We start from the raw sequence: 70,772 nt of genomic DNA on the forward strand, positions 1-70,772 counted from the left end.
CTCTTCACCAATGGTTCTTCTCTTCTCTTCAGAAAAGCGACGTAGGGGTTGACGGACAGGCTTGGCGCCCTTGCGGACGTGGAGTTTGTGCTCGGCGTACTTCCTCAGAATACCCGGCATGTCCTTTGGGGTCCATGCGAAGATATCCGGATTCTCACGGAGGAAGTCGACGAGCTCGCCTTCCTATTTGTTGTCGAGGCGGGTGCCAACGACAACGTACTTGCTGCAGCTGGGGTCTTCTGGGTTCAGCTTGACCTTCTTGGTCTCCTTGGAGGGATGGAACGAGGCCTCATCGACCAGGTCCTTAGCCCAAACCGGCACGGACGGTGTCTCGTTGGCCAAAGCAACGATCCGGTCGAGCTGGCACCGCTCCTCGGCTATGACCAGCGACTCGGCCAGTTTGGCGCCGGCTTGGGCGCATTCCAGGGACTTGCGGTAGTCGCTGGTGATGGTGATGAGGCCCTTCGGACCCGGCAGCTTCATCTTCAGGTAGGCATAGTGGGGGACCGCCATGAACTTGGCGAGTGCCGACTAGCCCAGCAGCGCGTGATACGCGCTGGATAGGTCCACCACCTCGAACCAGAGCGGCTCGCGTCGGAAGTGGTCACTGGTGCCGAACAGGACGTCGAGCCGGATCCGGCCGATGGGAGAGGCCGGGCACGATGCCGTGGAAGATCGTCCGGGTCGGCTCCAAGTCTTTGGGCTCGAGGCCAAGCTTGGTATGGTGTCGTGGTAGAGGATGTTGATGCTGCTTCCGCCATCGATGAGGACACGGGAGAACTTGCATGTGCGCCGGGGCGCGACAATGGTGGGGTCGAGGATGAGGGCGTAGCCACCCGGGTTCGGCATGACGGTCGGGTGGTCTTCTTTGGTCCAGGTGACCGGGCGCTCCGACCAATGCATGTACTCCGGCTTGCTCGGGATGACGGTGTTCACCTCCTGCCGGAGCAGGCACTCGCTATGTTTGTCATCACCAAGGCTGGTGAAGACGACGTAGGTCGCATTCTGGTCTGGGTAAACATCATCGTGCATCGTGCCGTTGGCCGGGGGCGGAGGCGGCTGCCCCGCACCCGGAGTCGGAGCCGAACTGAACCACAGGACGGAGAGGATTGTCTTTGATGTTGCCAAGATCCCCTTGCCTTACAACGGGATCATTGGCCGCCCAGTGCTAGCCAAGTTCATGGCGGCGTCGCACTATGCCTACAACACGCTAAAAATGCCAGGGCCGATGACCATCATCACCGTCCCCTCCGACAAGAAGGATGCACTGATCTCCACTGACCAACTCTACCGGGAGGCGGTTGCAGCAACTGCCGCCAAGGCGCTTGCTCCTGCCGCTGAAGCCCCCGGGGGGGAGAAGACCGGCAAGACCTCTCACACCCACTCCGGCAAGCGCACCTCTTCGGAGTGTAGTGCTCCCGTCGAGGACGTGCTGGAGAGCTCCACCGGCAAGAGCAAGAAATCCAGAGCTGCACCGCCAGAGACCAAGAAGGTGGCCGTCAAGGGGGATGGCACGGGAGGGGCTTTCACCATAAGCTCCACCCTCGACAGCAAATAGGAAAGCGCACTCGTCACTTTCCTGCGGGCGAATGTCGATGTGTTTGCGTGGCAAGCATCCGACATCCCCGGCGTTCCCAGGGAAGTGATTGAGCACCATCTTGTTGTCTGTCCCCATGCACGACCCGTCAAGCAGAAGGTCAGGAAGCAAGCTTTGGAATGACAAGAGTTCATCACAGAGGAGATCAGGAAATTAGAAGCAGCGGGCTTGGTGAGAGGAGTACTCCATCCGACGTGGTTGGCCAATCCGGTGGTGGTGCGCAAGGTAAACGGGGAGTGGAGGTTGTGTATTGACTACACAGATATCAATAAGGCTTGTCCTAAGGACCCCTTCCCGTTGCCGCGTATCGACCAGATTGTTGACTCCACGGTCGGGTGTGACCTGTTGTCATTCCTTGACGCCTACTCGGGCTACCACCAGATCTTCATGACAAGAGAAGACAGCATTCATCACCCCATGTGGTATGTATTGCTTTTTACGGATGCCTTTCGGGTTGAAGAGTGCTGGCTCAACGTTTGCAAGGGCAGTCCAAATTGGTTTTGAGCCCCAGCTACGTAGAAATATGGAAGCTTATATGGATGACATAGTTGTCAAAACCAAGGACAGGGCAACACTCATACCACATTTAGAAGAGACGTTTGCGAACCTGCGCAAGATCAACCTCAAGCTGAACCCGAAGAAGTGTGTCTTTGGCATCCCGTCCGGCAAGCTTCTCGGGTTCTTTGTATCCCGGCATGGGATCGAGGCGAATTCGGACAAGATCAGGGCCATTGAGCAGATTGAGGCGCCCGGGCGGATCAAAGATGTGCGTCGGCTTGCTGGCTGCGTTGCCGCCATGAGCAGATTCATCTCCAAGCCTGCCGAGCACGCCCTTCCCCTTTTCAAGATTTTGAAAAAGGCGGGCCCAATGGAATGGACCCCAGAGGCCAAAGCAGCGCTGCAAGATCTGAAGAAATAACTCTCCTCTACGCCAATACTGGTTGCGCCTAAACCACAAGAGCCGTTGTTGCTGTACTTAGCGGCGACGAATCAAGTGGTCAGTGTTGCGCTAGTGGCACTGAGAGAGGTCGACACAGAAGTGATAGCAACAACAGAGCCTGACGCCACTGGGGCAAAAGCGATGCAACCAAGTGGAGTGGTGCAGAAGAAGAAGATGATGCAGCACCCAGTCTACTTTGTTAGCTCCCTCCTGCAGGGGGCTAGATCAAGGTACTCCGGCATGCAGAAATTGCTCTTCGGCCTCCTTATGGCCTCGAGGAAGCTGCGTCATTACTTCCAAGCACACAAAATCACCGTCGTCACTCGCCTCCCGTTACAACGGATATTGCATAACCCAGACGCGACCGGGAGGATTGTGGAGTGGGCCTTGGAGCTATCAAGTTTTGGTTTGAAGTTTGAGAGCACCTCAACAATCCAGAGTAGAGTCCTAGCGGAGTTCATTGCAGAATGGACCTCAACGCCTGATGAAGAGATCCAGGAGACCACTCTCCCCGGCAAGGAAACAGCTCGCGACTGGATTATGTACTTTGACAGGGCTTTCTCGCTGCAAGGCGCCGGTGCTGGTGTGCTGCTCATCGCACCCACTGGAGAGCACCTCAAGTATGTGGTCCAGATGCACTTCCCCAGGGAGATGTCGACGAACAACACTGCCGAGTAAGAGGGACTGCTTGCCGGTCTCAGGATCGCGGCAGACCTCGGAATCAAGAAACTCATCGTTAGGGGTGATTCACAGCTTGTCGTCAAGCAAGTTAATAAGGATTATCAAAGTCCGTTGATGGAGGCCTACGTAGATGAAGTGAGGAAGCTGGAGGAGCGTTTTGACGGTATACAAGCGGAGCATGTCCCCCGAGCGGAGAACGGCATCGCCGATTACTTCTCGAAACGCGCTACCCTCAAACTACCTGTGGAACCAGGTACTTTTGTGCTTCGTTTAACTCAGCCATCCGTTGAACCGTCAACGGAGCAGAACAAGCAGAGGAAATCAGGACCCGGCAAGTACTTTCCAGCCGAGTTCCCCGGAGCCACCGACAAAGATGTTGCTGAGGACACTGAGCCTGCCGTGGGACGACAGACTCCGGCAGAGCGTCAAGCCCTTGCCGTAGAGGCAACCGCTCCCATAGCAGAAGAGATGCCTTCAGTCCTTGCCGTCGAGCCTCAGGCTCCGGCATGGGCGCAGCATACCGTCCGATTTCTCCAAACAGGGGAGCTTCCTGAGGAGCAGGAAGAAGCAGAGAGAGTAGCCCGTCGGTCTGCCATGTATCAGTTCGTCGATGACGTTCTATACAGAAAAAGGCCGAACAGTGTGAAATTGAAGTGCATTCCCCGGGAGGAAGGACTAGAGCTGTTGGCAGAGATACACGGAGGCATATGTGGCTCCCACATAGGGTCGAGGGCCCTTGCCGGCAAGGCGTTCTGGCAAGATTTCTTCTGGCCCACTGCCCTCCAGGATGCGACGGCGCTAGTAACCAGGTGTGAAGCGTGCCAGTTCCATTCGAAGAAGCTTCATCAACCAACTCAAGCCCTTCAAACAATTCCTCTCTCCTGGCCATTTTTGGTCTGGGGGCTCGACATACTGGTCCCTTTCCCCCGCGCTGTCGGGGACTTTGAGTACTTGTACGTTGCAATCGACAAGTTCACAAAGTGGCCGGAGGTGGAAGCAGTGAGGAAGGTGACCGCACAGTCTGCCGTTAAGTTTTTCAAGGGGATAGTCTGCTGTTTTGGTGTGCCAAACTGAGTCATCACCGACAACGGCACGCAGTTCACAAGCCACACCTTCATGCAATACATCCAAGACCTTGGCAGCAAGGTCTGTTTCGCTTCCGTGGCACACCCACGGAGCAACGGCCAGGCGGAGAGGGCAAATGCTGAAGTACTGCGAGGCCTGGGGACCAAGACTTTTGACAGGCTGCACAAGTGCAGAAGGCACTGGATCGATGAATTGCCGGCGGTTCTTTGGTCAATCTGAACGACACCAAATCGAGCCACCGGCCAGACACCCTTCTCCCTCGTTTGTGGGGCAGAAGCAGTTCTCCCCCCGGAACTCACATACGAGTCACCACGAGTGCTCGCTTATGATGAGCTTGAGCAAGAGCAATTGCGGCAAGATGACGCAACGCTCCTCGAGGAAGATCGTCTTCGGGAGGCTGTGCGAGCAGCGCGCTACCAGCAAGCCTTGCGCCGCTATCATAGCCGCAAGGTTCATGCCCGAAGCTTTGAGGAAGGCGACCTTGTTCTTCGGCGCGTTCAGTCGGCCAAGAATTCCAACAAGTTGACGCCGAAGTGGGAAGGCCCTTATCGGGTAATACGAGTCACCAGGCCTAGCGTAGTCCGCCTGGAGACCGAAGATGGTATTCCAGTGAGCAACTCCTTATTCCAGTGAGCAACTCCTGGAACATCAAACATCTTCGCAAGTTTTACCCATAAGGCGCGGTTGCCGGGCCTCCCGGGAAGCCACCCTTTTGTACAAGCCTTGCCGACAAGGCATGTAACCCTTTATACAAAGCCAGGCGCAGACCCTGAGCATAAATAAATGAAGCGCTGGCGCCCTAAGTTTTAGCATGCATGCTGGGTTGAGTCCCTCCCTCGGTTAGGGTTGATAGTGCTTAGCGGCGACTAACCCCTAGCATATGAGGTCGAGTATGCATCTTTATGTTCTTTCCCGTCCTTTTTAGGTTCACAGGATGCATGAACATCTCTGCTGGGCTGTTTGGAGGAAAGAGGACAGGCCGACGTCCCGACCCCGGCAAGCCAAGGTTGCCGGGGGCTGCAGACCCAAAGGTCCGACCGCAACAAGCCAAGGTCGCCGGGGGCTGCTGAACCAGATAAGTCTTTTATCCCCTAGTATGCATTCTAGTACATAATTGGGACATATGAAACCTCGTTTATTCCTAGACCACCGTGCTCCCCTTTTCCTGTACCCAAGAATTATTCCCTGGGCCAGAACTTGGTTGTAGTGCGGTAGCGAGGAAGTAAACGAGAGGCCTAGACCTATTTCACTCCTGCCTCCGCCGAAAGCGTGAGTATGGTGATGATTGAAGTAGGGAAACGACAAGGCCTGTTGCCGGGCGTCGATGTTTATCTTAAAAATAACAAGGATTCACTCCTTGGCGCGGGTCTCACTCACGCACAAAGAACCCGGCAAGCCCCCTTTTTCATTAATATGTTCCAAACAGCTACAATTCATACAGAACGCAGGCGTGAGCCAGGGGATTACAAGATCTAAATTTTACAAAGGCCCATAGGCTTAAAGACTAAAAAGAGATAAGGTGCATGTAATCCCTTTCTTGTCCCTCTCCTCAGGAAACAGAACAAGATAACGGGAGGGCAAAAAGAACGCCTAGGCGAGGCACGAGCACCAGAAGGCGCCAGGAGAGCATCCCGGCGGCCGCCCCAAAGAGAGGCTGGTGATGATAATGAAGGGAGAAGAGCTGGAAGACGAGGCAGTGGGCCGGCAATACGCGATGAAGGCGTCGGTCCCTGCGTACTCCGACTTGACGGCCCGCCACCCGCCTTCTTCGTCTTCTCCGGCCTCCCAAACCAGCCGCCCAAGGAGGCGACCCCGAGAAGTTCAAGGAGCTGGCAATGCAGATGGAGGTGCTGCCGGCGGCGCCTTGGACGGTGCGTCCGACACCTAGTCGGCCCCGTCATCCTCCCGCCTGCTACCCTCGTCGTCGCTGTCGCTGTCCTCCTCATCACTCTCGCTCGAGGAAGAATCTTCATGATCGGAGGAGCTCTCCACGCAACACTTTAGGCGAGTTCCCATGTCCCCAAAAACCTTGACGGAGAGCACACCGTTCTCCATTAATTTGAAGTAGAGAACAAGCCCCTCCATCAGACTATGGACGCGAGCGAAGGTCTTCCATCCACGACGAAGGTACATGACGTGAGGGGCGGGAAAGTCGACGTCGACCCGCGTGCCGCCGTTTCTGCAGCCCCTCATGTGCAACCTCAGGGTCTGCGGCGGGTCGAACTCCATCTCCCGAGCAAATGGAGTGGGAAGACGAAGACGGCGGCGCACCGGCCGGTGCAGCCTGATGAAGAACTCACGAGGCTGATCCCCGACGTGGCCCTCCATCGGAGGAGGGGCTGCTGGTGGAGGCGAGGCCGATGCGCCGCCCCATCCTCCTCTTCCCCGAGCACCACGATGACTTCGCCCTCGCCCCCTCCCCCTTCCTCTCGTGGCCGGCTCCGCCACCACGAGCTCTTGAGGAGGAGGGGCGCGCTGTCGAGCGGAAACCCTCGACGCTACCGTGGAAGCACCACCGCGCCCTCCCGCCATAGCAGAGGAAAGAAAGGAGCCAAGATGGGAAGAGATGGATGATGAAGGATTGAGGGATACCCCCCTCCCTTCTTATAAAGGGGCGGGGTCGAGACTCAGCCGCCCCGCTCAACCAGCCATCCGGGGGCGCAAGGAATCCGGACCGACCTGCGGCCCCAATCAGCGATGCTCGGCCCCCCGCCCCAGCGTAGAAACCCGCGTGTCCTGCGTCCGCCGCCTGCCCTTCCGACACATGGGGGACACATGGCGAACGGGTCAGGGCTCGAATGGCGAGTGGAGCGGTCGTTTCGCGCCCCATGATCAGGAGGGCGTGGGAATCATAATGACCGCGCCCCAGGTCCACTTAGTAAATGAGCCACGCCTCTGCGTCTTCCTCTATTTTAGGAGGAAAACGCGGACCGCCTCTTTACTGTTTGGCCCGTGGGATGACGCGAGCAGGCCACGATCGCCCTACGCACGACCCCCACGTCACGCATTCAACATGGGTCATGGGGAAGAACAGCGAGGGAAAAAGCTACTGCAGTAAGAAGGATTCGGCCCCGCCTACCCGCGCACCGTTCTGGGCCCAGCCCAACAACGTGTTGCGCTTATGTGTGGCCTGGGCCCGGGGGCTCCTGTTGGTGTACAAAGATAGGGGCTCTCCTTTGTACCCCTTACTTGTGCACAGGCAGTCAGAGCCGCGCCTGCGGCCACACCTAACATGGCAAGGGAGGGAAACCGAAGCACAAGGCAACAAAAACAACGCCAAGACCAAGAACACAAAGAGCACAGGGACGAAGCAGGTTCCCCCGGCAAGACCCTTGCCGGGGCAGCTCGCCCAACACCAGTGGGGCGCGCCACCCTTGAGCCCACGGCTTCCAACATAACCAACCACGAGGGGACGAAGGCTCGGGAGGCGCCTCCATGGTGGCATGCAGATCTTTGTCAAGATCATAGATACACAAGTTCAGATGAGGACTAGAAGACGACGATCCTCGGCAAGATCCTTGCCGAGGAGATCCACAAGACCCCCGGCGAGATCCTTGCCGGGGACAACCATGCTACCGCGGCAAGACCCTTGCCGAGGATGCCTGCGGGTCCACAGCCAGGCCCGCATCAACCAAGACTCCGCCACCGTTCATGCAGCTGCCAGCCCAACCAGCTGGGCAGGCACCTGCGTGGCAACATGCGGCTTCCAGGCCAACTCAGCAAGCACCTGCGTGGTGGCATGCAGATCTTTGTGAAGGCCCTGCCACCGCGCCACCTCAGCAGCCTGCCTGCCTACATGGCACTGCACACATCGCTGGCCTGGGCGCGTGTCGAAGCGAGGCAAAGCGGCGACGGACGGGACGGGCCTCGTTCCCGTCCCCGATAAAGCTAATGGACACCTAAGTAGCGCATTTAATGCGCTTTGTCCCGTAATGCCGGGCGATAAGCTCGCGCACTGTACACCTTTCCACCTCCTGTGTGCCACTGTGGCAACCCCTTTTCAACTATAAAAGGAGGCCCGGAGCATACCGGAGAGGGATTCGGCTCTTTGGAACTACGCAGCCACCGTAGCTAGTTCGAGAGCTCAAGAACACTCTAAAATACACAACAAAGCAGGACTAGGGTATTATGCATCCTCGCGGCCCGAACCTGGGTAAATGATCTTTGTGCTAGCTCCTAAACCTGCTCTTCTCACAACCCCGCGCCCGCCAACCGTAGAAGGGATTCCAGTGATCCCATAGGTGTCGTTTCCCCGACAGTGATTGATGAAATCATCACCGATGGGTTGCGTAGTTTAGTCCATGTGCGATGTGATTTGCTCAGTTGGGCACACGCGTCGTGCTAGCTCTGTTACCCACCACTTCCCTATCGGATTCCCGCCACCGGCGATTGCCCATTAGCCTTGGCGGCACGCGGCAAACGGTGGCACAAGCTCAACCTATAGCCCTTCTACTTTTCCAAGCATGCCAACCCACCGAAGCGCTCTGCCAGCAACCTCCTCGACGAGGAAAACAAGCCGGCCGGTGCAGGCGCCATGGCTCGTCGAGGCCGACGGCATCCACGGCAACGCGATGGACGATGTCGTGTTGCGCCTCATCACCAGGGTTATGTTAATGTGTTTAATTAAGTCTAGAGGATCACTATTAAAGGCTAATGATTAATATTTAAGGTTAAAAGATTATGATTAAGGTTAATTGCCCTATGTCAAAATGAATGCTTAATGTCTAGGGCTAAGTGATTTCAGTTAAGGTCTATTTTGCTACGGGATCAGTGCTAGTCAGAATTTTATGATGATTAACATGTTCTATTAGCTATAGCAATGCCACATTTTTGCATCAAGTTTGGTCAATTAGCACTATTTTGGTTTGTGTTAAGCAAATAGAAAGAGGGGAATCAAATGAATCGCTCGAATTTTCCCCAAATTAGCAGAAAACCTAACCTAGAACTTTTTCCCCATTTTGAAAATCCCCAAGTTAGAGCCTAAATGTATGATTTTTTAAGAAAAGATGATGTTTTGGTGCTCACCTAGATGACGTCGGCCTCTGGGGTCTGCACGGCCGTTGTTGTTTCGTGCACACCATGGTCGGGATGCAGCCGTCCTTCGGGATGTCACACAGGATGATGAAGCAGCAGCTGTCGGGGCTGCGCACTAATGGACGCATGCATGCCGTGGCTAGGGTGCCATGCACCTTGTCGTCACCCCAAACGGTTGCGCCGGCAGCCTCCGGCGAAATGTCTCCCCAACGGTGCTGCCTAACGGGCCATGTGCATGTCGCCAGTAGCTACTCTCGATAGAGGAGCGTGCTGGACTTGTCCACTGCACGCTCTTCCGGCGAGGGCAGCCACATCACCACCGTGGCCGGCGAGCATCAGATCGCCGCGCGGCCACCACTCATTTGGACAAAGCAGGAAAATTGGGAGGAATAGGGAAATGGGGGCTAGTGTTTGACCCTTCAGTGGTTTTGCTCCTCTACATGGCGATTGGAGTTGTCGACTCGATCTGATCTAACGAACGAGACCAACACGGCTCTTCATGGGCCGTCAGCCCCTTGATGGGCTGCTTTCGCAGCCGGGCCTCGGCCTAGGTTTTCCTAGGCCAACATGAAGGTTTTATGAGATTCTTTGTTGTTGGGCCGACTAAATAATGTGTAGCCGTCGGCTATTGGGCAAACTAAAGTTTTGTAAGTTCTTTTTCTTTTTTATTCAGTGCATTTTTGGTATAATGATTATCCTCCAAATGTTTTGCACTGTTAAAATTGAAAATAGCTAGAAAAATCATGTTGTAAGTTATGTTTTAGTTTTCTGAATGAAATGGAACCCATGGTGTATTAATGTGATCATTCTTCTTAATACAGACCAGCGTAGTTTTTCAATTTTGAATCACTCCATCAATTCCTTATTATTATTTTCCCAACCGTCATATAATTCAGAGATAAATTTTGCATGAAAATTGATCAAACCAACTTAGGTTAATTATTATGCAGTTTAATTTAATCATGATGTTCTTTTCCTTTACTTATGATATTTTGAAATTATAACAGCTTCCAGTCCTCGTGGTTTCGAGATCGTGCCACTTACTCGAAACAACTTCCAAACATGGAAGGACTCGTTGTTGTTGCACCTCGGCTAGCATGAGGTTGACCTTGCATTGAGGGAAAGTAAACCAGTGGAACCTAAAAAGGATGCCACTCGGGATGTTGAGCTTAAGAAAGCCTATGATGCTAAAGTTGAGAAGTGGGAGAGGTCAAACAGAATGACACTCCTAATTATGAACTTATCTATCTCGACTGAGATTGAAGGCGCTATCCCCGCAAAAGAGAATGCCGACGAATATTTAAAATCGGTGGGCATGGACGTGTGAGGGAATACATTTTAAGTATTAGCAATGCTGCGGCAAAGCTCAAAACCATGAAGTGTGACATGAATGAAGAGATGCTTGTGCTCTTAGTTTTTAAGTCACTACCCTCACAATTCAATAAATTCAAGATAAACTATAATTCTTTTCAAACTAAATGGACACTACCTGAACTCATTGCATATTGCGTTCAGGAGGAAGAGAGAATAAAGATTGAATAGAAAGATCAAGCTTTTCATGTTAACTCTGCAAAGAGGAAGCATGATATCAATGCTCATAGCAATAATGTGCCCAACAAAAAGCAGTTTTTCAAAAAGAAACCTCCAAAGCCTAAGCAATGCAATGAGGCAAGTTGTTCACGATCCTCTCCTCCAGTGGCTACTCCAGTCAATCTTACAAATGTCATTGGAGAATGAATTTGCAGCCTCTGCAAACAACCAAATCATATCAACGCGGACTGTCCAAGTTTTCTTAAGTGGCTGGATAAAAATGGTAAGGACGAGATCACTCTTGTGAATCTTTGTATGTTGATTTTTCTGAATCTACATGGTGGATTGACTCAGGTGTGAATGTTCATGTCGCGAATTCTTTGCAAGGATTCCATATAAGCTATACCCTAAGAAGGGGTAAAAGAAGGCTTAATATCGCGAATGGGGAGGAGGCTGAAGTTGAAGTCATGGGCTCCCTCACCTTGAAGCTTGATACGTGTCCAATGTATCTATAATTTATGAAGTATTCATGCCATGTTTACAAAAAAAATTATCTGGTTTTGGTATGATTAGCATGGAACTAACCAGGACTGACCCTGTTTTCAGCAAAACTACCATGATGTTTTTTTGTGTGCAGAAATGAAAGTTCTCGAAATGAGATGAAACTTTTTGACAATTTTTTTTGGAACAAAAGAGACCCCCGAAGCTTCGTGGGAGGTCCAGAAGAGCCACAAGGAGGGCACAACCCACCACGGCATGCCAGAGGGGCCCGGCTTGTACCGGTGGGTTGTGCTCACCTCGAGGCCCATCTTACCGTGAAACCAATGCCAAAAATTCCTATAAATATAGAAACCCCTAGAAATAACCCTAGATCAGAAGTTCCACCGCCGCAAGCCTCTGTAGCTAAAAAGGCATTAAAGAAAAATGCTTGTTGGAGACAACCCAACACTTTTACCTACTATTTTTGTGTGTTCACATGATTAATCTACTGTAGTAATCATGTTTTATAGCATTTGTTTCAATAAAGTGCCAAGTAAAGCCTTTGGGATAGTATGGATGCTAGTTGACTTGATTCTGTACAAAAACATAAACTTTTGCACTCAGTGCAGGAATTTTAAAAATTCACTGGAACGTGATTTTGATCTTAATGTTTTGTAGATGTTTATAAACAAATTTCCTACGTTGTCCTAATTTTTCAGAATTTTTGGAGTAGCAGAAGTATGGTTAGACTACAGATTACTACACACTGTTCTGTTTTTGACAGATTCTGTTTTCAATGCATAGTTTGCTTGTTTCCTAGTTTCTATGGCTTATATTGCTCAATATAAATTGTGGAAATGATAAGGTACAGTAAGCATTGTGTGAGAACAATTATGCATCTTGTCTTTGACAGTACCAAAGTGAATGGTTTGCTCTTTATCATACTAACCTATCTCACAAAGTTCCGTTAAGTTTCGTGTGATTGAAGATTTAAAGTTTTGGGTGAGATATCGATATGAGGAGAATAAGGAGTGACAAGAACCTAAGATTGGGGATGCCCAAGGCACCCCCAAGGTAATATTCAAGGGAGATCCAAGCAACTAAGCTTGGGGATGCCCCGGAAGACATCCCCACTTTCGTCTCCAACATTATCGGTAACCTCACTTGGAGCTATATTTTCATTCGTCACATGATATTAGTTTTACTTGGAGTATCATTTTATTTTGTTAGGATTTTCTTTATGTTATTTACAATAATTTTTGCATCTTTAATTTCAATAAAAGTGGCAAGGATAGCCTTCACCATGCTTATTTTGCAAGTATATGAGTTGCTGCTTCAAAATAAAAAGTTTATTGCTGTTGAAAAAATTCCCGAGAAAAGTCAGAATGTGAGAAAATTTTGAAACGTTATGCACAATAAGCTATGATAAATTTTCTATAGTTTCGTAAATTTTCAGAATTTTTTCAGTTACATAAGTATTTATATTCTTGCATCCTTTACACACTATACTGTTTTGACAGATTGCTGTTATGTTTGTATATGTTTGCTTGTTTAATGATTTTATTTGAGGATAGGACTATTAAATATGCAGAGGCATTTAGTATGCAATGTTAAATAATAATTTTAGTGATTTTCTACAATAGAGAATGATAAGGTTATCGCATTGATTTATACTAACATATCTCACGAGTTCTTGTTGAGTTTTGTGTGGATGAAGTTTTTAAGATTTAGGGAAACCGTGAGATAAAAGGAATTAAGGAAACACATGAGCTCAAGCTTGGGGATGCCCAGGGCATCCCGAGATAATATTTCAAAAAGTCTCAAGCATCTAAGCTTGGGGATGCCCCGATAGGCATCCCACCTTTCTTCATCAACAATTATCGGTTAGCCTTGGTTGAGCCTAAGTTTTTGCTTCTTCACATGATCTGAAAGTTTTTAAATAAAAGAGAGTCCTCAAATAACTACCCATTTACTTAACTACTCGCTTGAACTTCACTTATATCTTTTTTGGAGTAGTTTCTCATTTGCTCTAGTGCTGCACTTATATCTTTTTGAGCATGATGTGCTTTAATTTTTTTGAAGAAGAACTCCCATACTTCACTTAGATTTATTTAAGAGTTAATAAATTTTTGAAGAAATTCTCTCATGTTTCACTTATATTATTTTGAGAGAAGAAAATTTTAGCTCATGTTCTTCACTTAAATTTGCTTGAGCTTGTCAAAAGCAATTGCAACTTATGAAATTAGTCCCAAAGTGATAGATATTCAGGAGGGATATAATAAGTACTTTCATGAAGATCATTGGACAAAATAAACTTGATTCTTTTAATAGTTTTGAGATATGATGATAGTAGTATGTGAGTCATGTTGGTGAGTAATTATGCTTAAGTAAGAATATTGGTGTTAAGGTTTGTGATTCCCTATGCAAGCACGAAAGTCAATATTTATGCAATGAAATTACATCCTACTTGTGGTGCATTATTCGGTGTTAGTTATGTTCAATGCTCGTTTATGTGAATTTTCGTTTCTTGGTTGGTTGCTTCTCAATCTATTTGCTAGCCTCCGTTTGTACTAAGTGGGAATACTACTTGTGCATCCAAACTCCATAAACCAAGTTGTGCCATATGATTCCACCATACCTACCTATATGCGGTATTTCCGTGCCGTTCCAAGTAAATTTGTATGTGCCAACTCTAATTTTCAAAATTAATTTCCCTTTTGTGTGCCCATACCGCTCATGAAGCGGCAGGGGGTGGCCGATATTTTCCATGCTAGATGTGTTATTCTCAAGATGAGTGTTTATTCACTTGTTATTGCACGAGAGTACGACGGTAATAGGGATGCCCAGTCCCGAAATGAAAAGGAAATTTACTTTATGTTGTCAAATAATAAATTCCTTGGAAAGTGTTGGTATGGACGGCACCCGTGGATACGGCTAGTCGTGGAGTGTGAAAGTATGGTGGAAAAAGGAATAAACTTTATTTTATGTTTGGGAACCGCCTATGATATATCTAGCATGGAATGTGTTGGGAATTACTCGGTCGTTTTTGTTGACGGGAAAAGTATGCCTCCCAAAATATTTTTATCTCTCAATTTAAGCTTTGAGCTCTCGCACCTCTACAAATCACTGCTTCCCTCTGTGAAGGGCCTACCTATTTACTTTATGCAATTTTTATTTGAGTCTCCATCTTCTCTTATAAAGCACCAACTAGGGAGGACTATTGTCATACTTGTGCATTGGATGTAGCTAATACTTGAGTGTGTTTCATGAATAGATCAATGATTAAGCATAATGGGCTAGGGATAGCTTTCTTTAGCGTTGATATTTTGAAAGACATGGTTGCTTGTTAGTATGCTTGAGTATTGATGTCTTCATGTCAAATTATAGACTATTGCTTTGAATCATTCAAGTCCAAATGTCCATGCTACAAAAGAAAGAGTATATGATGAGTATGATAGGTAGCATTCCACAACAAAACTTCCGCTTTCAATTGCTACTTTAGCATCATAAGTTTTATGAGAAAGAGTTGTTGTTATGATGCTAGGAAAAGTGATTGAAATTATCATTGATCAAACTTATGCACTTTAATTACACTTCATAAATTATTTCTTTTATCATTTACCTACTCGAGGACGAGTAGGAATTAAGCTTGGGGATGCTGATACCTCTCCAACGTATCTATAATTTATGAAGTATTCATGCCATGTTTACAACAATTTTATATGGTTTTGGTATGATTTGCATGGGACTAATCCGGACTGACGCTGTTTTCAGCAGAACTACCGTGGTGTTGTTTTTTGTGCAGAAATGAAAGTTCTCGAAATGAGCTGAAACTTTTTGATAATTTTTTTGGAACAAAAGAGACCCTCGAAGCTTGATGGGAGGGCCAGAAGAGCCACGAGGATGGCACAACCCACCACGGCGCGCCATAGGGGGCCGGCTTGCCCTGGTGGGTTGTGCTCACCTCGAGGCCCATCTTAGCGTGGAACCAACGCCAACCATTCCTATAAATACAGAAACCCCCAGTAATAACACTAGATCAGAAGATTCGCCGCCGCAAGCCTCTGTAGCCACGAAAAACCAATCTAGAGCCCATTCTGGCACCCTGGCGGATGGGGAAATCATCACTGGTGGCCATCTTCATCATCCCGGCGGCCACCATGATGAGGAGGGAGCAGTCCACCCTCGGGGCTGAGGGTTTGTACCAATAGCTATTTGTTTAGTTTCTCTCTCTCTCTCTCTCTCTCTCTCGTGTTCTTGATGGCACGATCTTGACGTATCGCGGGCTTTGTTAATATAGTTGGATCATATGGTATTTCTCCCTCTCTATCTTGTTGTGATGAATTGAGTTTTCCCTTTGAGATTTTGTTTTATCGGATTGAATACTTGTATAGATTTGAGAGCACTTGATATATGTCTTGCATATGAATACCCATGGTGATAATGGGGTATTATATTGATTCACTTGATATATGTTGTGGCACTCAACTCGCGGATTCCTGAGGTGACATTGGGGTAATCTATGCATAGGGGTTGATGCACGTTTTTGTCCTTGTTTCACCGGTAGAAATCTTGGGGCACTCTTTGAGGTTCTTTGTGTTGGAACGAGTATTATGAATCTGAAATGGTTTGATGCATATCATATAATTAACTCATCGATACTTGTGATGACATTGGAGTATTTAGGTGACATTAGAGTTGGTTGATGTGTATCATATGGTATTATTTTAGTACAAACTTTTGGATAGGTCGAACGGAAAGAATAACTTTGTCTTATTTTAGTACGAACTCTTGAATAGATCGAATGGAAAGAATAATTGTAAGGTGGTTTCGTACCCTACAAATAATTTCTTCTTATGTTCTCTGCTAGATAAGAACTTTGGAGTGATTCTTCATTACACGTTGAGGGATGGTTATATGATCCAATTAGATTAGCATTTTTTGAGAGATTGCACTAGCGAAAGTATGGACCCTAGGCCTCATTTTCAAGCATAGCAATACCGTTTATGCTCCGTTTTATCAATTGCTACCTTGTTGTTTTTATTGTTCTTAACACAGAAATCAATATCTACTATCATTACTACACTTGTACCACCATCTCTTTGTCGAACTAGTGCACCTATAGAATTTACCATTGTATTTTGTGTGTTGGGGACACGAGAGACTCTTTGTTATTTGGTTGCAGGGTTATCTGAGAGAGACCATCTTCATCCTATGCCTCCCATGGATTGATAAACCTTAGGTCATCCACTTGAGGGAAATTTGCTACTGTCCTACAAAACTCTGCGCTTGGAGGCCCAACATGAGTCTACAAGAACAAGTTGTATAGTAGACACCAAAGCTGCACACCGCCTTCCTACTTCAGCTCAAGGACGTTCTTTATGTGCCTACATTGAGTAGGAACTTGATTTCAGTTTCATGTTTAGATGATTTTGATTTTCATTTTACCTTAGGGGAGAAACAATGTTTTTTAAAGTATTGTAATAAGGATGTTGGCCTCACCGTCTGAAGAGGCAAGCTTTATATGTTAAATCTTTCCAATTGTCCTATGTGTGTGAATCTCTGCGAGATGAATATGAATGAACACAATCATGAAAAAAATGGGAGAAGTAGCAATCCTTCTTCAAAATTATGGCATCGTCGCTTGGGCCACATTTCGAGGGGGGGTGGAATGATTGATTAAAGTAGACATACATCATCCGCTAGATTTCTCTGATGCAGGCAATTGTATAGACTGTATTAAGGGAAATATGTGGAAACAATTAAGAAAGGAGTAGTAAGAGCCACAAGGGTCCTTGAACTTAATCATACTGACATATGCAGAGCTTTTAACGTAAAGTCTATGGATGGTTTTGATTTATTCATTACCTTCACAGATGAGTTCTCTCGCTATGGCTACATTTACCCTATACATGATTGATCAGAACCTTTTGACAAATTTAAGATTTATAAAGCTCAGGTTCAAAATCAACTCAACCTAAAGATCAAAGTAGTATGGTCTGATCGTGCGGAGAATATTATGGCAGACATGCTCATTATGGGCAAATTCCAGGACCATTCGCAAAATATCTTGCTGAAAATGGAATTATTTGTCAATATTCAATTCCCAGTGAACCTCGGCAAAATGGCTTAGCTAAGCATCGCAACCGTACTCTTATGGATATGGTATGTATCATGCTTAGTCATGTAAGCTTACCCGTAAGTCTTTGGATGGATGCATTGAAAACTGTTGCACACATCCTGAATCTTGCTCCAACTAAGTTAGCACCGAGCACACCTTATGAGATGTGGGCGAGAAAGAAACCGAGCTTGAATTACTTGTGTGTGGGGGGTGGGGGGCTTCCCAGCTGAAGCTAAAGTATTCAATCCACATATTAAGAAGTTGGACCAAAAGACAATTAGTTTTTTTTTCATTGGGTACCCTCACAGAGGAAAAGGATACCGCTTTTATTGCCCGGGTCATACCACCAAGTTTGTGGGAACCAGGCAAGCAATGTTTTTGAGGATAATGAAGTCGCTGAGGTTAGGACAATTGATCTTGAGGAGAAGCGGGTGTATGTTCCATCCGAGACCATCCAAGAGAACTCTATCCCTATGCATAATGTGTACGAGACACCTGGTGATCCCGAACCTAAATTGGATCCTCGGTCCAACGAGGAGCCTCAGCATAATGAAGATCCTCAGAATGATGAGGATCGTCAGTCTAATGATGATCCTCAACCCAATGTTAATCCTCGCCTTTCCCGTGTAAGAAGAAATGTACAAACTGATGAGCCTGTGAGAAGATCACAACAGGAAAGGAAAAGGGCCATCTCGAGCAATTTTATCACTTTCATGTGTGAGGATGAAAATGACATAGGGAAGGTACAAGATCTGACATCATATAAGGAAGCCACTAAAAGTGAAGAGTCGTCCAAATGGATGGTCGCCATAGAAGACGAATTGAAATCTATGAGCTTGGATGATATTTGGGACTTAGTAGAAGTTCCTGATGGAGCCAAAAGGGTTTGCTGCAAGTGGGTCTACGAAACCAAATATGATCCAAAGGGAGCATCGAAAGGTTGAAAGTGAGACTTGTAGCAAAAGGTTTTACACAGAGAGAAGGGATCGATTATAAGGAGACCTTCTCACCTGTGTCAGCCAAAGATTCTTTCAGAATTGTCATGGCACTTGTAGCTCATTACGGTTTAGAGCTCCATCAAATGGATGCCAAGACAACATTTTTGAATGGTGACTTAAACGAAGAAGTTTACATGACTCCCTGAAGGTTTTGTCGTGGAAGGTAAAGAACATATGGCATGTCGTTTAAAGAAATCCATATATGGCTTGAGGCAAGCTTCAAGGCAGTGGTACCTCAAGTTCGACAAGATTATTAGAACTTTTGGTTTTAAAGAAAATGAAGTGGACAACTGCGTATATGTTAAATTTAAAGACAGTAGGTTCACAATTTTAGTCCTATATGTGGATGATATTCTTTTGGCTTGCAGCGATAAAGATATGTTGCATGAGACCAGGAGATTTCTGTCCTCGAATTTTGACATGAAGGATCTCGGTGAAGCCTCGTGTGTCCTTGGCATTGGGATTCATCGAGATAGGTCCAAAGGCACATTAGGACTGTCGCAAAAGGCATACTTTGAGAGTACGCTAAAGAAATACAATATGCATAAGTGCTCTTCCTCGCATGCCCTCATAGTCAAGGGTGATAAGTTTGGGACATTCCAATGTCCAAGGAACCAAAATGAATTTGATCAGATGAAGTCGGTTCCTTATGCTTCAGCTGTCAGAAGCATCATGGATGCTCAAGTATGTACACGCCCTGACTTAACTTTCGTAACCGGGATGCTTGGCAGATGTCAATCTAATCCTGGACCGGACTACTGGAAGGCCGCAAAGAAAGTCTTGTGTTATATGCAGGTACTAAAAATTTCATGCTTACATATAGAAAGTTTGATAACCTGGAAGTTATTGGTTACTCTGACTATGATCTTGCCAGGTGTGTGGATAGTAAGAAATCCATGTCAGGTTATACATTCACACTCGAGCCATCTCGTGGAAAAGCTCCAAGCAAACGGTAGTTGCCTCATCTACGATGCAAGCAGGATATATAGCATATTTTGAGGCCAGTGGGCATGTATGGCAAAAGAATTTCCTTCCCGGACTTAAAGTGGTAGACAACATTTCCAAACCACTGACATTGTACTGTGATAATGAACCCACTATTTTCTATGTGAATAACAAGTCAAGTACTATTGCCAAGCACATGGACCTAAAGTATCGTGTTGTTCAACATAGAATCCAACATCACACTATTAATGTTAAGCATATCAATACGACATGTATGCTTGCGGATCCGCTCACTAAAGGCTTACCACCCAATATTTTTCGTGAGCACGTAGTCGGCATGGGTTTACGGAAACCTTTTGATCTTGGAATTATGGGACCGCTAATATAAACTACTCCCATTAAGTAAAACGTTTTCAATTTCAAAATAAGATGTGTGCTATGATTATTGAGGTCCAATGGCCTTCCATCGGTTGTTGTAACACCTTACTCTAGTATATCATTCCTATGGAGATGGGCAAAAGTTACTGAGCCTAACGATCAAGCAGGAGATTGTTGGTATTGATCTAAGGCCCAATGGGCCAAAGGGATAAGTTAGAAATAAGTTATATTAAGGGGAGAAGGTCACGAAGCAATGTTCGTACCCCCTTGACACCAACAAACGCACCCTGATCGGGGGCAACCCAAACCAACGTGGTTTAGGTCCTCTGATCGCCAACGCCACATATAAAGAGGGGGGCAGCAAACCACGCACGATCTGACTTGTTCACATGCGTCTACTTTGCCCTCCTAAATCCCAAAACCCTAATCCGATCTAGGGGAGCGGAAGACCTTCTTCTACCTCTGCTCCGATGCCAGGGCAGTGCCGCAGGCACCCGGAGGGACGCCGCTACCCGCTGTGAGCATCTACACCGAGCCTGCATCAAGCAGGCATGGGACTTCACATCGCCTACACCAATGGCTGCTTCATTGGTGGTAAGATCTTATTCCATCTCTTTGTTCATCGTGATTAGGTGATCTAAAGTCTAGACTAATGTACCTGTTAAGTACATCCCACGGGATTGAACCCTAACATGTATCAAAGCAGAGTAGAAGGAATTTGAGGTTGATGATTTCAAATTTTGACCCCTCAACCATGTTCATGGTGTCATTTGCATATTGGAGAATGGAGATGAGTATTCCAACCTCCAGGGTAATTTCAGAATGAAAATTCAAAACGAAACTCGCCCATATCCTCGGGCGTGAATAATAAAATTGAATGATAAAAGAAGTAAAAAAGTCTACAATGAACATATCTGTGTATTCTAGCTGTGAGCAAATTTTCATGAACTTGTGGTGGTCTAGGAAAATTTGGTTGCATAAAAATCAAGCTTTTTAGAGCACCGATTTCATGAAGCTCAACGTTGACACATACTGGAAAGTAGTATTGCTAGAGTCGTTGCGAACATTACCCGAACACCTCGAGGGCAATGCAAATGCAATCCCCGTGAACCAAATCAATCAACGTGCAGACGGTACAGCTGGAGAATCAAGCCACGCAAACTAGCATAATTGAGTTCGGGAGTTAACAGCAAGAGAAACGCAGCAGGAAGACGAGGAGCAGGAGAGGCAGAGCCATCATTTGCGGGTCTCGTCGTCCTCCGGCTCAAACTCCGGGTCGCCGTCAGGGTGCATCTCCAGCCACTGCTCCTTGGTCCAGTACTCCTTGACGTGCCCCCACTTCTTGCGGAACTTCTCGATCTGGCTGTCCATGACGACCAGCGCCGAGGAGTCGCCGACGTAGTAGGGGTGGTTCCCCGACCAGACGTCCACCGAGTACTCCGGCTTCGTGCCCCCCGTCACCAGCACCAGCTCACCATTGCAGTACACCTTCGCGTCCTCAAAGATCTCCGGGTGCAGCCCCTTCTTCCGCATCGAGCACCTCATCCTCTGCACACGCGCACAGCGCACACGTTAAGGATTCGCAACTGTCTCCTCCAGTTCAGAGCCTTATGAAGTTTAAGTATGGAGTGAGTTCGGTACCTGGGAGGGGACGACGGAGCGGAGGGTGCGGTTTGCGGTTCTCGCGACGGCGGCGGCGCCCGGGGTCGGGAGGAAGGAGGTGGAGAGGGAGAGCGCCATGGCTGACGACTTGTTGCCTTCCTTGCCTGTTTCTTCCTATCTTATCCTCTTGTGCTGCTGATGATTTCTGAATGTTGAGGCCAGTCCGGGATTTCCGGTGGCCGCTGGCTCGGCCTGGTTTTTTTGGGGGGTTTGCTGTGGGAGCTCTTATTCGGCGCTTCAGGCGCCAGGGCTCCCTGCCGCCCACATGCCAACGCTGGTAGGCCGGCCCATGTAGATTCTGAACTCGCTCTGGTTCGCCTGGTTTGCTCGATCGTATTTAGAAAAAAACGAAAACAATCATGAATTTGAATTTGAAAAAAATTCATTGTTTTTAAATAAATCATCATATTTAAAAAATTGTGGATTTAAAAAATTTCATAAAAAGATGAGCAGAACTGTTCCAAGAAAAAATAAGAAAGGAAAGAAGACGGTGTAATTGAGCTTATCAGGTGAGGATGGTGGGGTGGTTAGTGCAGCTAACAAAGGATCATGAGGTTGCCGGTTTGAGACATACGAAGAGCGCAGTTTTTTTGGCCTTAAAAGGGGGGGAAGGGAAAATGGGCTGACCTAGCGCGGAGGAGTGTGCGCCTGTTTGCAAAGGATGCCTAAAGCGCCGAATAGTAAATGTCGTTTGTTGTTTAGTCTGTGTCTTTAGGCAATGTTGTTTACTTTCATTGGGCTGATGGATAGGGCTTTGTCAATTTTGACGGACCAGGTAATTCGAAGCATGTTTAAGCAAAGAGTTAAATACATTTTTCGTACATGAACCTGCACTCAATGTATTGATTCATACATAAACTTAAAACATAATATAAACAAGTCCGACAACTTTTGTTTCAGATACGTTTGCGTATATTTTCGTTAATTCTCCATTAAAATCTGCAGCCCACGCCCCATACCTATGTGTGAGTACCACTTGACAAGGATAGAAATAGAAAATAGAATATAGAAATGTGAACGCAGTCCGCCGCCACGCACGCATCAAGCGATAGCCACTACACTACCTTGTAATTTGTGTTAATGACAGAGATATACTTTATCTATACTGTTTAAAAGAATAATTGACCTAAAGCCAAAATACACACTGCCCCGTGGTTTGGTCAAGTTTCTTTTTCTCAATTTCAATATTATTTTTGTTCGATTCGGACAAAAATTAGTGACACTTTTTAGAATTTCAACTCAAGACGCTGCGTCACATGAGTTAGGTACGCCTCATGCAAAAAGTTACAGTCCATATATGAAAGGTTTCAGGAAGTTTCTAGAATATATTAGAAACTTCAAGAGAACTCCGGAATATATAGAAGTCCCTCTTGGCTTGGCCCACAGGGGACAGCCCCTAGTGCCAAAAAGCCTAAAAGTGGGGCGCCACCCATATAAGCAAAGGGCCAAACAAAATAAGGAAGAGGAGTCCTCGTCGAGTTGGTTCGGAAAAACCAAGGAAGGACTCTTCTCCCTCCCCAATCCGGCCATCCATGGCCCTTGCCTCCACCAATATATGTGGGAAGAGATCCCCCCATCCAATTCTAAGGGGATCTGTCCCACATAACCACGCTCTAATCCCGATCTAATTGGTCTAACGGTTAGACTCCTAACTAGACATGCTCTAATCTCGGTCTAATTGGTCTAATAAGATTGGACTCCTGATCAGACAGAAACGTTGGTTCTCTCTCTCTCTCTCTCTCTAGTTTCCTTAGGGCTCTTCTTCCGGGATGCCGAAGTGAAGTCGGGTTACTACTTAGAAACGTATGGATACCTTGGAGGGGTCGTCTACTTCGACTCTTGATCGATGGATCACCTTGAAGAAATTCTCGCGACTTTGAGGTATAACCTAGTGGTGGGAATCATCTGCTTCAACGACAGACTACACTGCTTCTGCTACTCTGCTAGTTAGTGAGATCATCATTACCCACCATCTTCATAGTGTTCCTAGATGTGATCTTGTAGCATAATTTTCTTGTTGCGCAACACGTTTCCCTACACTGATTGCATGTAGCGCAAACATGGCACCGCTTTGTCAATTGAGGCCCACCGCCCACTTAAACGTCCCAAAGGGATACCCTGCGAGATAACCACAGTTGTGGGATCTCCCCAATCCAACGGTCTAGCACAACCCCACACCTCTCTCTCTCTCTGTCTGTGTGTGTGTGTGACACTGACACATGGGACCCACTCACATCATCGTCTACCTCGCGCCCACACCGCGACGCACACGTCACGCACGACCTCACCTGTTCAGCCACCTCCTGCATGATCTCGGCCAGGCCTCCATGTCCCCTGAAAGTTCATGCCGCCATCTACATTTCTCCTCTAGAACCCTACCTCGAGCGCCACTGGGCTGCTCGAATAGAACCCATCATCGCTGCCATTGATGTCGTCACCTTCGGCGAAATTCCGATGAGATAGTGCAAACGACACTACCGTTTGCCCCCCCCCCCTCTATTTTGCATTGTCTTGACACCGAGTGCGCGTCCGAAGACGCCTCGGCGCACGTCCATGATGACATGAACCGTGCTGCCACAACTCCAATGATTCTAGCGAGGTGAGCACCAATTCGATCCAGTCACCATGTCCATTAGATTCGTTATGACCTAGTGCATGTCCAGTACCGCCCGAAATCGACGCACGCAACATCACCTGAAGCCCGCATCTGGAACGAAGTCCAGATTATGAGGGTGGTAGATTTGGAGGCGGAGGGGTGGCAGCTGAGGGAAGAGGTGGTTGTTAGGGAATTAGGGTTAGGAAACCCTAATTTGGAATGGGCTTGTGTCTAAAAATGACAATGAGGAGCCGCCATTTATAAGGGTTAGGTGGCTGGTTTAGTAGAGAGGCAAGTGGGTAGGCATGTTTAGATAATTTTAACTAGAGAGGTAAGAGCAAGTCCTACCGTTCCTGTAAACCTCATCAAATAGCTAACTCTACGGGCAGTTGAGGCAAAAAAGTCTATCCAACAGATCGCGTAAGCCCGGAATTTTTTACGGGGTCCCATAAAAACACTCCCACCATCCCACAAATATACGGAAATATAGTCATTCCGTAATTTTTTGGCGAAACTTCGGCAACCGCCACGCCACACCTATCTTCGCCACCCTGTAGCCGCGCCTCCGATGGGCCGCTACGTCGCCGCTGCAGGCCGCCTCGTCTCGGCGTCCTCCACTTCTGCACCTCCGTCACACCGTTGGGAAGCCGCGCCGCTGCTGAAGGCCGCCCCGCCCCGGCGTCCTCTACTCCCGCACATCCGTCATGTCATCGGGTAGCCGCGCCGCCGCCGATGATGGTATCGCCCCGTTGTCCTCTATCATGTGCCCCGTCCCTTCTCCGCTCCGACGACCTCCCCTGCCACAACACCTCCTCCCTGGCCCGGTCCGCCTATGGTGTCGACGCCATGCGTCACCTCCTCCCCATCGCTGCTGATTGGCCGCGCCACCATAGTTGATTGGTCGCATCCTCCTGCTACCTCCCCTACGGCGCCGCGCTCCAACCCTCGAACAATAGGAATTGGGCGGAGGCGCGCGTCGTCATTCTTCTGTCGTTGGGTCACCGGCGGGTGGGCCCCGATGAACAATCATTAGATTATGGGCCTAAAAAACTTTAGAGAAAGAAGTTAACGCGAAGTGAGAAAAGTTGCTTCGAGATAACTTCCCCTAAATTTACAATCGTCCCATCAAACATGTTTTACAGAAAAGATTTGGAGGATTTGTGTGACGCCCCCGATTTGACCGTACACTACTCATGCACGCAAATGTGTACGATCAAGATCAGGGACTCACGGGAAGATATCACAACACAACTCTAAAACATAAATAAGTCATACAAGCATCATAATACAAGCCAGGGGCCTCGAGGGCTCGAATACAATTGCTCGTTCACAGACGAGTCAGCGGAAGCAACAATATCTGAGTACAGACATAAGTTAAACAAGTTTGCCTTAAGAAGGCTAGCACAAACTGGGATACAGATCGAACGAGGCGCAGGCCTCCTGCCTGGGATCCTCCTAACTACTCCTGGTCGTCGTCAGCGGCCTGCACGTAGTAGTAGGCACCTCCAGTGTCGTAGGTGTCGTCGTCGACGGTGGCGTCTGGCTCCTGGACTCCAACATCTGGTTGCGACAACCAGAAAGATAGGAAAGGGGAAAAAGGGAGAGAAGCAACCGTGAGTACTCATCCAAAGTACTCGCAAGCAAGGAGCTACACTACATATGCATGGGTATATGTGTAAAGGGGCATATCAGTGGACTGAACTGCAGAATGCCAGAATAAAAGGGGGATAGCTAGTCCTGTCGAAGACTATGCTTCTGGTCATCTCCATCTTGCAGCAGGTAGAAGAGAGTAGATTGAAGTCCTCCAAGTAGCATCGCATAGCATAATCCTACCCGGCGATCCCCTCCTCGTCGCCCTGTTAGAGAGCGATCACCGGGTTGTATCTGGCACTTGGAAGGGTGTATTTTATTCAGTATCCAGTTCTAGTTGTCATAAGGTCAAGGTACAACTCCGGGTCGTCCTTTTACCGAGGGACACGGCTATTCGAATAGATAAACTTCCCTGCAGGGGTGCACCACATAACCCAACACGCTCGATCCCATTTGGCCGGACACACTTTCCTGGGTCATGCCCGGCCTCGTAAGATCAACGCGTCGCAGCCCCACCTAAGCACAACAGAGCGGTCAACACGCCGGTCTAACCCTATGCGCGCAGGGGTCTGGGCCCATCGCCCTATGCACACCTGCACGTTGCGTACGCGGCCGGAAGCAGACCTAGCCTAGTGGCGTTCCAGTCCAATCCGGCGCGCGCCACTCAGTCGCTGACGTCAAGAAGGCTTCGGCTGATACCACGACGCCGGGATACCCATAACTACTCCTGCGTAGATGGTTAGTGCGTATAGACCAAATGGCCAGACTCAGATCAAATACCAAGATCTCGTTAAGCGTGTTAAGTATCCGCGAACGCCGACCAGGGCCAGGCCCACCTCTCACCTAGGTGGTCTCAACCTGCCCTGTCGCTCCGCCACAAAGATCCACTTGCGGGTACTCCTACGAGCCGACCCGACTTTAGTCATCACATGTGTCATGTATGTAGTATATAAGTATATACCCGTGATCACCGCGATCACGGCCCGATAGTATAGCACAGCAGACGGACAAGAATGTAGGGCCACTGATGGAAATCTAGCATCCTATACTAAGCATGTAGGATTGCAGGTAAAGGTAACAACAGTGGTAGCAAGGATAGGCTATGCATCAGGATAGGATATCGGAAAACAGTAACATGCTACACTACTCTAATGCAAGCAGTATAGAGAAGAATAGGCGATATCTGGTGATCAAGGGGGGGCTTGCCTGGTTGCTCTGGCAAGTAGGAGGGGTCGTCGACTCCGTAGTCGAACTGGGCAGCAGCAGTGTCGGTCTCGTAGTCTACCGGAGAGAAGAGGGGGAAGAAACAGTAAATACAATGCAAACATAAGCATGACGATGCGTGACATGACAATGAACGGTGCTAGGTGTGTCCTAACGCGACAGTAGGTGGTACCGGCGAAGGGGGGGAACATCCGGGAGGTATTCCCGATGTTTCGCGTTTTCGGACAGACGGACCGGAGGGGGAAAGTTGCTAGTTCGATAGGTTAGGGAGGTGTGGTGGACGAACGGACTGCGTATTCGGATTCGTCTCGTCGTTCTGAGCAACTTTCATATAGAAAACATTTTCATCCGAGTTACGGTTTAAAAGATATGAATTTTCAAAGATTATTTGAATTTCTGGAATTGTTTAATTAACAGAAAAGGGATATGACGTCAGCATGACGTATGAGTGACGTCAGCAGTCAACAGTCCGGTTGACTGGTCAAAACTGACACGGGGGACCCACCTGTCATAGACAGTGGGTTAACAGAAGATTAAACTAATTAATTTTTAGTTAATTAACTACTGGGCCCACCTGTCAGTGAGTGATTAGATTAATTAATTATTTTTATTTATAAAACATTTTCCTTTTCTTTTCTTTTTTTTATTTTTGCGGCGGGGCCCGCATGTCAGTGGCTGGGCCTGCCCAGTCAGCACGTTGACTGGGTGGACCCAGTCAACGGGGCCCACTGGCAGTGGCCCTGGGGTGGCCCCAGGCCGGCCACGTCGGCGGCCGGCGCCGGAGCAACTCCGGCGACCAAAACGGCGGCGGCCCCTCGCCGGAGTTGGCCGGAATCGCGCTACGGGGCTCGGGGAGGAGCGGGGCTAGGCCCATTCGAAAGGGCTCGCAGCGCCGCATCCAGGGGTGGCCGGGGCTTCGCCGGACTTGGCCGGAATCGGCGCCGGCGAGCGGCGGAGGCGGCGGCGCGCACGGGTGCCCGACGGAAACGAGGCTACGGCGGGCTATCGAGCAAGCGGAGGGGCTGGGGGGCATCTACGCGAGGTGGGGAGTGCAACGGGCTTGAGCCCGTGACCATAAGGTCACCGGAGACCCGCCGGCGGCGAGCTCCGCGGCGCGGCGTTCGGGCGCGCGCGGGGAAGAAGCTAGGGGGCGCGCGAGAGAGAAAGGACAGGGGAGGAGGGGGGAAGAGGCTCACCGCGCGGCACACGGAGGCCGGTGAGAGCTTAGGAGCAGCAGGTCGGCGCCGGGGAAGAAGGGGGTCGCCGGCGTCCGAAGTTGAAGACGAGCTCGGGGAGGCCGTTGCAGTGGCTCCGAGCTTCAACGGAGAGGCGGAGGTGGTGTAGTCGAGGGCGGCGACGGCGTATGACACGGCGAGGTGGCGATTGGGGCACGGTGGCCGTGTGAACGACGGGAACGGCGGCGAGCGCGTCGGGCGTGGGGAAGAAGAGAGCGGCGCGGATCTGGGGGGGAAGAAGGAGGCGCAGGGGCCGAGAGGAGAGCGGGGCGAGTGGGAGAGAGGCCCGAGGAGGCGGGGGAGCTGGCGCCCTTATCCTCCCCGTCGCCGGCGAGGGGGTGCGGCGGGGACGGCCCCTGTTCCGACCCCGGTCGGGGGAACAGGGAAGGGGGCGAGGGGGAGTGGGAGATGGGCTAGGCCGGCTGGGCCGGGGGTCGGCCCAGTTGGGCCAGCGGTCCAGTGGGGGGAGGGCCTTCTCTCTTTTTTTTTGCCTGCTGTGTTCTTTTGCTTTTTCTTTTATTTGTTTATTTTCTTTTCTGTTTTATTTCATTTAAAAGTATTTAGGTATTTTATAAAAATATGTTTTCTCCACAATAATTATCAGTGCAATTTCTGGCAGGGCCCGAACTTTTTTGTTTAAATTTTTGAAAACTTTTATTTTCCACTTTTAAATTTAATTGAAGTTTGAATTAGGAGTTTGAAAAGGAATGTGATTCAAATGTGATCAAGCCCTGTTTAGCAACATGATTAGCTTAATCACAGAGGGTTATTGTAGCATGATCCTCAGGGTGTTACAATTTGTTGGAGTTGCTCTAATGGCATCTTCAAGGTGGACCCGCAAACCTCCCGCAACCATTCGGACTGTGATGTTCGGACCGCGGAAGCCATCCAACACCGACCTGTATCGGTCCGCGGGGCGGCCCGAACGCGATTTCTTCCGCAAATTGGAGACAAGGTGGGGGAGGTTTGTGGGAGTCCGGACACGCGAAACGTAGGACTCCGACACCCCCACCCCATCCAACCCCCCTCCCGGTCCCATTTCCTTCCACTCCGCCCCTTCTTCCCCTTACTTTGCATCCGCACCCTCCACCTTCGCCGCCGCAGCTGTTCTTCTCCGACCGCCACAGAGGCATTGCCAGACGTCCACAACCAGCACCGACGCGCCCGCTCGCCATTCCGACGGAGTTTTCCACCCTGGAGCCGTTTGTATCCAGGTACACTCCGCCCCCTGTCGGCGACCTCCATGGCGGACACCACGCCCGACGGGTATTTGGTCAAATGCCATTGAGCTTATTTTTAAATGTTATGTCATTTTTTAGAGTACGAAGGATGGTGAGCTACTCGACCATGGAGGATGAGTTGTTGTGCTATGCGTGGCTGGCCGTATCCGCAGATTTCATAGGCAGGAGCAGAGGGGAGCCCTTCCGGGAGCAAGTGCATGAAAAGTTCCATGCACGAAAGTACATTGCGCCCTACGACATGTACATCATTCAACCACGCAACGTGAGGTCGTTGTCGTATCGCTGGCACGCTATCCAGGTCAGCGTCATCAAGTTTTGCAACTTGATTAGTCAGTTCGAGGCAAGGTGGCCATTGCACGCGAACATGAAGATGATAAGTTTTGCTTCCTTTTGCTCAACTTGTTGATTGATTTATTCACTCAATGTTGGTCTATACATTATATGTAGCTCACACGCGCCACCGTGGTGTACCATAGGACAGAGAGACGGTCATTTACGTGCACACACTGTTGGATGAAGTTAAACGGAGAGTATGTGTGGAACGACATGATCCGTTCCTGAAAAACTTGTTGGACATCCGGGATCTAGTCGAATTAGAGACATTTTTGTGCTAGACTTAATTTGCATGCTATGTAGGAATGATTTATGCTATTTTCTATCTGAATTTTGATGAATATCGGCCGTTTTCATGAATTTTGTCCGATTAATTTAAATGCGGTTTAAAATGTATGTGACTAGTGTTGGATGGCATCCTCCACATCTGTGTCCGCGAATTGAATTGATGCCAGGGGATTTTTGTGGGTTGCCACTAGAGATGCTAAGTTGGTTCGGTAGGGGGAAGTGTGATAACATGGGAGACACTATTTCGTAAACAAAAACCAAAAAATAGGTAGGCTACACCTTCAGAAAATAAAGAAAACTAAATGCTTGGATTTGTATCACTCACTGATAGAGTACTACAGTCACTGATTCGTGTACTCATTTGCTGCAAGAAAGCAAAAGCGAGACGAATCCAAATGCAACACGTACGGCTGTGTGATCCTATTCCGTCGCTACCCAACCGATGCGCATGCGACGGTGCGCGAAGCTCCGCGTGTCCCCGGCACCCGCAGACGTGTCCCGGCAACTGCAAAGCAAAAGGAACATTGGCAGAAACCGTCACGGCCAGAAGCAGCTAGACGCACGAGACAAGGGACGGGGCAGACCAGAGATGGAGATGGCAACAGTAGCAGCACCGGCGGCCGGCCGCAGCGGAGGAGCGACGACGGCGTCAGGGGAGTACTGGAGCGAGGCGCTTAAGTCGTTCCTCGACCACATCCCCGTCTCCTCTCTCTCCGGCGCGCTCCAGTCCTCTCCCTCCCCAGGTACACGCACCGAGCACGCATGTCACTCTCTTGCATCCTCGTTTCAAAAAAAAAAAAACTCTCTTGCATCCTCATCCTGTGCCAGTCTAGTCTGCTGGTGTCATGGCCGTCTTGGTGTGCAGCGTTGGAGCTCAACCTTGATGCCTGCGTGCTGGACGCCATCGGTTCCATGCGCCCCGCCAATGCGGGCGGCGCCGTGATCGTCGACGAGGTCCACCGTAGCCTTGGCAAGTTCGTGGACCGCGACATAGGATACGTCGATTTGCCCAGCCTCGTCTTATGGGCACTCGAGGTAATTTTGTTTTGGCTACCTGTAGATTATTAGTCGCGTGGTTTTACTGAGAGCCAGGTCTGAGCATCTTCTTCGGCTGCATTGCTTCTTCCTAGGAACTTGACAGGGTGAGCACTGAACGACAAGACAAGAGTTCCGACTTCCTCTCAAGTCTGAAACTGCATCCTCAGATTGCAGAAACCAAGGTACATTCTTCTCTGCTTTGCAAACGTATAGCCTACTGCTGGATGTTCATCGCTGCACTGAAATGGATGTAATCCAATGAAATGTATGATTGCTAATGGTCTCGGTTCTTGCTCTGATGAACCGAGCAGATCGCCTGGTTAGCGAAGCTGTTCCTGTTGGAGCCATTCTTCCCCGTTCGGTCCCATGATACGCTCTTCCATGCAATGCTGCTCTTCTCCAAACACCACAGGCTCAATGTGATACCTGTTGTTGAGTCGGTCAACTCCAGTGTTGACGGATTTGTTACTCAGGTAGGAGTACTTATTTGATACTCAATGCTTTCGAAGGTAGAATTGAATCATGCAACTAACTGTCAATGAACCACATTACAGAATGCAGTCATGGAGCTGCTTCTCCAATCAAGTGGTCTTGAATGGCTCGATAAAATCGCAGACAAACAACTATCGGTATTTAGGTAAGCCCTGTGCTGAAAATGAGTACAAGTACGAGCTGAACCGCTTATTATGAGTAATGTACTTGCTTGTTGCCAGATTTGCCAATGCAAGCAAGCCTGTTCTTGTGTACTCGGATGAGATTGTGGCCTACGCATTTGGTGTTCTTTCGAAGGAGAAGACAGGAGTTGCAGTCATCGACCGAAAAACTCGGCGGTTGATTGGAATGATTCAGTGCAGCGATGTTTACCTGCTGTTGGACGATAGCTCCTTGTTCAGCAACAGAAAGCAAGTTTTCTTCTCTTTTTCTTCTCGTCCCACTCAATGTTTGACTGAAGATAACTTTGATAACAAATAAAAATTGCACGTTGTTTATCAGGATCATGAGTGCTGAGGAATTCGTCAAGCTGAAGAACAAGGATGACAAATGCAGCACGGAGCATTCATCGGAATCTGAGGGCCAGAGCGTCCCCAGCCTCAGAAGCAGAGTGCAGCAACCTGTTGTAACGCACAGGAGGTCCGACACCCTGAAGCAAGCAATGGAGAATCTAGCAGCTTCAGGAAGCAGCTGCAGCTTCATCGTGGACGAGCAGGGGCACGTGGAAGGAGTCGTGGCGCCAAGAGATATCATCTCCGTCTTCTCCCCGCCGTGCATGGACTCGAGGATCGATGGGGGTACCTTCTTCTCGGCCGCGCTTGAGCAGGCCGGCTGCCGCGTTGAGAATGGACAGATAATTAGGAACACTTAGCTAGTCATGATCGGAGAGATTGCATTTCGTTAGGGCAGAGTGCAGATAACTAACTCGTCAGTTCATCTGTTTGCTCTTCACTAATAGGAGTATTTTTGCACTGTCAAAAGTTACTGTCACCCTGTTCTGTTTAGTTAGTACTCTCTTCGTAAAGAAATATAAAAGCATTTGGATCACTATTTAGTGACCCAAACGCTTTTATATTTCTTTACAGAGGGAGTACTTGTTTACGAAAGATAAATCAGCAGTTCATAATGACAGCGGACATAATGTAAATTAGTGGAATCGTTTTTCGTATCGCTAAGCCCCATGGACGAGTATATAATGTGTACATCTCTTGAAGGAGAGGGATATGGATCATATAGTACCAAATACATGTCTGTCAAATATTATACTCTAATATCCCTTCGCAGTCACAATAGTAGCAATGCAGATAATGAGACCGAAGAAGAAGCCGAAGGTTGTATGCCGACAGATTGACATCGTCCCGCAGCCAGGGTGAAGTAAAAACCGTCAAGATTGTTCAAGCAAGGCGGTAAACCTCTTCGCCAGCGGAGTATGAGCAGGTGGCACGGATCGACTAAAATGGATGGACCGACGTGGACCGACTAAAATGGATAGATAAGACACGGTTTTGAAAAGAGCAATAAGAATATAAACGAAAAGTTGTGTCATGTGTGCATCACAGCAAAGCCTAAAAAAAACTTAACTAGATAAAGAGTAAAATTGAGCAGAGAATGTGGGTGTACGCAACCTCCAAACCTCATTGGTTTGGTTAAGAAGAAGTCACTTTATGAAAAGCCCCCGTCTCACATCTTTGAAATACCAGTAAAATAAGTATTGTAGACGGTTTTCAGCCTAGTAAGAGCATTTACAACCAGACCTCTATATACGGGCTACCTGGACACTGACCAGATGAAAAAACAACACCCAATCAGGCTCCCCACAACCGGGTCAAACACCTGGACTGACGGCACTCCCCATATCCAGTCCAAATTTAGGGTGAATATTGGACGCCCGGACGCGTCCGTCACTCGGAATGACCATTAGGGCCCATGTCAATCCGTCCCTCTTCCTTGCCCGCCACATTATGGAATGGTGGCTATGGGAACCCGTATGCAGATGGATTTTTGTCTGCGGTAAAAATTATTCAAAATAGAACAAACGGCAAGTGAAAAAATGATTTAACTTTTACAAAATAGGGTCATCAATGCTCACTTTGTGAAGAGTATGAACTGACACTATGTATCTCTTTTAGTGACAGTTCATATCCTTCATAAATGATGCATTATGTCCCTACTCAGAGTGAGAGAGAAACTTACTAATTTTGGATGACGTGGCTATTTAAGACGGTTGTGTCGCTCGAGGCGGGACTAAACCCCCAACCCCGCTAGCCCGACACGGATCTTACATCCACAATGGAAACTCCCAACATCGCCGAGCTTGAAATTTTGTATTTGCATGCATTGAACTATGTTTGATCAAAATGATCGACGTGCATGTGTTTGCATGTGTTTGGTGTTTGAAAATAGAGTTTGTGGTTGTAAATGGCAATGTTTGAGGCCTGCCCAGCCATTGTCCGCGGGCGTGTTCGGACGCGTCCGCAGACGTGTAGGGACCCGGATTAGGCAATTTCGATTGTAGATGCTCTAATGCCTTCTATGGTTCATAGGATATAGGGATATCACAGGAATAGGGAAATCATAAGAAATGCGATGACGTGTATCTCAATTTCTATAGGAAAAAAGATATCATTTGATTCATAGAATAGGAGTTTTTCTATTGAGTCTAGAATAATATTTTATTTTCTTTGAAATGTGAATGATTGATTTTTGTCCTACATATGCATAGGAATCAATTTCCTACAGACCAAAGTGTTTCAAAGAAATTTTCCTAGGAAAATTTCTATCCTTCAGAATTTCTACAAAATTCCTGTAAAAGAAGGCCTAATACATAATACTCCATAAGAAGCCTTGCTGATTGATTCTGAATCAGGACGTCGCTCTGTCGTCGATAGAAATATGTAGCTGTCGTCGTGTTCAGACCCGCATTTCTCGATAGGAGATGGGCACGTAAAAAAAGTACTTGGCTGAACGGTAGTCACGTCTCAAGCTCCCTCCCGCGTCGCCCATCATCGCCTTGTGTCCGGTGGCTTTGCGGTCTGGCGGCGTGGCGGCTGCGCGCAACAACCAGCAAAATTACTCGCGGTCTCAAAAAAAGCACTACCGTACTACTCCGTGTTCATCGGCGTTTCAAACGTAAACCGGTGGGTGCACGTGCCATGCACCTACCTACTGGTAATGCTCTACTCCGTATTAGGTACCAACGGCACGAGGGCTCACTCCCGTGCTCGCCTCGCGCACTGCTCACTGCCTCTGGACCGCTCTTGCTCTCTACTCTCTTATATATAGTCAACGAAACGAAGCAAGTGGCCAAAGCAGCAGCAAGAGGAAGGGCCTTTGAAAGAAAGCTCAAGAAGGAAGTCGATAGAGAGATGAAGGGAGAGACAATGGACGGGAACAAAGGACCGGTGGTGGTGACCGGAGCGTCGGGTTTCGTAGGATCATGGCTCGTCATGAAGCTCCTCCAGGTCGGGTACACCGTCCGGGCCACCGTGCGCGACCCGGGTGAGCGCTCCCTCCGTCTCCGTCTCTCTCACTTCCTCTCGCCAACTCATACACGACTCACGAGGTAGCTTGACCGCATTCGTAATTTGTTTTTGCGTTTTTGTCTCAGCCAACGTTGAGAAGAACAAGCCATTGCTGGAGCTTCCCGGAGCCAAGGAGCGGCTGTCCATCTGGAAGGCCGACCTGAGCGAGGAAGGCAGCTTCGACGACGCCATCGCCGGCTGCACCGGCGTCTTCCACGTCGCCACGCCCATGGACTTCGACTCCCAAGACCCCGAAGTAAATATTATATGCGGGTCCACTGAATGAAAAACCCCGAGGAAAGTACGTAGAATGAATGAACACATATATAGTACTAATACGGATGCAAAACTGAATGCAGAACGAGGTGATCAAGCCGACGGTGGAAGGGATGCTGAGCATCATGAGGGCCTGCAAGGAGGCTGGCACCGTGAAACGCATAGTCTTCACCTCCTCCGCCGGCAGCGTCAACATCGAGGAGCGGCAGCGGCCAGCCTACGACCAGGACAACTGGAGCGACATCGACTTCTGCCGCCGCGTCAAGATGACAGGATGGGTGAGACGACAGCAGGCTTCTCTTCTCTGCCTCTTACATGCTGAAGCAGCAATAATAACATGTCAACGAGTCGGGTTTTGCAGATGTACTTCGTGTCCAAGTCCCTGGCAGAGAAGGCCGCCATGGAGTACGCCAGCGAGAACGGCCTGGACTTCATCAGCATCATCCCCACGCTCGTCGTCGGCCCGTTCCTCAGCGCCGGCATGCCGCCCAGCCTCGTCACCGCCCTCGCGCTCATCACGGGGAACGAGGCCCACTACTCGATCCTGAAGCAGGTGCAGCTGGTCCACCTGGATGACCTCTGCGACGCCATGACCTTCCTCTTCGAGCACCCGGAGGCCAACGGCCGCTACATCTGCTCCTCCCACGACGCCACCATCCACGGCCTCGCCAGGATGCTCCGGGACAGGTTCCCCGAGTACAGCATCCCACAGAAGTTCGCAGGTGTCGACGACGACCTCCAGCCCATCCACTTCTCCTCCAAGAAGCTCCTCGACCACGGCTTCAGCTTCCGGTACACCGCCGAGGACATGTTCGACGCCGCCATCCGCACCTGCAGGGAGAAGGGCCTCATTCCGCTCGGAGACGCCCCGCCGCCTGCAGCCGGCGGCAAGCTGGGAGCTCTTGCTGCGGGGGAAGGCCAAGCCATTGGTGCAGAAACATAATAAGCCAGCGCTGCTGCGTGAATACTATTCTTGTGTTCGCAATTTGCATGGGCAGAGCCCTGTAACTAGTGGGATATCATGGACTATGGAGTGCATCATTTTTTTTCCACCTCGGTAGTAGTATGAAATAAAATTGAAAATAACGCATAAACTTTATCAGTATTATTTTTCATATTCACTACTCCCTCCGATCCAAAATGAAGTGTCGCAGTTTTGAACTAGGCTTCAAAACTGCGACACTTATTATTATGGGTCAGAGGTCGTAACATTTACTCCTTTACTTGGGCTGAATGTTGCTGTTTTTCATGGGATAGAGAACAAAGGATGCTCTATTATTTAATTATTAATCTGGTAGAATGATGGTCAAAAATTGTTCCCCAGAACCACATATTTACATCTATATAAACGATTGATGATATGGCTATATAGATATTAACCTAATTTCCTGTTCTCCCAGGAAAAGAAAAGAATGAACACCACTGCCTATCTCCCCCCTTAGCGCTCTGCAGAATTGAACTTGTTCCAAGCTTCCTGCACAATGGAAGCACGATGATTTAGTCTCGATTATTGCAATAAGTAATCACACATCAAATCATAGCCTCCATTAAACATAAAATTCCAGGTTTTTACTAGTTTGGCGTTCATGAAAAAGTCCGCATGTGGTTTTCAACTTTATGCAGTAGTACATCTTAACAACAAACGCACCTTAAGAAGATCAAACACCTTCTCACAGATGTACTTTTGTCTGATTGTAGCACCCCTTTGTTGTAATTTATCAGGATGGACACAAAGGGTTGCCTTCCTGTATGCTTTCTTCACGGCAGCAGCCGTAATAAGATCTGTGAGGGGAACTGACTGCCAGCCACTGTCTGAACCAAGTATCTGCCCACAAGAAAAGGATTAAAAGTGACCTTTTCAGGAAAGCTTTTAGATATAGTGATTTGACTGATGGGTAGCTTAATTCAGCCAGAGTAATTCAAATTTGGTATCACTGCATAAATGATACAGTACAGAATTGATCCAAGCATGAGTGAATTCAAGTAAATACATCCATGAGAAGATTTTTCTCCAAATGAAGCAGACAAACAGATGAACAACAAATCAGATTTACAGATGATAACATGAAAATTAAATGGTTTGTAAATTTGATTCAACTGTGCTTCTAATACCTTTCATGCATGGGTAACTTTTCCTTTATATCTATACCACTATATAGTGTGACAATAACTTCAAATATTAGCCGTTACATATGCGGCATCCAACGGCTGAGAGATGGCAAATCCGAGCATTATCATCCGTTGGACAAAGTTTTCGACACATAGAATTATGCCAGTTTGTGTTCTAATTGAACTCCCACTGTATCACCACATGTATTCTAGAAGCGTCTTTCCCCATGCTTAGCTGATTCTCTAATTAAAAGAAGAGACAGAACAATCTGCATTCTAGAGGGATTCCCTTGCGTTATTTGGGCCTTCCACTCTCCACACATAGTCTGAAGAAGGCAGATTGTCAGTTCCTTGTGGACAAAGTGGTGGCCAAGCTCCCCCCTTGGCAAGGTAACAACATCAACTCAGCAGGTCGATCCGCACTTGTCAAATCGGTCTTGACATCACTTGTGATTTACCACATCACCGCGCTTGATGTGCTACTGGGCACCAAAGAAAGTACCACCAAGATTCAGCAGGCTTTTCTGTGGGCGGGTACTGATCAGGTTTCGGGCGGAAAATGCAAGGTGAATTGGAGAACAGTTTGTCGCCCTACAAATCTTGGCGGATTGGGTATCCTGGATCTTGACAAGTTCGCCTGCGCGCTCAGGCTGCGATGGCTCTGGTTTGCTTGGGTGGACCCACAGAGAGCTTGGGTTGGCCTTGAAATACCTTGTGATGATGAAGACAAATACTTGTTCTATGCCGCGACGACGATAACCATTAGGGACAGCATGACCGCAAGTTTATGGCACTCTCCCTGGCTCCACGGACCAAAGCCTAAAGACATTGCTCCGGGCATCTTTGCCCTTTCCAAGCACACCAATTCCTGCGTGGCCAAGTCCTTGCAGAATAATGACTGGGTCAGGCACATAAACCTGTAAGGTGGACTCTCCGTTGCCCTCATCCAGCAATTCTTCGACCTTTTCGACCTTTGGTGCAAATGCCAAGAGGTCCACCTTTAGTCGGGCACCAGCGATGGCATCCATTGGAAGTTCACTGCCGATGGGTGATATTCTGCCGCCACCACTTACCGGATGCAATTTGCCAGTTTGATCAATTCAGAGATGCCGCATATGGTTTGGAAGGTCTGGATTCCCCTGAGATTAAATTCTTCTCATGGCTTATTCTTCAAGATAGGATTTGGACGGCGGACAGAGGCCAAACTGCGGTCTTTGCCAACTTTGCAAAAGAGAACCTGAAACCGCTGCTCATCTGATGTTCAAATGTGGATTCACTATCAGAGTTTGGAACATAATTTACAATTGGCTGGGAATACAATCGGCAAATCCTAGCTGGAGCAACCTTCAGACAGTCAAGCAATGGTGGAGCTCTAATGAGGGTAGGCCAGGCTACTCCAGGAAAGCCAACAACTCTTTACAGATGTTCATATGTTGGGAGATTTGGAACGAGAGGAACGCTAGGGTGTTCCGTTCCAAAGCTTCCATCCTACGAGAGTGGCCGCGACGATTAAGGATGAGGCGAAGACTTGTTGCCAGGGCTAGATTCTTGGGCAATTTAATTCCGGGAGAGTGATCCCTTTTGTTCAGACCTGCGTCGTCCTGTAACCTTAAAAACATTGTCTTACTCCTTCATTAATGAGATGAGGCAAAGCTTTTGCCTCCGTTCCACCAAAAAAGTTGGGATAGAGTTGGATCTTGTCCAATATGATTCGCAGGAAAGGAAATTAATATCGGGATTGTATTTTTTAATGCTATCATGTATCTGATGACGTGCAAAGCACGTACAATTTACCAGTTACTTGTAAAGATTGGAATCCCATTCACTCTCTCCCATGCTTTTTCCTCTCTATTCTGACGGGTGGGGCCAGCAAACCTACAGAGACAACAGCAACAGAGCCCTCCTGAACCCCCCTCCTTTTGTCTCACATCACCCAATTACCTCCTGCTATCTCCCACTACCAATCCCAGTCGTGCCAACTGCCAAAACTCATGTAAGCTGTCATCTGAAGCTCTCGACTACTCACCATACACAGCCTTCCCGGTTTAGACATCTATCTTCTGGATAAACTGGGTAAGTGCATATGTATACATATATTCCACCACCAAACTGTTACTCCAAAGTTTTCGGGTAACATATTGTTTTAGCTGAAGGAGACATCATACCAGATTTCTGTGATAGTGTTTCTTTGTATTGTGCAATAATTCCAAACCCAACTAAATTCAAAATTTACTGAATTGAGTTGTGTTTTCATCATGGATTTACAGTGTCCCATACTGATTGATAAACTCAATATTTTCTACCATTTACCCAAAAAATAAAATAAATTGCGAGAATGTTACAATGTTTGATTTTCTTATTGTCCTTTCAGCTTATGTGGTTAATCAGTTATGCTTAGTGCATTACAGTACTTTCTGGTACTACTGTAACAGCATAAGCATGTAAAGGAAACTGCTAGGTATAATTCCATAAAAAGTGGAATTACAGAAGTTGACTTTAGAGAGTTGTGTTGTGGATGTTTTGAGTCATTTCTTAAGCTGATCATTTCTGTAATTGAGTAATAAGTGCAAGCTCCCAACTCTCAAAGTCATTTCTTAAATTTCCTGAAATCAACTTAGCACATAATTTACTGGAAGTCAAAAGTAATATATATTCTAAAACTGAAAATGGACATGCGAAAGGTATATAAGGCTCAGCGGAATTTATAAGCAACAAAGAAAAAATGGTTGAAACAGAAGTCACGTAAGTCAAAATGCGTACATATTGCAACGTAGAGAGCAATGCTCGCAGATTTCCTTCCTTTCCATTTGACCATCTCTTGATTTCAGGATCAAGGAATTCAGCCAATCTCTGTATCAAAGATATATGAACACCAGATTGCAGAAGAAAAGACTATTAAGAAACAGTGCAATATGTTTGCCTTCCTGGTGAGTGATAACTTATTGTCTTACGTGTTTTTCTGTTTGCTCCCTCTGAGCCAGCATGTCCCGCATATTCTTTTCGGCTAGAGCTTTTTCCTGAAAATTGGTGATGATGAAACTACCAAGAGATATCAAGACTAACAAGTGAAGGAGAAAACAAAACATCTGAGTATACCGCTCGTTCAGCTGTCCGTTGGTGCCTCTCCGATCTTGCTTTGTGTCTTAGAGCTGATTCAAACTCAGATGCTGTAAATAAATGCCAAAACATTCAAATAAGGCAAAGAACATAAAGTTCCCACAAATCATCATCACATAACGGCTAAATTTCATGTTTTGACCCTTTTGCGATACAAATTCAGGATCTGACCCCGGTTGGGAAAAAATTCGGGATTTGACCCTTTTTCTTACCGCCAGGGGCTCTGGCGGTAGGGTTAGACAGGCTACCGCCAGGGGCCCTGGCGGTAGGGTACTAATCCACGTCAGCACGCGGAGACGACCGCCGTCCCCCTCCGTCGCACCTAGCCTGTCTAACCCTACTGCCAGAGCCCCTGGCGGTAGGGTCCGGGCAGTTATTTCGCCCGAGACCCCGCGCCCCTGCCCATCTCCCCACCCCTCCCCCTCCCCCGTCGGCAGTTTCCTTTCTTTCTCCCCCAACTCACCCCTCTCTCCCTCTCTCATCTCCTCCACTCTCCCCCTCGGATCTTCACCGTTTCTTCATCGTTTTTGCGGATCGAGATGGCCCCGAAGAGAGAAACGTAAGCTCCTCCAATCCCTCCAATTAGTTTTTGCAAACTTGCTTCCGATTCGACGCATTATTTGCTTGAAATCCCTGATATTTTTGAACTTAGATTGGAATTTTTTTCACCTAAGATTGTTTTAGCTTGATTGTAGTTCTAGTTCTTAGTTCTTTAGTAACTAGTGGTATTGAATATGAACTCTAATCAATAGTTCATATGTTAGTGTGAAGATGAACCCTAGTTCATAATTATTTTTGTTATAAAAATTATGATGCAATGCATGTGGGAGGACTTGATTGTAGTTTTATGATGCATGTTGATATGATGATATGAAGATGTTGTTTGGAGAAAATACATTCAAGATGAACTCTATTTTAAAAAAATTGTTTAAAAATATGATGATATGATGCATGTTGGAGGATTTTTTTTTGATATGATGCATGTTGATATGATTTGATCCATCATGTGTAGTAGATGTTGTTGGAGGAATATGCTTAAGATTTTATTTTGATATGATGCATGTTGATATGATTTTGATATGATTCGATTTCATTTTTTCTTTATGTATGCTTATGCTTATGATGCTTTTGTTTATGAAATTTTATTAAGGCGGGCACCTCCTGCGAACAACATCGGCCCACGGTACTCCATGCTTGACTACGCATTTGACAAGGGACATCGTGCCCGTTTCATAGAGAACGGAGAGGTAAGTAATATGAATGAAACATTGATCAAAGTTTTCGGATTGATGAAAATAATTTCCTAACTTTTGGCGTTCACTTTTTGACAGATGCTCCAGCCACTGCGCATGAGGGGTCACGGGATTCATGGGCATATGGACTACGACGAGCGCTACGCGCCGTTCTTCAAGAGAGCCCGTCTGTTGGGTTTTGTGTTGCAGTTCAAGCGTCAGCCGCTGACGCTTGTCCACGCAGCTCTGACAGCTTTGATTGACCGGTGGCGACCGGAGACCCATTCTTTTCATCTGCCATGCGGGGAGATGACGGTGACCCTTGAGGATTGATCGATGATTACTGCCATGCCGATCGAGGGTCATGCACTCACCGGACGAGTGGAGAGGACCAACTGGCAGCAGAGGGTTACCACCCTCATCGGCGACTGCCCCGGTGCTAAGGGTAACCGTACATCCGGTGTGTCGTTGCCCTGGCTCTCGGAGCACCGGAAGACATGCCCCAAAGACGCCGATGAGACGACTGTGGAGTGGTACGCGAGGGCCTACCTGTGGTATCTTCTCACGGAGGTCGTGTTTGCAGACAGCTCCGGGAACTCTGCCAACTGGTCGTATATGTTCTTCCTAGCGGACTGGGATGCAGGGTACAGTTGGGGGACCGCATCTCTCGCCTACCTATACCGTTCGGTAAGAGAGTATCTAATTGCCTACCTACGAAAGTATGTCCATGACATTTTGTTATATCTGATCCTCATTTGATGTTTTGCAGTTTGACGACGCAACACAGAGGACGGGAGACAAGTCCAATATGGGTGGCTTTGTCTGGGCCTTCTCCATTTGGATGTGGGAGCGGCTGCCGGTGGGGCGTCCGGAGAAGATGCCAAGACGCCCATGGGGTGCCTATAGCGAAGACGGCGACGAGACTCGACACCCCACCGTAGCTTACGAGTGGGACGTTGTCAAACTCTACACGGGCCTAAACAAGACTTCGTACAAGACCTACACCAACGAGTTGGACGCCTTGATGCATACGCAGGTATATGAACTCGCTCAACACCTTTCTCTTTGATTCCACTTTTGACCGAGTGGGAACTTACCAACGTATATGTAATAGGTAAACTGGTGGTCGTATCATGACCGAGAGTGGGATTTTGATCTGAACGTGATGTGCGATGCGGACCGTGGTCTCTGGCGGTGCATCGTGCCCATGATCTGCGTGTACGCCGTCGAGTGGCACTTGCCACACCGCGTGGCCACGCAGTTTGGGGTGTATCAGCATACCCCACCGGGCCCGCCCACCGATACCGGCGGCCACGCGCTCCACCTGTGAGCGCTTTGTTCTCCGTGCCCATGATTTCATTGCGTGGCGACTTTATTATGATGTTTCTTGTGGCCTATGCCTTGCAGGATGAGCCGACAGAAGAATCAGTCGATCACAGACTGGGGAGAGGAGCATAAAACTCATGTGACGGAGTGGAACCGACGGAGGTACCGGAAAGATGTGGAGAGGAAAGTGACTGATTGGGATGTTTACCTGGACCGACACATGAGGTGGTACGATGATGGCCAGAAGCACCGTCTTCGTCTCAGGCCTAGGTGGACGGAGGAAGACATCGCGGAGCTGGAGAGGGATGACCCCGAGGAAGAGGCCTACCAGACCGGCATCAGAGACATGCACAGTGGATTTAGGGAGTTTGCACCCCTCATCAACAGAGTGGTAAGTTTGAACCGACGGTGGTATTTAAATTATTTTATTCGTCATCGTGACTGACTTATGCCGTTGCAGTCTGGTGAGCTGAACAGATGCATCTTTGAAGCATCAGATGCACTAGGTGATGCCCCCGAGAGCGTACAATCTGAGAATAAAATGAGGGGGACGATGAAGGTACAATTTCAGCCTCCTCGGAACAGATGCATCTTGTTCACTTGCAATCATAAATCTGATACTTATTATGCCCTTGTTTCATTGTGAGTGCAGAAGTTCGTGAAGCGTTGTCGCAAGCTAGTAGGGCTGCTTGGGTGTGCTGGACCTGGGTCGGTTGAAGCTTATCGGCCTGTAGCCACACAGGGTCACATCGGCTCATCGAGCCATGTTCCCTCGTCGTCTAGGTTGGTTGAGGAGGAGGAGGAAGAGGAGGAGGAGGAGGATGAGGAGGCCACACATGAAGAAGGGGAGGAGGAGGATGAGGATGAGAGCAATGGGGAGGAGGAGTACGATGAAGATTATGGACCTCCACCAACTCAAACATCTCAACCATCTCAGCTGCCGAAGAGGAATCCGAAAAAGAAGGATTTGCTGAGTCCGGACCCTTTCCAGAGACCGGTTACTCGACGGCCCAAGAAGAAGACTGAAGAGACTCGTTCAAAGAGTAACGAGGACCGTACCTCCAAGAGGGGAAGGAGCAACTGATTCTGCTCTTCGATAGTTGGCTCTTGTAGTTGGAACTCCGTTTGTGGAACGGTGTGTTTGCTACTTGTGTGTTGGAACTCCATTTGTGGAACTCCGTTTCTAGCTTATTTGTGGAACGGTGTGTTTGCTACTTGTGTGTCTATGTGGAACTCCGTTTGCTATTTGTGGAACTATTTGTGGAACTCCGTTTGCTATTTGTGGAACTATATTATCTTCAAGTTTTGTTAATGTGTATGTGATGCCCAAGTTTAATTATTTAAGATCTGTGATATTGCTGTTATATTGATTTTGAAAAGAAGCAAGCAATTGAACTTGAAACAACAAAACACAGGACCCTACCGCCACGGATCCTGGTAGTAGGGTCAGACAGCCTACCGCCAGGGCCCTTTCATATTTCGTTACAAAAGGTTTGCGAGGCAAAACCCAGCCACACCCTACCGCCAGGGGCTCTGGCGGTAGGGTTAGACAGCCTACCGCCAGGGGATCTGGCGGTAGGGTACTTATCCACGTCAGCTCGGGCAAACGGCCGCCGTCCCCCTCCGTCGCACCGGTAGGCTGTCTAACCCTACCGCCAGAGCCCCTGGCGATAGCGAAAGGGTCAAATCCCGAATTTTTTCCAAACCGGGGTCAGATCCTGAATTTGTATCCCAAAAGGGTCAAAACACGAAATTTGGTCTCACATAACATACTGTAAAAAATATTACAGGAAAAGGTTACAGTGACATGGCAAAAATTGTCCCCCCTTATACAGGGAAAAAGGTTAGAAACACTTCTGGATATTAGCAGTACCTTGATTACAAGAATCTGTGCTTCTTCCATGATCGTTAGAAGCTGTCTTCTGAAATTGATTGTCCTATTTATTATCCAGCATCAAGACAAAGAATGAGAAATTACTTAGGGCATCAGTAGTAGCTGCTTAGAGTAAATAAAAAAATAGTTTGGTAGCTGTGCCAAAAAGTCTTTTGTAACAACATCAGTTACCTGATTAGTAACCTTAAAACTATCTTTGAATGGGACTCTGGCCTTTTCTATTCGCTCCTTAGCATCTGCAGCAGCCTTTGCCTTTTCAATTGCCCTCTCTCGAGCTTCTGCAGTTGCTCTCTCGACTGCTGCACGTTCCACTTTCATTCTAGCTTCTCTAGAAGCCTTCTCTGCAACTGCTTCATCACTTGCCTTCTCTTTAACTCGTGCTTCTGCAGACGCCCTTTGTCGTGAAGAGGTAATCCTTTCTAATGCTATTCTTTCAGCCTTTGTACGAGCCTCAGCAAATGCCCTCTCATGAGCTTCTCTGGTAGCCCTCTGAACAGCAAGCCTATCTTTTGCCCGCTCCCTCTCCCTCTCCTTCTCTTCTTCTAGTTCTCTAATTGGTTTCTCCTTACTTTGTTCTTTTTCCAATTTGTATTCCCTTTCTTTATCTTTATCTGGTCTTAGGGAGACATCCTTTTCAATTTCACCTTCTGCCTTTCTTATATCATCTCTCCCTTCAATTCTCTGGGCATCAGAGGTCTCTTTTCTTGATTTCTGAACAAACTTTGATGCACTATCCTCTCCAAAAGATTGCTGATCCTTCAAATTTACACTCGATATTTTGTCTTTGCCATCTCCTTCTTCAATTTTGCCGCCTGCCTTTTTCCCTTGTAACGCTGTGTCTCTTATTGTCGAATATCCACTATCTGCTTTTATGCAGTTCTCTTCAAGATTTACAAGGAAAGATATGCTTTCATCAGACGTCAGAGCAGAAATAGATTCAACATTCTGAGGCAAGTGATGCATGCTAGCGCATGCTTCTGAGAATGAAGCATGCATATCTTTAGAACATGTAGTATAATCACTGTAATCATCGGTGATAACTTCAGCTCCAGAATGAAGTACATTACCCGCCCTATTATTCTTTGCAATTATTTCTGCATATACATCATTTAGTCCTCTGGTGGCACCAGTTTCCGTGGATGTCTGGCCTTCCGTATCATGGTTTAACGTTTTTTCCACCAGTGCCGTCTCACTGTTCCCTAACAAGGTATTTTTTGCTTCTTTTCCGTTACCATGGGATACAAAATCCTCAATTACATCCATATTGTTTGCCAACTCTTGAGGTTCCAATAATGACTCCTGAGATTCTGGGAGTTGATCTGAGTGTTTGGCAGAAGTAGCACATGTTCTAACATTGTTTTCCATCAAGTCACTGTCTGCCACAAATACATTCAGCACCTCTGCTTCGTCATTTTCATTAGCATCGGTATCAGAAGTAACACTAGTTTCCTTTTCAGGAGATCCCGCATCCCAGTATACATCTTCATCTTGGGAATCTTCATGCAGGCTTTCTTTCTCCTCAATTCCAAATCTCTCCATTTCTTTATGGATGAGCGTTTCTGAAGGTAGTTCGGTTATTTTTTCTTGTTCACTTTGCAGGCATGCTTCATCAACAAAACTGAACATCTTGTCTTCCTCATAAGTTTTAGCCTCCCTGTGAACTGTATTTGACATCTTCGGGGACCATTGGTCTTCGTAATATTCTGCAGGCTCTTCTAATGTGGCTACTTTCGCTTGACTCGTCTCAATTTCATCAATGATAGGAATTTCCAGATGTTCATCTGATATTTGATTCCTTACGGAAGTGCAAAGTGTCTCATCAGCACATGGAATCTCAAGTCCCTCTTTATTGTTGTTTTCTTTGTCATATTTTCCTACTGGTGGAGTTTCTTCAGTACTAGCATCAGAACAATTTTGGTTACCATTGGCATGGCCTACCGGTATACAAACCTTCAAAGACAAACTGGATGTATCTGGAACAACATGCAGCTTTGGAGGTATGCCATTCATACATGAAGCCTCAAATATCCCATCATCATCATGACCTTTTGGAGAATTGCTTTGCCCTACATGTTCTTTGATATGAGAATCGTTTGTTTCTTGGTATTCCACCCTTTCCTCCCATAGTGAACCTTCAGGAGCTGTAGGAGCCTCATGTTCAACCCCTAGAGCAGCTGCATCATCTGCTGTAAGATTTACATGTATCGTTCCCAGCTCTGTTATTTCATTACAACCCGACAATTTCCCATCTCTTTCCAAATCCCCTGCATTAACCCCTTCTTTTACTTTCTCAGAATGGCCATGCTTAGTGAAGGGATTTGTCGTCAGACCATTATCACCTTCACATGCAGCTGTGCTAGTTGTAGATTTCCGATGATGGCTAACCAGATCGTAGAATTCAGCATCTGATGCCCACTTGCCTAGTTGATCAACTTTACTGTCACTTTGTATTATCTGCTGAGGCTTCCCTGGAGATAGAACCCCTTTTCCGTCTTGATAACAGTCTGCTATCTTAACTGCACTACTGCCTCTGTGTTTATCCAGGAAACTTAGATTCTCATAGTTTTCCTCTTCTGCTAACTTTCTTGAGGTCAGCTTCTCTTCAAATATATTCACCTCTTCAGGACTCTTATCTTCCTTGATTTCTGTCGATTTTGTGCCTCTATGATGACCTGGCCTCTTCCGAAGTTTAAAACTGTCCCCTTTTCTCTCCATCAGTTCTTTTGCAGCTTTTAACCTTGCTTCAGCAAAATTCATTGCTTCCTTTATAGCAGCAGCAGCAGCAGAGTTAGGATTGACCTCAGAATCTCTGTCAGATTTACTTTCCTTGTTATTAAGAAAATTAGATGGTAGGATTGATGGTGGCTGTACTTTGATGGGCGGTGTTTGAATATGGGTGTTGGACACCCTTAAGAATGGATAGTCGGGGGAAGGCACTTCCTCACTTGATGCTGAATGAGTGCTAGATCTCTTGTGGTCCTTTTCATCTTCATAGAGATTTTCAGAATTGAGAAGACAAGTTGAGATATTTTGCTTCACATCCGTTGCTTCCTTTATAGCATCAGCAGCAGCAGAGTTAGGATTGCCCTCAGAATCTCTGTTAGATTTACTTTCCTTCTTATTAAGAAAATTAGATGGTAGGATTGATGGTGGTTGTACATTGATGGGCTGTGTTTGAATGTGGGTGTTGGACATCCTTAAGAATGGATAGTCTGGGGAAGGTACTTCCTCACTTGATGCTGAATGAGCGCTAGATCTCTTGTGGTCCTTTTCATCTTCATAGAGATTTTCAGAATTGAGAAGACAGGTTGAGATATGTTGCTTCTCATCCGTTACAGGATTACCATTTACAGGGAGTTGTGGTGGGCTAGTCTCCTTATTTTCATCATTAGCAGTTGCACCATTGTTTTCCTCACTTGATGCTGAATGAATGCTAGACCTCCTGTCATCCTTTTTATCTTCATAATGATTTTCATAAATGGGAAGGCAGGGAGAAATATGCTGCTTCTCATCAGCTACAGAATCACCACTTGCAGGGAGTGGTGGTGGGCTCATCTCCTTATCTTCACCATTAGCAAGTGCACCATTGTCCATTACTGGAACATGATTCGTTGCTGAATCATTTGACAAATTGCAAGAGTCAACCACGTAACTTATTGAAGGCTCCACCATGCAAGTAGTCATTTCAACTAGATCATCTAGCCTTCCCCTGGTTGCCTTATTATATGACATGTTGAACTGTTGTTCACCATCTGGAGGAAAGGAGATTGGAGAAAACTGTTCCTCATCAAACTGTTGGTCATAGACCACATTTGGATAGTGTTGATAGAGTAGAGATGGCTCAGCATCCATTTCAGCAGATTCTTTTCTGATTGATGATCTGTAGAATTGAAAATAATGAACAATGAGTCAGAAACAAAGCTTGTGCATTCGCTTTTCCCAATAGTAATGGAAACAAGCTTCTGTCAAACAAATGTGAAGAAGATGATGACAACACAACATTCACAAAGCAAGTTGTCAGGTATGCCACATGCATAACAGGTGCTGCTTGATCTCAGCAAAATGAAAACAAAGGATTTAACTTCTGCACCTAATCTCAGTAACAGTTGACGAATTGATCTTACAGCAAAAATGGTTAATAATGAACAGGGTCAAATCCACAAGTAATGGTTTCACATTGATTTTGAAGCCCTGTCAAGATCAGATTTCAGGAAATAAAATCCTACTTATTTGTTTTCTTGCGGGGGAAAATCCTGCTTGTTTAAATCGAAACTCAAAAGATGACACAGATGATGTGATATCTGGGCCCGGGCAGCAATTCAACACTAACAGTATGCTTCCATTAAATCTACATGCTTCCATGGAGCACATGGAGCTGATTGTTGGCTGTAGGCTCTATGCATGAGTAGCAGTCGATGGAGGAGTTCATCCACACACGTGGGCAATCATGAACTAACAAATGTAAGAAAGAATTTGCACTGTGGGTCAAATTACAAGATTTATATATGGAAAGCAAGTATGATTGGCCTGGTCCAAGCTTTACTAATTTAAACAAAAAAAAAGGGGTATGGGATTTCAGATAGAAGCCGAATACAACAACAACAACAACAACAACAACAACAACAAAGCCTTTAGTCCCAAAAAAAGTTGGGGTAGCCTAGAGGTGAAACCCATAAGATCTCGCGACCAACTCATGGTTCTGGCACATGGATAGCAAGCTTCCACGCAACCCTGTCCATGGCTAGTTCTTTGGTGATACTCCAATCCTTCAGATCTCTCTTTACTGACTCCTCCCATGTCAAATTCGGTCTACCCCGACCTCTCTTGACGTTATACGCACGCTTTAGCCGGCCGCTATGCACTGGAGCTTCTGGAGGCCTGCACTGAATATGCCCAAACCATCTCAGACGATGTTGGACAAGCTTCTCTTCAATGCCATTAATGAAAATTGCTCCTACTCAGTAATAACTACCTTTGCTTTAAGATCTGTAAACACTTTAAGGTGGACTGCCCAAGCAAATTCTAACCAACTTAATCTCACATTAAAGGCCAACTTGGCATATTTGTTTGTCCTATAGAAGAAACAGAATAAAGTTTGATATTCCTTCATGGCTTTAAGAGAGAGGTTACCAATTAGTTCATATGTATGGAGAATTAGAAATGGCCAAGCAAAAGCACCTTTAAGAGTCACCACTCGCCAAAATGCTAAAGGCACCCTAATAGTCTATGAATCAGCTTGGTGGCAGTTGATTACCTTCAGCAAGTTAAAGTCGATATTCATGGCATGGCATTTAAGAGAGAAGCATGTGTATTTTGGAAGATCCAACAAATTCCCAAGTGGCAAACCTTCATAAGTTGACTAGTACCACAAATATGTGAGGCCCTCGCTCAAACTAGACAAAGGCAGACAGTCACATTTTACCACGGAACTACTGCTAAATTAGGCGGTGAATCGCAAATAAAATGGAGGAGCAGTAAGGGGAGAATTTGGTGGGACAAGGGGTGAATACACTACATGAATAGATCTGATAGATAAATGTTTCCTTAGGAATCATGTGTTATTTCCAATTTGATAATATCTTTCCATGAAATTGTAGTCTCCATATAGTAACTTTTAATTCATACGTGACCATCACTGAGACGAACGTCTCACAAAAAATTAACACATGAACAAAGTCCTAGCAACAAGTACACGTACCACGCATGTGACTGATTATACTAGAAACCTATATAATAAACCCTGAACAGCAGCATCTGAAATAAGATCTGAAGGTGGAGTTATGGGTTTCTGGGTAACCACCCAAATTCTTCTAGTTCAAACCAACTGGAAAGTGAGGAGAAAAGGCGCCACTTGGCCCAAAAGGAATCGCCTTTCTGCAAAAGAAGTGCACCCAAAACAAACAGAGGTACATATAGCGTAGCTAAACTATCCAATCGCATAGTTCCACAGTATGCATGGAGCTTAAATGGTGACAAAAGTTAGCATCTCTACCCAGCAGAGACATTATAGTACACGTAGCTCGCAAATGACATGCCACCACACTCACCGAAAGACAAGCAGAAATTGAATAAAATCTTATAAAGGAAAAATAAAGCTACAAAGTGGTCATGTATAGGTATAGCAACATTTGTCCTAAAAGCGCGGTGGCATTGACGCGTCATATATCGCGTAGGAAACATTCTGGGATACACGAGGAATGGCTTTATGCTGTCCAGTGTCCACCCCACGGCTCGTCGTCGCCTCTAAACCACGAGCAAACAGGGCCTAAAAATGGCGTGGAAGGCCAGCATTCTTATCCCAAAAACACAGAGCACGCAACAGTAGCGAGCACAGCGAGGGTCATAGAGAAGAAGAAAGGCAAAAATCCTAGAATGGGCACGGAATCCATACCTCGAGCTCCCGCTCCAGGACTCGATCTCCTCCGGCATTCCCTCCGGCTCCGCGAACATGTCCTCGCACGGCGCCGCGTACTCCCCGAAGCCGGCCCGCGTGAAGATCTCGCCGTACCTCCCCGCGCCGCCGTCGCTCCCGGCGGCCGCCGGGGGCAGGTCGAGGTACGGGATGGAGCAGGAGGCCGCGACGCCGCCGAACACGTCAGCGTAGTCCGCCGGAGCCCCTGCGAGAGGGGGCGCGAACCGCGGGCCCCCGCCGAACACGTCCCCGTACGTGGCCGAGTCCGACGCCTTCCTCCGGTGCCTCCGCGCCCGGTGGCGCGGCGGCGGTGCGGTGGCGAGGTCCTCCATGCGCGCCTCGCGGCGAATTGGAGAATGGGGGGAGAGGGGAGCACCAGCAGTCCAGCAGGCAGCAGGCAGCAGCCTCGCGTCGCACTGATTCAAATAGCTTTGCTACGCTGCGAGTAGAATTTCGGTTCGAGTACGGGGGAAGGTGCTTGGGGCCTGGGGCGATTTGGGAAGTGGGCGCGGGGGGACGAGTGGTAGGCCGAGCCGGCGCCTGTAGAGCTCTTTTCGTTTCTTTCTTTCTTTTTTTTGATTGATGATTGGTGACATGGTTGTGCCGGTAGAGAATCCGCGTTTATTTTGGGTCACATGGTGGAGCCCGGATGTCCAGTCACCAGCGTCCTCGCCGTCGGCCCAGGGAAGGCCAGGTTGTCTTGAACAATTTACTGGAGGCGACTTCTGTCCGGCAGCGGGGCCAGCAAACTTCTACTGCAACTCGCAAGAAAAGGGTTTTTTACATATGTGCTCTTAGTTCCTTAGCACTATTCATTCATCCCGCGCTCTTATTTTTGCTCAATTTTCCCCACTCTCTTGTCCGAAACCCTCAGAACTGGTCACAACGGACGTTGCCGTCCGGTCAAAGGCTTGACCGTTAACTCTGACGAGTGGGGCCGTGCTGGATTGTGTCGTCCGTTGGACTTGACAAGTAGGGCCGCGTTGGGTGATGTCGATGTTCGACGTTGGGTCGTGGTTTCGTTGGGCCGTCCCTTGCATTAAACGCCTGCGCGCGCCGCTAGGACAGAAGCCTGCTATGCATGCACCCAGCAAAGCCTGCCTGCATGCGTCGATCGAGGCTGCATGCGCCGATGCCATGATGCGCCGACCGAGCCTGCATGCGCCAATGCGCCCGCCACGATGCACTGACCGAGCAGCTTTCTTGCATGCCAGCCACCACGGATGCAGCGACGGTCACTGCCGCTGGTTCCTCTCTTCTAGCTAAGTGGCTACATATTTGTGGCTTGTGTAAAAAAAGTGTTTGTTGTGGCTGCATGCACTAGGTGGTTACTAAGAAGGGAACCCTACATGAACTACCTTTACCTCTAATAATAGTAAAAGTCTAGGTGGTTTTGGAACAGCCGACGGAAGTAGAAAAGGATCCACACGCAGCCACGTGGGGAGCTGGGGCAGTAGAGCAAGGCAGGTTTTGAAGGAATATATACCTGAGGGTCGTCGGCATGTGGCAAAGACGGTGTCGAGAGGCTGCATCTTGGCCACAATACCGCAGGGAGGAAGAAGAGGTCGGAGGCCCTCCCGAGCCGGCGCTCTCTCGGAGAGAACGGCACGGCCGCCGATCGGGACGCGCGGGCAGCCGTTGGTCTCCTCCCTCGCCGCCGACGACAGCGTGAACGATGCACCTACACCCCTGCCCCGGTCGAGGTGGTCCGGCCGGATTCGTGACCAGCCGTGAGCAGAGAGAGTGTGGCCATCTATGTCTTGCTTAGATCTGGAGAGTATGAGAGAGTGAAAGAGAGGAACCCTAGTAAAGCAAGCGCTAAGGCTCCTGCTTATATATATAGTGGAGTGATTTTGTTGTACCAGCTTCAAAAAAATGCGCTCATACGTGTACCCGCGAGTGGGTGTGAGGGAACTAGTGCATGCGTGCACCGCTTCTCTTCGTGAGAGTACAATATACTATGCCCAAAGAATGTTCGCCACAAGAGTAATAGTATAAGTGTGTGACGTGTGAGCTAAAATAAAAGGTGTGCGACGTCTTTTGTCTTTTAGAAATTCTGAGGGTAGGGTGTGAAGAGCACATATGTGTGTGACGTCTACCTACAGATAGACGGTGGGTGCGAGAGGACTCGGGAGAGTCGTGACTCGTGAGGGTGTGTGTGCGTGAGAGAGAGGGGGCACGTATCAATGCAATGCATGTGTCCGTAAATCATTATCCGAAAAACGTTCTCCACAAGCCGTTTCCTCACGAATGCCGTAAGAACCATTAGATCGGCATCCGACAGTGTCAGTTTTGCCATGTCATTTAACAGAACAGTCATTCCTCCTACACACAAATCTTCCACGTGAGTGTTAGCAACAGCCGTATGCTCCTCCCTCCGTTTCAAAATGCAGTGCATATAGCTTTATTGAAAATTCGAACCTCGCAAACTTTTACCGAGTTTTCGTGTACCAAAATGCACATATAGAATACCCAGTATATATCATTTCATTCATTTTCGAGAGGTAATTATAAACATGAGGGAGGAGTCTACAAAGAAAGATCGTCGTATTGCCTGCAGCAATTTCAACCATTCTTTGATGTGGAGGAATATCATAAGAACTCTATATGATATGATTTTTATAGGATTTTTTCCTTTAGAGCCAATTGGTTCGTAGGAATAGATTCATATACTCCACATTTCAAAGGAAATAAATATGATATCATTTTTATAGCTTTAGAGCCACTTGGTTCATAGGAATGGATTCGTATACTCCCATAATTTCAAAGGAAAATAAACATTAGCGTATATTCAATAGAAAAGTTCCTATGATGTGAACCAAATGGCATCTCTTTTCTAATCCCTCCTCATAGGAATTGAGATACATGTCATCTCTAGATTCAATAGAAAAGTTATTATGATGTGAACCAAATGACATCTCTTTTCCAATCCCTACTCATAGGAATTGAGATACATGTCATCTCTTTCCCTACAACTTCCATGTATACATCTGCTATTCCTAAATAGCTAGTACAACCCACTAGTAGTTTTTTCCTAGACATGCAACTATGGCACAAGAACACGTCATGCATGCAAGTCATAAATCACATTGTTTTTCTACTCTATGCATGCAAGCACCACATCATCAATTCGTGCATGTTACTCATAAGTTATTTCTTGCATTAAATTTTGTATTAACAATGTATGTGCTAGTCACGTGCACACATATGTAGTTCACATTCACATTTTTGTTAGAAATGTCATTATTTTAACTGCAATTCATTTTTTCTCATTGTACTCCCTCCGTCTAGGTGTGTAAGTCATCTTCCGAAAACTAAATAATCCCAAAACATTTTGGCATGGTACATTAACTCCCTCCTCGTTTCTTGTTTCGTGACATATCAACCAATAAGAGATGTGGGCCGTGCATGCTTTCAATGGCTTGAGACTTTCAAACATGACATGCAGTGGTTAATTCATTGCATGGAATGCTATTAACTAGCAAAAAAACTAAGATGACTTATACACCTAGACGGAGGGAGTATTACATTTTTTTCATTTTAAGCATGCATTCACTTCCCATTAGTTATAGATGTTTTTGGAGGAACTTTTATGCATTATCTATACCTATACCCCTATATAGTGTGCGAATAACTTTGAAAGATGATCGTTGGATGAAGCTAATCCGATAGTGCAGAGATGGCAAATCCGAGCACTACTGGCCGTTGGATATCATCAACATTCCATCAGATTCTGCCACATGTACAATTTAGAAGACTCCATGGTTGAACTTAAGCATAATGCACAAAACCTCAAAACACAAGCACTTCTCATTTGTTCCAGAATCTTCCGTATCATAATTGCCCAAACATTTTTTCCTAAATGAATTGTCATTATTTGTTTTTTACTTTATGCTTTACAATGCACAATCCCATGAATCTTACCCTTTTTATAAAACTAATTGATTTTGAATGAGATGCACTATAAGAACTAAACGAACATCTACATCATGCATATATGACTCAAAGCTTTACATATTATAGTGTGTATTTATTCATAATTTGGTTTCCAAATCTTATGCGTTCAATGCATGTGTACCTTACTAGTTTTGAGTAGAATAGCAAATTTCATGCAGCCGCGGGTATATCAAAATGCAGGGCCCATGCATCATTGCCTTTCGGTCGAACCTATGTCCACAATTTTTTGTACGTATATCTCCACTGGTCCCCGAACCCAAAATGCTGCCTCGTTCCCGTAAAACCAAGCAGCCCACACATATTAAGGCGTCGACTCGAACTCAATCCCTCTCCCGTTTACTACGACGTGGCCCCGCATGCCGTAATACTCCTACAAACCCTACCGCCGCACGCATCATCGGTTTTCTTCAAGAGGACGAAGGAGAAGCAGATTTGTAGTGGAGGCGCTTTCAAAAAAAGATGGATTTGTAGTGGAGGCCCCTACCCTAGGGTGCCCTAGGTAGCTACCGCACGCATCATTGGTTTTCTCTTTTTTTTATGCTCTTGCGTCCTAGAGTGAAATGATGGTTGCTTCATCCGTCCAGCTTAATGCGAGAAAGGTGGGGCTTTCTGATTTGACCCCTCATCGCTCATTTACTACTACTACGGCGCTACGACCGGGGTGCCTCCAAGTCCAACCGCTGCTCCGAACTGTAATTTGGTGCATCGCACGTGTAACAAGACGGTGAATGAGCCACATGTCGGCCAAAGGGGTCCTGTTAAGTGTGTCACCATTTCGTGTGCGGACTGACCCTGCTTGAGTTGCTACGCCAACACGACAGGAGCAGCCTACCACTTGGTTTTGCTCCTTGGTGAATCCCGACTATATTGATCTAAAAAGATACGTACTGTACTACCCTCTCCGTCTCGGTTTATAGGACGCGCACGTAGTTCTCGGTCATCCATTTGACTAACTAAATACTCCCTCCGTCCCAATATTCTTGTCTTATAATCCCTCCGTCCAGAAATACTTGTCGTCAAGATGAATAAAAGGGGATGTATCTAGATGAATTTTAGTTCTAGATACACCCCTTTTTATCCATTTTCATGACAAGTATTTTCGGACGGAGGGAGTATTTGTCTAGACACGGATGTATCTAATACTAGAACGTGACTTGATACATATGTATCTAGACAAATTTAAGACAAGAATTTTGGGACAAAGGGAGTATGAGTTACTATGTCACAAAAAGTATATCATTGGATTCTTAAGCGGATGTAGTTTCTAAACATATACTATTCATCACATATATAGCGAGTTAAATTCTCAACCTAGAACGACGTGCATGCCCTGTAAATCGATACAGAGGAAGTAGTAAAAATGAGATGATTTTACCGAGTGATGGGCGGGGGAGCATGTCCTATCATGCGGTCCCACGTGTCATGATGTACCAAGGCGATGCGTGTGTCCCTCTTGAGGCAGAACAATGGCAGAAGCAATACTACGTGGTTTTCTTGAAGGAGATGATGGCGAAGCGAAGTGTGAAATAATGGTTGCTTCGTCCTTCTGGGAAGGTGCGGCATTGTGATTTGATGTCTCATTGCTCATTACTACTACTGGGGCGGTACGACTGGGGTGCGTCCCCCTGCTGTTCTGCACTGTTATTTGGTGCATGACACGTCGACCCGGTTGCTATATGTCCCACATGTCAGCGAGAGGAAGTACATAATTCATGAAAGCGAGCATCGATGAAGGAGTACAAGACACGGCTTGGTTTTTGTTGCTTCGCGCGATCCATCGATACAAACTCGGACTAAAAAAGGCGAGGGCGGGTCTTTTCCCGCGCGGCAGGCAAGGGAGTTTGGCATAGTCTATTCGAGGCAACGAGGCAGGAAGGGAAACAAGCAAATAAATGTTGAGCGACTTAGTTTTTGGGAAAATCTGATTTTACGGAGTACGTACCCACTATGGAGGTAGTATACTATTTACTACTCCCTCTTTTCCGGTTTATAGGGCTCGTCTAAAAAAATCGTTTTTCCGTTTTGTAAGTCTCAATTCTACTAGTAGTAGTACTACCATCACATGTTGGATTTCGAGGTGCGTTAAATCACCCGATGCAAGCATTGTCAAGAGAAAACTCACCAATGCATGTAGAAGTTCATGAAAATTTAGTGGTCATGCATGCATTCGTTCTAATTAATGCCTCGGTAAACATAACTTCATGAGAAAAACGAGCATACATTACTTGTGCAAATTACGAAATTAATTCCACCACTCACCGTCTACCTTGGTTGGAGAGATTTTGAAATTAAGCCATAAACTGAAAAGGAGGGAGTAGTAACATAGCCTAGGGTAGCTTGCTGCACCACGGACTCTAAGGAAATTGTTGTAGTAGTACTACTCCTATATACCACTGTACTATTCCTACTACTACTAAAAGACATATATTCCAAACAATATAATAATCTCTCTAACCAAGGTAGGGACAAGGAGTAAATGAAGGGAGCAGTAAAATTTTCTCCTTGTCCTACGAGCCACCGCACGCGTGGGCGAGGGAGTGGGCGTAAGGCGTAGTACTACTACTAGTAAGCAAGCTTCACCTTGTCCTGTGAGCCACCGCGCCCGTCGGTGGGGGAGACGGCGTAGTAAGCGAGCTTCTCCTTGTTCTGCGAGTTGACGCGGCACATCAAAAGTAATACTCACAGAGCATCTCGAGTGTATAGAGCCTTGCCTCTAAGGTAGGCCCCACATGGTTTGCCTCTTTTTTAACATAACGCGTGTGACGCCCGGATAATTAAGCTATAGTGATCCCCCGCTAATGATGCCACATCACCACGGTTACTGTGGATAAACTCGCGTTAGTTCGAAACCTAGTTCGAATTTCAAATTTAAAACAAAGGCAAATAATAAAAGTTTTCAAATGTTAAAACTAAAATGTTCGGAGTGTGCCAATTAATGCCTAGGTATTTATGGTGAAGAGACCACGCTTTTACAGAATGCCTAAGTACTTTAAAATGAATTAAAACAGAAAAGACAAAAAAACTAACAAAAAAGAAAAGGAGCCCCCCCACTGGGCCAACCGGCCCAGCTAGCCACCAGGTCGACTAGGCCGGCCCGTCCCCACTCCCCCATAACCCCCTCCACTCCTAACCCTACCCACCGACGCCCCACTCCCCCACGTCGCTCGTTCCCCTCCCCTCTCATGATCCAGATCGGGATCGACCCGATCTCGCCGCCTGACGCCGCCCCGCCGTTCACCGGACCTCCCCGTCGGACTGCCCGTCCTTGACTCTCCCTCGCCGGCTCCGTCGCCCGCCACCTCGCGCTCCGATCTCCCTCTCCCTCGACGGATCTGCTTGCGCCCGAGGACGCTGTTCCCATCGCCGGAGCATGCCGCCATCAAGCCCTCCCCGAGCACGCTGTTGCACGCCTACAGGGCCCGGTGAGCGCGCCCTCGATCCCCGTTTCGCCCCCGTCTCTATGTCATTCGCCGCACCACGCCCGTCGCTGCGCGTCCGCGGCCACCTGCCCGTGCCACGTTCGCCGTGCCTGCCGCTCCACGCCACCTTCCCGCGCCCAAGGCCGTCGTGGCCGTGCTTCGCCCGCGCCCATGCCTGCCCCTTGCTCGCCTCCCGCCATCGCTACTGTTGCTCGCCGCCCGCACGCGCCCCGCCGCCTTCGGCCACCATCACCGCCGCGCCGCTGCTTCCTTGCTCCGCTCACCACTCCTGCGCGTCGCCCCGGCCGTGCCCTCATGCTGGCCGTGGTCGCCGAAGCGCCACCACTCCACGTCGCCGCTCCTGCTGCACGCTGCTTGCCGCGACTCGCCCGCCTGCTGCCGCTGGCCGCTTCTGCTTGCTGCATCCGCGTCGCGCCCGCCGCCTGCTGTGCGCGCCTGCGCGCAATCCCCCCTGCGCCGCGCTTGGTAGCCGCCCCCTCACCTCGCTGACCTGCTCCGGCCGACTGCGGCTGCCCTGCCGTGGCCGCGGGCCAGCCCGCGCTCGCCCGGGTCCAGTTGCCCGCGCCCCGCCACCGGCGCCGGCGTGCGTCGTGCGCACCCCGCGCCCTCTCGGGCACACGCCCGTTCGGGCCACGCCCGCACCCAGCGCCCGTTAGGCCGCTGTGAGCAAATGACAAGTGGGCCTAGCCCCAGAACGAAAATAGATTAAAAAAAGAATCTAAAATAATAATAGTTAATTAAATAATTAATTAACTTAATTAATCCTGATTAGATTAACCTAATCAATCAATTAAACTTATTTAATCCTGCTTAATAAAACCCTAATTAATTATGTTTAGTTAAATTGTGCCTATGACAGGCGGGACCCACACATCAGCTTGACCGGTCAACGGTCAGCATTGACCGCTGACGTCATGATGATGCAATAAATGAATTTTGTTTTAAATTAAATCAGTTAATTTCAGAAAATGATAAAATCCTTTTTAAATTAATATAAAATAAACCGTATCTCGGATGGGAAACTTTGTACATGAAAGTTGCTCAGAACGACGAGACGAATCCGGATACGCAGCTCGTTCGTCCGCCACACATCCCTAGCATAGCAAACACGCAACTTTCCCCCCTCCGGTTCATCTGTCCGAAAACGCGGAACACCGGGGATACTTTCCCGGATGTTTTCCCCCTTTCCAGGTATCACCTATCCCTACGTTAGATCACTCCTGGCATCGCGTTTTGTCATGTTATGTTTTGTGATGCCTTGTGTGCTCCGTATTTACTGTTTCTTCCCCTTCTTCTTCTCCGGTAGACCTCGAGACTGACGCTGATGCCCCTGAGTACGACTACGTCAACGACGACCCGTCCTTCTTGCCAGAGCAACCAGGCAAGCCCCCCCCTTGATCACCAGATATCGCCTATTCCTTCTCTCTACTGCTTGCATTAGAGTAGTGTAGCATGTTATTGCTTTCGATTAATCCTATTCTACTGCATAGCATGTCATTGTTGCTACAGTTGTCTATGATCAAGCACTTGTATTCGAGCCCTCGATGCCCCTGGCTTGTATTATGATGCTTGTATGACTTATTTATTTTTAGAGTTGTGTTGTGATATCTTCCCGTGATACCCTGATCTTGATCGTACATGTTTGCGTGTATGATTAGTGTACGATTGAATCGGGGGCGTCACAAGTTGGTATCAGAGCCGACTGCCTGTAGGAATCCCCCTTTCCAACTCCTTGGCCGAAGTTGAGTCTAGTCATTGCTAAACTTTTACTAACATGGTTGTGTGTCTTACGGGCTCACGTCGCCATTGGGTGGTATTAGAATCTTTTATTCCTCGTCTATACTCTGGGACTCTGATCTCTCTTCTATTCGGGTTAAAATGGTTTTACTAACTCTAACATTAGGATCTCGTGATCACATCCACCTGGAGAGCCCCTTATTACAGTTGATCGCCTGCTGCACCAGAAGATTCCAAAGATAATCTCCGATGTTCTCTCGAGACACTTGTGTCCACGGCCTTTGCAAATTCCCTGCCACTATTATATCATTATGGATAACTACATACACTTGCCCTTTCAATCCCATTGATCTTGTTATTACAAGATACGCCAAAAATTCTCTCTATTGTTCCGAGAATACTTTGTGCCTATTGCCTTGCAGTTCTAAGCCACCTGAATACCCCTACGGATAATTCCTCGCACTTACCGAGTATCCTCCCATCCCCAGTTGTTTGTGTGTTTCACTAAGTTCTTCGAAATAATATCCGATCTTCCGAAAATTCTTAGCAGCTTATTGCTCTTGAAATTCTTGCTTGCTTGCATTATGGTTAATCCCATAAGTATAGTAATCTTATTGGCAACCTTTGTCACTATCATTTTGCGTCCATTGATTCAATATGTTACGAATGCTCGCAATCCTCAACCAGATCCTAGAATTCATCCTTTCGGCTCAGACATCATTTTAAACATGAGCTGGATCTCGACCAATCAAATTGTTGTCGATTTTATCCCTAAGCTTACTCAACTTATCCATCCTTAATCAGATCGTTTGCTTCTGATCCTTTGATTTGGAAATCATAATTCCTTTACTTGTGAGCTTTGAATTAGCTAGTTGCTTCTATAATCCAATACCTTTGCATTGTTTCTTCCTATGGTTGTGTGCCGATACTCACATCAGCTTCGCTATGGACCGTCGGATCCTTTGTTGAAATATCATCCGACAGTGTCCTTCGTATACAAAACCCTCGAGAAGTTCTTTCCCTGATATATAATGCCTTGGGCAAATTGTATTCTCTGATTTGACCAACCATGCTCTACTTTCGAGCTTGTGTTAGTTGATCCTAAAGATTCATGGTAAACATTCCAAGATGCCCCGATGGGTTGAACCTATGCCTTCCTTAATATGTGTGAACTCAAGAGTTTTCACGAGTCATACTCTTCTGGTATTTTGCCAGATAAAATTTCAACACTACAACTTCTTCGAAAATGAGAAGTGAATGAAAGGTTATGCATTAAAGAAGTGGGAGTCGACCTTGAACTTTGTGTTCATACCCATAGACCCGATGTGGAACTTATCATGGAAGCTTCTTGCAAAATATTTAATCATTTGGGTAATTCTTTCGGTGTCATTAAATTGGATCCCTTGCAGCTATGGTTCCGACAATATTGTTCTTCTTTGACCCCATTTCTCGGCCAAGTTTGAGCATTTGTTTTCTGCGGATCAATACCCCAGTCCAACATTTACTTTGATCTACCGTCGAGTATTACACTCTGGTATCTCGAGATTATCGTGGAACTGCGTAACTTCTTATGGTTTCTTCATGAACTGTTATTTCTCACCGATTCTAATTTTCCTGGGTTCTGGGTTGTCGTCAACCGAGAACACCAAATAGTGAATCGAGTCTGCACTCCGATTCAATAACTCTAAGTATTTTTTGTTGCTTACTAGTTTAATACTCCATCACGTCATTCCTAGCCTGATAGACTACATCATTATCCTGCTAATTTTAACTGTGCTACCTGGTCCTTAATCCTGGAGCACAACCTTCGATGATGAGCCAAGCTTATGTCAATTTCCTCGTCTTATCATTCCACCTTGAACAACAAGCTTGATTCTGAGTTGGTGTCATATCCGTGGTTCAAATAATCTTTTGCTGCATCAGTCCTTTTACTTGATGTAGTAGATGTTCGATTACTTCTTCCTGGAGCCTCTCGACAAAATTTGTCGTGATCATCATCAACATTTTGACTCCTTCCAGGTTTCCAATTGAATTCATGATGAGAAATACCATCCTTGCCCTCGATGAATTTTATTATCATCGACCACTTTATTGCCTTCCCACCAACACAAGCTTGTTCATGTTTGGTGTTATACCTTGAGTTCCTTGCTATCCAGCAATTGTTCTTCTTTACCTTGGAACATTACCATCTCTTATGTCATCAATGTTGTGAGAATGTCACCACCTCTTAAGAATTTGTGATACAGTGATGCTTCTCGCCATCACCATTCTTTTCTTGGTCCCCGTGTTGAGTGAACTCTGTTGTGCAAATTTAATATCTCTAGCAACCCTATTGCTTCAGAGTTATTGGACAATAATTCCAATTTAGTGTGTTGGTTGCTCAATCGCCATTCCGACGTTGGTCGTGCAACCCAGCCCATATTTCGGGTGCACCTTTCAACCAATGTTTAATTGTGTATGTTAGCATACATCATTAAGTCATTTGATCTGGCTAATGTTATCTCCTTGTTCACATAGTTGTGGAAATCCATCTTTTTGGAAATCTCAATGAATTATCGTTGAGTCCATCAGCCACCTCCTCATCCTCTCCTTGGCTTAATGATGAACCCTTGTTCGGAACTCGCTTCCATAGTTCATTTCCCAAGAATCTTACAATGTCTTCTCGTCAAATTGTGTCCCACCTTTCTCTTCTCAGGCATCCTGACTCTGAGGTATCCTGACACCAATCAGATTTGAATCTCGGTCAGATATGATGGTTGGAACATATTTCCAAGAGTTATAACATTGGTCTTTATGTGACCCGGTAAGGTGATGTCGTGCCTAACACACCTGGTCGGAGGCCCTATTGTTACAGTTTCCTTTTTTTTGCAAGGATATCCATTCTTCCATGAGGAAATTGTAAAACTTATTCTACAAGTTGTTCCTGATGGATCCTTCGTGCACCCAAAATTCTGAACCTTACTTGATGACCATGTCAATACTATCTCGTAGCATGTCGGTGGTACTCCGATTTTTCAATAAGAACATTTGAAGCACAATGCTAAATTTTCTTTATCATTTATCCTAACACCGTTGTATGGGTAATGCATGAAATTTCTCTCCCCTCACCTAACGGGTTTTCTACTTAATATCCTATCATGGTTATCATGCTCTGCTTGTCCTTGGGAAGGATATACCCCTGAAATATGTGTTTAAACACATTTTCCTTTCCATTGTTCTGTTTAATCTGATAATCACATTTTCCATTCCATTGTATTGTTTAACCTTTCTTGTGGTCTATATGATCTAAGCAGTAATATTCTCCTGCTTATGTAAACACCTCGGTGTACAATTCTGTCAGCAAGACCCTGTTACAATTGTTGATGACAATCCGGTAGCCACCGATGGACGAGAGCTTTGCCTATTGGTACGCCTCGTTCAACGAGCATGAAAATGGTTCTCTTCGTCCCTCGCCCTTGGTACCGATGGTGTTGCCGACATAATCGACAGACTACCCTCTGACCTGCCTTGCTATCATGACCATGCAAGATGTCACCGCTCCTACTTTTAACCCACATGGTGGGCCCATAACCCACAGTTCCGAGGATCAAAACCTGACTCTCCTGTACACCCTTTTGTCCAAGTTATTCCTCGCGCGTGGCCTCATATGTAATTCACAAACCACCTTCCGAGAGATCATCAATTCTGGTATCAGACACAATACTTATTCTCGTTGCTCTAGACCACTTTCACACTTTGTTTCAGACATCGAACGATTGTCTATCCGTTTGAAACTCCTTATTGAACCTTCTTACTTTCCTCTCGACGTGTTTTATTGGTTCAACTCGAGAGATAATCATGTGCTCATTCATGGGATAACCCCCAGATGATTAACCCTTATAGCATCATATCGTTGTCAAGCTGCACCTTACCTATTCGTAAGTACGATGAAGACCCCGAAGAAAGGATGTCGACTTCATCATGATGACCTGAAGCAGAGAAATAAAGACATGAATGTAATGGATCGATCTCTTTGAGAAGAGCAACCAAAATCAAGAAGATCCATTAGGATTTCGTAACCAGACCTTTCCCCCTTACTATACCTCTAAAATCTCAGGACAAGATTTCTTGTAGTGGAGGAGAATTGTGACGCCCGGATAATTAAGCTGTAGTGATCCCCCGCTAATGATGTCACGCCACCTCGGTTACTGTGGATAAACTCGTGTTAGTTCGAAACCTAGTTCGAATTTCAAATTTAAAACAAAGGCAAATAATAAAAGTTTTCAAATGTTAAAACTAAAATGTTCGGAGTGTGCCAATTAATGCCTAGGTATTTATGGTGAAGAGACCATGCTTGCCTAAGTACTTTAAGATGAATTAAAACAGGAAAAAAACAAAAATAGAAAACTAACAAAAAAGAAAAGGAGCCCCCCACTGGGCCAACCGGCCCAGCTGGCCACCAGGCCGACTAGGCCGGCCCGTCCCCACTCCCCCATAACCCCCTCCACTCCTAACCCTACCCACCGACGCCCCACTCCCCCACGTCGCTCGTTCCCCTCCCCTCTCATGATCCAGATCGGGATCGACCCGATCTCGCCGCCTGACGCCGCCCCGCCATTCGCCGGACCTCCCCGTCGGACTGCCCGTCCTCAACTCTCCCTCGCCGGCTCCGTCGCCCGCCACCTCGCGCTCCCATCTCCCTCTCCCTCGACGGATCTGCTTGCGCCCGAGGACGTCGTTCCCATCGCCGGAGCATGCCGCCATCAAGCCCTCCCCGAGCACGCAGTTGCACGCCTACAGGGCCCGGTGAGCGCGCCCTCGATCCCCGTTTCGCCCCCGTCTCTATGTCGTTCGCCGCACCACGCCCGTCGCTGCGCGTCCGCGGCCACCTGCCCGTGCCACGTTCGCCGTGCCTGCCGCTCCATGCCACCTTCCCGTGCCCAAGGCCATCGTGGCCGTGCTTCGCCCTGGCCCGTGCCTACCCCTTGCTCGCCTCCCGCCATCGCTACTGTTGCTCGCCGCCCGCACGCGCCCCGCCGCCTCCGGCCACCATCACCGCCGCGCAGCTGCTTCCTTGCTCCGCTCACCACTCCTGCGCGTCGCCCCGGCCGTGCCCTCATGCTGGCCGTGGTCGCCGAAGCGCCACCACTGCCACGTCGCCGCTCCTGCTGCACGCTGCTTGCCGCGGCTCGCCCGCCTACTGCCGCTGGCCGCTTCTGCTTGCTGCATCCGCGCCGCGCCCGCCGCCTGCTGTGCGCGCCCGCGCGCAATCCTCCCTGTGCCGCGCTTGGTAGCCGCCCCCTCACCTCGCTGACCTGCTCCGGCCGGCTGCGGCTGCCCTGCCGTGGCCGTCGACCAGCCCGCGCTCGCCCGGGTCCAGTTGCCCGCGCCCCGCCACCGGCGCCGGCGTGCGTCGTGCGCGCCCCGCGCCCTCTCGGGCACGCGCCCGTTCGGGCCACGCCCGCACCCAGCGCCCGTTAGGCCGCTGTGAGCAAATGACAAGTGGGCCTAGCCCCAGAACGAAAATATATTAAAAAAAGAATCCAAAATAATAATTATAAATAAATAGTTAATTAATTAACTTAATTAATCCTGATTAGATTAACCTAATCAATTAATTAAACTTATTTAATCCTGCTTAATAAAACCCTAATTAATTATGTTTAGTTAAATTGTGCCTATGACACGCGGGACCCACACATCAGCTTGACTGGTCAATGGTCAGCATTGACCGCTGATGTCATGATGATGCAATAAATGAATTTTGTTTTAAATTAAATCAATTAATTTCAAAAAATGATAAAATCCTTTTTAAATTAATATAAAATAAACCGTATCTCGAATGGGAAAACTTTGTACATGAAAGTTGCTCAGAACGACGAGACGAATCCAGATCCGCAACTCGTTCGTCCGCCACACATCCCTAGCATAGCAAACACGCAACTTTCCCCCTTCGATTCATCTGTCCGAAAATGCGGAACACCAGGGATATTTTCCCGGATGTTTTCTCCCTTTCCCGGTATCACTTATCCCTGCGTTAGATCACTCCTGGCATCGCGTTTTGTCATGTTATGTTTTGTGATGCCTTGTGTGCTCCGTATTTACTGTTTCTTCCCCCTCTTCTTCTCTGGTAGACCTCGAGACCGACGCTGATGCCCCTGAGTACGACTACGTCAACGACGACCCATCCTTCTTGCCAGAGCAACCAGGCAAGCCCCCCCTGATCACCAGATATCGCCTATTCCTTCTCTCTATTGCTTGCATTAGAGTAGTGTAGCATGTTACTGCTTTCGGTTAATCCTATTCTGCTGCATAGCCTGTCATTGTTGCTATAGTTGTTACCCTTACCTGCAATTCTAAATGCTTAGTATAGGATGCTAGTATTCCATCAGTGGACCTACACTCTTGTCTGTCTGCCATGCTATACTACTGGGCCGTGATCACTTCGGGAGGTGATCACGGGCATATGCTATATACTTTATACTGTTTACTTATGATACTGTTCGAAGATGGGGCTGAAGGGGCAGGTGGCTCCATCCCGGTAGAGGTGGGCCTGGGTTCCCGACGGCCCCCGACTGTTATTTTGTGGCGGAGCAACAGGGCAAGTTGAGACCACCTAGGAGAGAGGTGGACCTGGCCCTGGTCGGCGTCCGTGGTTACTTCATAATAACACGCTTAACGAGATCTTGGTATTTGATCTGAGTTGGGTCGTTGACCTTATACGCACTAACCGCCACGTGGGACAAGATATGGGCAACCGGCATCGTGGTATCAGCCGAAGCTCTTTTTGACGTCAGCGACTGAGCGGCGCGCGCCGCATTGGACCGTAAGCCCGCGCTTGTATTAAGGGGGCTAGGTCTGCTTCCGGCCGCGTACGCAACGTGCAGGTGTGCAATGGGCGATGGGCCCAGACCCCTGCGCGCATAGGATTTAGACCGGCGTGCTGACCTCTCTGTTGAGCCTAGGTGGGGCTGCGACGTGTTGATCTCCCAAGGCCGGACATCACCCAGGAAAGTGTGCCCAGCCAGAGGGATCGAGCGTGTCGGGTAATGTGGTGCACCCCTGCAGGGAAGTTGATCTATTCGAATAGCCGTGTCCACGGTACCAGGCGACCCGGAGTTGTACCTTGACCTTATGACAACGAAAACTGGATACTTAATAAAACACACCATTCCAAGTGCCAGATAACCCGGTGATCGCTCTCACACAGGGCGACGAGGGGAGGATCGCCGGGTAGGATTATGCTATGCGATGCTACTTGGTGAACTTAACATCTACTCTCTTCTACATGCTGCAAGATGGAGGCTGCCAGAAGCATAGTCTTCGACAGGGCTAGCTATCCCCCTCTTATTCTGGCATTCTGCAGTTCAGTCCACCGATATTGCCCCTTTACACAGATACACATGCATATGTAGTGTAGATCCTTGCTTGCGAGTACTTTGGATGAGTACTCACGGTTGCTTTTCTCCCTCTTTTCCCCTTTCCATTCTACCTGGTTGTCGCAACCAGATGCTGGAGCCCAGGAGCCAGACGCCACCGTCGACGATGACTCCTACCACACCAGAGGTGCCTACTACTACGTGCAGACCGCTGATGACGACCAGGAGTAGTTTAGGAGGATCCCAGGCAGGAGGCCTGTGCCTCTTTCGATCTGTATCCCAGTTTGTGCTAGCCTTCTTAAGGCAAACTTGTTTAACTTATGTCTGTACTCAGATATTGTTGCTTCCGCTGACTCGTCTATGATCGAGCACTTGTATTCGAGCCCTCGAGGCCCCTGGCTTGTATTATGATGCTTGTATGACTTATTTATTTTTAGAGTTGTGTTGTGATATCTTCCCGTGATACCCTGATCTTGATCGTACACGTTTGCGTGTATGATTAGTGTATGATTGAATCGGGGGCGTCACAACGCGTCAGGTCACAATTTGTTTGTTCACCCGTGGTAGACGATCCTCCATAAAGTGGACAACCAGTACACGTCTCAAATTACCATGTGGGCTGCCTTTTCGTACAGAAATAAGCTCCACCGTGTACCCGCGCGGGTGTGGTTGGGAAAGAGACGGGAGTACGTGCGCCGTTCGTGCACGTCCCCCACCTACGTGGGTGTGTGCGAGAGAGATACAAACCTAGACATAATGCGCCGTCCATCCCCATGCCTCCGCCCAGTCCGACCACCAGTCACCACCACGCCCCACTCCTCCTCACCTTATCTCTCATCTTTCTCGAGATATCATTTTTTGATGAAATTCTTGAGATACCATTTTTCCGATAAAATTCTCGAGATATCATTAGTTTTTACACATGGGATTACTCCTGCATGGGTCAATCACAACAGGTGTTTTATAAAAAAATGCATCTTGATGTTCCGTGCAATGCACGGGCATCTGGCTAGTCCATGAAAACAACACATGGTAAAATTTCACGACGAAGGAGGGATTTGAATCTGCTGGGAGGGACTGTTTGGATCTTGACCGGGGTAGCCAAAATATTGGCGACCCTTTTGTCCACCGGTGCCTTTGCCACCGATGAAAGAGGAATGGCTCGGGTGCTCATGCATCCTCCAGCGCGCACGTTGGAGACGAGCTCGCACGAGCTGTGCTTTTTTTGTCCCACCACGCCGCCCGAGCCAGCCGCAGACTGACTGGCGACCCGCATATTACGCCATCCAACCGTAGCCGCACACATTCTCACAGCAGCTCAACCAACCAGACGAAATTCATGCAAACACGGCAATATTTCATATAAACAATGGCTGAATTCATATAAAATACCGGATTTTCATACAAACATGATGGATTTCATTACATTCAAATCAAGTAAGTGGTGCTAGTTCTGGACAGCACAGGTATATAATACCTGGCCTAAATGGTCGCCCGCTGACCCATTTGTGTTCCTCATGTCCGGCAACACGATCACCGGACTGCCGGGAGCCCCCGAGGTATATGCTTCAGCGCAAAGGACGGCTCGCTTCCCCATTGCCGAAGTCGAAGATGATGGTGGAAGGGGGCTTCTTCGCTTCCGTGGAGCCCATGCGGGGTCGACGAAGGTCCTCGCCACAAAAGGATCCGACAAGACACCTGCTGTGTACGCCGGCGTCGCCTCCGCGGTGGCCTTCATGGGACCCAAGCGGCGGCGGCCTCCCGTGTTCTACTTCTCCTCGATGATGGCGGCGGACGCGGAGGCGCTGGCCACCGACTCGTCGCTCTCCGCGCACCCGGCTTCTGTCTCTACTTGCATGGCGCGGCCGCTGGCATGGGAGTCTCGGCCACATAAACCGGAGACGCGGTCGCAGACACGGGAGGCGCGGTACGAGGCGGTGGCGTGCCCGGCAGCGACGACGACCGTGCGCTGCTCCTCGTCGAGCCGGCCTAGAGCAGCGAGTTGCTGAACCGCGCGCCAGCTTGGGGCGGCAACTGGCTTCGTCGGGTGAGGGGAGGGAGGTGGATCAGCGAGCTGCATAGCTCGTATCCGGCGGGCTCGGCGGGCCACCCAGCTGGCTTGGATGTGGGATAACTACTCTTCGTAAACCATTGTAAGAGTGGACAAAATGGTGAAGGAGGAAATAGGGGAGCAGCGGAGGTGCGATTCTTGGCCGGCGTTTGGCCTCGTTTAAATAGGAGATTAAATAGAAGGCGGACAGGAGGAGCTCGGCCGGTGTTGCGTTTAATGCCGGCCCAATCATGAATGGACGTGTGTCCAGAGTGGGTTTCTCGGCTTCCACGCGGATTTCATGGAGGCGTTTGAATGCGAAAGGAGGCATGTTCAGCCGGGCGTTCATCGAGTGGCGCCCTCGACTCTGACGTACGACACCGCGCTGTTCTTCCACTGACGTGTGGGCTCTTTGGGTACATGGCCTGCATGTCAGTGACCCAACGCAGGCAGCACACGGTAGAGGAACTTTTAGTGGGCCAGGGCGGTCAGAAGCGGGCATTTCATAAACTGATGATTGTTCGTTGAGTGTGACGTCATCTATTTCATCTAGATAAGCCTACTATATAATGTAAGAGAATTTTAAATTTTTTATATATACGTTGATAGCCCGTTTGATACGTTGTGATTCATAAAGACCGCTGCAAACATCAATGTTCTGCTTATCACAGATAAGATTGATTAATACCCGTAACAATCCATGTCCTTAACAAAGGGTGCATGCACGTATAGGTTGAGCGTGTGTCTTGCATCGTGTGTTGTGTGCATGCAGGCGTGCGAGTGTTGCGTGCGTGCATGTGTACGTTTCAGTGTTGTATGCATGTGTGCGTACATGCGTGTGTTCGTGAGTGCAT

At 47.7% G+C, this 70,772-nt stretch overlaps 4 protein-coding genes across 6 annotated transcripts; 2 read left to right on the forward strand and 2 right to left on the reverse strand.

The window, feature by feature from the left end:
- Nucleotides 1-20,812: 20,812 nt before the first annotated feature.
- Nucleotides 20,813-21,699, reverse strand: LOC123078631 (50S ribosomal protein L31). The gene is made up of 2 exons (XM_044501210.1): nt 21,432-21,699; nt 20,813-21,338 (listed from the first exon to the last, which is right to left on the reverse strand). The coding sequence occupies exons 1-2, from the start codon at nt 21,528-21,530 to the stop codon at nt 21,027-21,029; spliced, it is 411 nt and encodes a 136-aa protein (XP_044357145.1). The 5' UTR covers nt 21,531-21,699; the 3' UTR covers nt 20,813-21,026.
- An 8,814-nt stretch (nt 21,700-30,513) lies between these two features.
- Nucleotides 30,514-32,760, forward strand: LOC123074559 (SNF1-related protein kinase regulatory subunit gamma-1-like). 3 transcript variants are annotated; one of them, XM_044497361.1, is made up of 7 exons: nt 30,514-30,702; nt 30,825-30,994; nt 31,090-31,179; nt 31,309-31,470; nt 31,552-31,634; nt 31,711-31,899; nt 31,991-32,760. In XM_044497361.1, the coding sequence occupies exons 1-7, from the start codon at nt 30,549-30,551 to the stop codon at nt 32,358-32,360; spliced, it is 1,218 nt and encodes a 405-aa protein (XP_044353296.1). In that variant the 5' UTR covers nt 30,514-30,548; the 3' UTR covers nt 32,361-32,760. The 3 variants fall into 3 exon arrangements, with proteins under 3 accessions (XP_044353296.1, XP_044353297.1, XP_044353298.1); XM_044497362.1 differs by having other exon boundaries at nt 30,520-30,702; nt 30,788-30,994; XM_044497363.1 differs by having other exon boundaries at nt 30,574-30,702; nt 30,793-30,994.
- A 1,986-nt stretch (nt 32,761-34,746) lies between these two features.
- Nucleotides 34,747-36,410, forward strand: LOC123078633 (dihydroflavonol 4-reductase). Its single transcript, XM_044501212.1, has 4 exons — nt 34,747-34,987; nt 35,097-35,266; nt 35,370-35,564; nt 35,648-36,410. The coding sequence occupies exons 1-4, from the start codon at nt 34,855-34,857 to the stop codon at nt 36,227-36,229; spliced, it is 1,080 nt and encodes a 359-aa protein (XP_044357147.1). The 5' UTR covers nt 34,747-34,854; the 3' UTR covers nt 36,230-36,410.
- Nucleotides 36,411-36,540: 130 nt separating this feature from the next.
- LOC123078632 (uncharacterized) lies at nt 36,541-51,899 on the reverse strand. The gene is made up of 8 exons (XM_044501211.1): nt 51,356-51,899; nt 45,136-48,844; nt 44,944-45,007; nt 40,492-40,562; nt 40,347-40,412; nt 40,156-40,245; nt 36,935-37,111; nt 36,541-36,760 (listed from the first exon to the last, which is right to left on the reverse strand). The coding sequence occupies exons 1-8, from the start codon at nt 51,706-51,708 to the stop codon at nt 36,725-36,727; spliced, it is 4,566 nt and encodes a 1,521-aa protein (XP_044357146.1). The 5' UTR covers nt 51,709-51,899; the 3' UTR covers nt 36,541-36,724.
- Between the last annotated feature and the right edge of the window lie 18,873 nt (nt 51,900-70,772).

This window comes from Triticum aestivum, chromosome 3D, assembly GCF_018294505.1.
Source record: "Triticum aestivum cultivar Chinese Spring chromosome 3D, IWGSC CS RefSeq v2.1, whole genome shotgun sequence".
Lineage (NCBI taxonomy): Eukaryota > Viridiplantae > Streptophyta > Magnoliopsida > Poales > Poaceae > Triticum > Triticum aestivum.

What these genes read in the sequence shown, in the direction of transcription:
- LOC123078631 (XM_044501210.1), bottom strand. Translation starts at nt 21,530, where the DNA reads ATGGCGCTCTCCCTCTCCACCTCCTTCCTCCCGACCCCGGGCGCCGCC. An exon ending in GCTCCGTCGTCCCCTCCCAG is followed by an intron (nt 21,339 to 21,431) that starts GTACCGAACTCA and finishes GCGCGTGTGCAG; the next exon opens with AGGATGAGGTGCTCGATGCG.
- LOC123074559 (XM_044497361.1), top strand. Translation starts at nt 30,549, where the DNA reads ATGGAGATGGCAACAGTAGCAGCACCGGCGGCCGGCCGCAGCGGAGGA. An exon ending in TCGTCTTATGGGCACTCGAG is followed by an intron (nt 30,995 to 31,089) that starts GTAATTTTGTTT and finishes GCTTCTTCCTAG; the next exon opens with GAACTTGACAGGGTGAGCAC. An exon ending in TTGACGGATTTGTTACTCAG is followed by an intron (nt 31,471 to 31,551) that starts GTAGGAGTACTT and finishes ACCACATTACAG; the next exon opens with AATGCAGTCATGGAGCTGCT.
- LOC123078633 (XM_044501212.1), top strand. Translation starts at nt 34,855, where the DNA reads ATGAAGGGAGAGACAATGGACGGGAACAAAGGACCGGTGGTGGTGACC. An exon ending in GGCCACCGTGCGCGACCCGG is followed by an intron (nt 34,988 to 35,096) that starts GTGAGCGCTCCC and finishes TTTTTGTCTCAG; the next exon opens with CCAACGTTGAGAAGAACAAG. An exon ending in GCGTCAAGATGACAGGATGG is followed by an intron (nt 35,565 to 35,647) that starts GTGAGACGACAG and finishes CGGGTTTTGCAG; the next exon opens with ATGTACTTCGTGTCCAAGTC.
- LOC123078632 (XM_044501211.1), bottom strand. Translation starts at nt 51,708, where the DNA reads ATGGAGGACCTCGCCACCGCACCGCCGCCGCGCCACCGGGCGCGGAGG. An exon ending in TCCTGGAGCGGGAGCTCGAG is followed by an intron (nt 48,845 to 51,355) that starts GTATGGATTCCG and finishes TCAATTCTACAG; the next exon opens with ATCATCAATCAGAAAAGAAT. An exon ending in CACAGATTCTTGTAATCAAG is followed by an intron (nt 40,563 to 44,943) that starts GTACTGCTAATA and finishes ATTTATTTACAG; the next exon opens with CATCTGAGTTTGAATCAGCT.